We start from the raw sequence: 71,200 nt of genomic DNA, 5'->3' as shown, positions 1-71,200 counted from the left end.
GCAGAGTGGACTCGAGTAGGCCTGTTAGCGTGAACTAATGTGGGCCCAGCAGAGCAGACTCGAGTAGGTCTGTTAGCGTGGACTAAAGTGGGTTCAGCAGAGTGGACTCGAGTAGGCCTGTTTGATTCGATTTTTTTTAGATTACTTACAGCGTGGAAACAGGCCCTTCGGCCCAATAAGTCCACACTGACCCGCCGAAGTGCAACCCACCTAGACCCACTCCCCTACATTTACTCTTTCACCTAACACTATGGACAATTTAATATGGCCAATTCACCTAACCTGCACATTTTTGGATTGTGGGAGGAAACCGGAGCACTCGGAGGAAACCCATGCAGACACGGGGAGAATGTGCAAACTCCACACAGTCAGTCGCCTGAGGCGGGAATTGAACCTGGGCCTCTGGCGCTGTGAGGCAACAGTGCTAACCACTGTGCCACCATGTGTGGACTAATATGGGCCCAGCAGAGCAGACTCGAGTAGATCTGTTCATGTGGACTAAAGTGGACTCAGCAGAGTGGACTCGAGTAGGCCTGTTTGCGTGGACTAAAATGGAACCAGCAGAGCAGACTGGAGTAGGTCTGTTCATGTGGACTAATATGGTCCCAGCAGAGCAGACTCAAGTAGACCTGTTAGTGTGGACTAAAGTGGACCCAGCAGAGCAGACTTGAGTAGGCCCGATAGCGTGGATAAAGTGTGGACTTGTGGCAGTGGCCTTGGAAGCGAATTCCAGTGGCTTCTGCATCGTCGAGACAGCCCTAGCACTGACTGATGGCTGCTGCAGTGGAGGCAAGTTTGGGTTCTCAGCGACATCTCCTTCTAGTAGAGATTCATGGAAGCGGTGGCAGAGGCAAGTTTGGACCCAATACTGGGCCCAGTGACATCAGCAGCGGCCGCATCATTGAGGTGAGGCCCGAAGTGGACTTATAGCAGCGGCAGCAGAGTCAGGTGTGGGTTGATGCAGTACCTGACAGTGTCTGCACTGGCGAGGACCAGTGAGGACTCAGTGGCAACAGTAAAGCTGATGATGCCGAAGAGTGACCAGTTTCCTTCCAGCAACAGTGGGGTGGCGAAGGAGACTCATGCCTGGCCACCAGTCCCATGACATAGCACTTAACAAGGAGGACGGTAAAGTTGGAGACTTCCTTTATCTCTTTTAAAAATCACACAACACCAAGTTATAATCCAACAGTTTTAATTGGAAGCACTAGCTTTCGGAGCGCTGCTCCTTCATCAGATGGTTGTCTTTATCTCGTCATTTTTCTACCTTTTATAATTTATGTTTTGGTTTATTTTTCTGTGTTTTAAGATGGGGCTGGAGAGTGGGGGCACAATACAACAGTTTTCACAGTATTTTGAAAGAAGATACATGTGACAAGAAATCAATAAAGCAAATATTAATTGAATTTAAATTCCATTAGCCTGTGGTGGGATTTAAAACCGGTGCCCCCACACCATTAAACTGGGCCCTCAGGATTAGTAATTCTGCGATATTTGTTTACCACCTCCTTCACCAAAAGGGATACAGAATTGAGCTTGCAAACTCTGTCCATAACATTATTTTTCGTTGCCGCTTTCGGCTGGTTGTTCAAGTGCAGTCAGGGGATGAGTGGTTTAACAAGCGGAAAATCCCAGACCACTTTTTAGACCGAGCACAGGTCAATTTCGCACAAATCAGAGACAAGGAAACCAGAAAAAACAAACACACAAGATAGGCCCAAAATTCTGATTCACAGGACAGGGGGCACGGTGGCTCAGTGGTTAGCACTGCTGTCTCACAGCACTAGGGACCCGGGGTTTAATTCCACATTCTCCCCGCGTCTGTGTGGGTTTCCTCTGGGTGCTCCAGTTTCCTGCCACAGTCCAAAGATGTGCCAAGCTAAATTGCCAAAAATGTTAAGGGCATTAGTAGGTTAGGTGCATTAGTCAGGGGTAAACGTAGCGGAAGGGGTCTGGGTGGGTTACTCCTCAGAGGGCTGGTTGGGCCGAAGGGCCTGTTTCCACACTGGAGGGAATCTAATCCAATCTAAAACCTTAATGAGGATGTGTTAGATCAAATGAAATACATTAAAATGCTCATACTAGGTCAAACTAGAATTTTGATCTATAGATCAACGTTATTGTTCAAAACGTGAACAGTAACAAATATTAAAATTTGAGTAAAATATATAAAATTATTAAAAAAAATTCATAGCGTTGACCCAACACCGTTGTTTCAAAGAAGCATCACAGGACAGCTCGTTTGATCATGTGATCCAACATCGCCTCAACCACTTTGCAGACAGGGAAAGGGGCGATAAGACTCAGTTCATCAACATTTTAGAAAGAAAGGTCAGTCCGTTATTAGGTAAATTGATATAAAATTGAAATATTGAAATTTGTAGAGTTATGTTTGTGAAACATCTGCTTGTTTGTCTTTTTTTCCCCTGTGGTGTTTGTTCCATCAGTGTCCACCAACCCTATTTGTCAGTGGACGGTGCCGGGTTCGATACATTTCACAATCAGCTGGAGCTGGTAACATTTCTCTTCGGGAAGAGGCTGGACCTGGGAGCGAGGAGATGGCTTCCTTACTCTGCTGTGGCCCTAAGCTGGCAGCTTGTGGAATTGTCCTCAGTATTTGGGGAGTGATTATGTTGGTGAGTCTAAATCGTTGCCAGTACTGGGGTGGTGGTGCAGAAGGACTAAAGGGGAGCAAGGCTTCTGTCACCTTCATCTGAAATGGGCCTGGTTTCCCCTTACTTCCATTCCTGGGACTCCCCTTGGTGAGAATCTGGTGATGGAGCTGGGGAGGGGTTTTGGTTGGTTAGGGTCAACTGTGAGAGGCTGTGTTGAAAAGCTACAGAAGGTGTGTGGACTAGAAAAGGAAGGTAGAGAGGGTGAGAGAGAAATCAGGGAAGGAGGGAGGGAGAGAGTTGGTTTTGATACAGAGAAAATGTCGGGGTGGGAGAAAGTATAGTGAGAGAGAGAAAATAGAAAGCCAGGTTTTATTGGGGAAGAAGGAGAAAAGGACAGAGAGAGAAAATGGGAGGGTGTGGGGAGAAAAGGTAGTGCTAGAGATAAGTGAGCGGGAGTGCTAAAATGAAAATTGGGGAGGACAGAATGATAGAAAGAAATATGTGTGATGGAGAGGGGGAGGGACAGATAGTAGTGATATATATAGAGTGAGTCGGAATAAATGAGAGGAAATGGGTGAAGGGCAGAAAATATATTGAATGAGATGTGTGTGTATGAGAGGAGAGACAGTCATGTACTATTACAGACAGGAGTTTGAGAGCTCAAGAGATGGGTAGAGTGTGTGGGTGCATCTTTGTTAGCTCCATTTTAAAGTTTTCATTATCAGGTTGAACATTTTAGCTGCTCATGCTGGGTAAATCTATACCAAAGGCTTGGGCATTGCTATCCAGGTTTTTCTGGAGGTCAGTTGTAGAAATAGAATTAGATTTTACTATCAAGTGTATTCACGTGTCAGAATACAGGAGCACAGTGACAAGTATGCAAAGTTGTCATTCTGTGGTGCCATTCTTGCTTAGCACATAAACTTGTGATGCTACCTCTTGTGATAATCTCCATTGTTAGGGCACGTTGTATCATCTACAGACAGCTGTTGCTTAGTTCTGTGCTTTCAGTTTGCTGTGTGGGGGAGGTGTTCTTGCATTGCATACTCATATTCTGTGGCTCTTTGTCAAATAGATCTAGCTTATTGTGCGTTTTTTTAAAATTGTGACGTGACCACTTTGGCAGACCCTGATGTCACGAAGAGTGATATATCAATGCAGGATTGTATCCTCTGACTACTGCTGAGATTCCTCCTCAGTCATGCTCCATTCCCGTCTTCGATATTAGCTAAGCTGTTGGGGTTGTGGAGGATGTCATGCCAAAGCGAGGCAAGGACATGTGTGGATTTAGTTGTGGAGGTTGAATGGTGAACAGGAATTATTAGTCCCAGTGTCACTTACTGATCCTGAACTGGTGTTCATCAGAGCTGGCCAGTTGAGGCCAGGTTCTGGGAACAAAACTGATGAACTAGTCTGTGCTAGATCTCAACGTGATGTGTTCAGTCAGTAATGCCTATGTCTAACAACAATATATTCTGTTTATGACATACCTTTGACACAGGAAAATGTCTTGCTTCCTTCACAGGAGTGTAAGCAAACAAAATGTAAATAACCAGTGTCATCCGGCACTTTTTTTCTGGTCTCCCTGCTGTAGGAAGGATGTTGTGAAACTTGAAAGGGTTCAGAAAAGATTTGCGAGGATGTTGGCAGGGTTGGAGAGTTTGAGCTATAGGGAGAGGCTGAATAGGCTGGGGCTGTTTTCGCTGGAGCATTAGAGGCTGAGGGGTGACCTTTATAGAGGCTTGTAAAATCATGAGGGGCATGGATAGGGTAAACAGAAGGTCTTTTCTGGGGTGGGGGAGTCCAGAACTGGAGGTCATAGGTTTAGGGTGAGGGGGAAATGCTTAAAAGGGATTTAAGGGGCAACTTTTTCATGCAGAGGGTGGTGCGTGTATGGAATGAGCTGCCAGAGGAAGTGGTGGAGGCTGGTACAATTGCAACAATTTAAAAGGCATCTGGATGGATACATGAATAGGAAGGGTTTGGAGGGATATGGGCCGGATGCTGGCTAATGGGACTAGATTAGGTTGGGATATCTGCTCAGCATGGATGAGTTGGACTGAAAGGTCTGTTTCTGTGCTGTATAGTTCTATGACGCCATGTTCTTTCGCCAATTAGTGGTGACCTGTTCTGAAGGTAGTGGGAGGAGCATTTTGGGTCGGTTTCAAATTATGTCAAATGTATGCTTTTTTCAAAGCCCCTCCCCAGACAGGCTTTGTCTTTGTAACATTAGTTTGTGTTCTTTAATTTCTGCTCCCTCATCGTGGCTGTATATGGTCACCAAGGAGACAGTCAACCTCCAGATGACAGGTCCTTGAGGGATTGTGTGGATTGGACAGGCACACTGGAAGAGGCAAGCAAAATCAGAAAGCTTGGCCAGACACGTGGGCTTGAAGTTCCCTGTTTATTCATCTTTTTAGCTAAGGTTTTCTTTAGGCTCTAAAGGCAGCTGGGAGTATGGGGAGAAAGCTGCAATGTGGTATTGAGATGGAGAATTGGCCATGATCATATTGAATGGCAAAGGGGGCTTGAAGGAGTAAGGTGATCTATTCCTGCTCCTCGTTCCTACAGATTCATACAGAATGGATACAGACCCTTTGGTCCAACCAGTCCATGCTGGCCATAATCCCAAACTAAACTAGCCCCCACCTGCCTTCTCCTGGCCTATATCCCTCCAAACATTTCTTATTCGTGTGTTTGTCCAAATGTCTTTTGAATGTGGTAACTGTACTCGCATCCACCATTTCCCCGGAAGTTGATTCCCCACACGAACTACTGTGTATGTTTTAAAATAAATGCCCCCTCTGTCTTTTTTAAATCTTTCTCTTCTCATCTTAAAACTATGCCCCCTCGTCTTGTAATCCCCCACCCTAGGGAAAAGACACCTGCCATTCACCTTATCTGTATCCCTCATGACTTTATAAACTTCTTTAAGATCATCCCTCAGCCTCCTGCACTCCAGTTTTAAAGTCCCAGCCTCTTCTTATACCTCAAACCCTCCAAATCCGGCTACATGTTGGTAAATTTTTTTCTGACCCTTCTATTGCTTAATTTCCTTCCTATAGCCGGGTGACAAGATCTGGTCACAGTATTCCTCACCAACATCCTGTACAACCTCAACATAATACATATCTTTCTAATCCGGGTGCTAAAATAATCCTGACAGTTAATTCAAGGCCTACCTAGTTAGGCCTCCTTTCAACAACAGTGTCACTTTGCCACCTCAAGCCAGAAATCCCAAAGTTGAGATCAGGACCCTGAGTCAGTTTGTGGAATTATGCGGTATAGCAAGGCCGTTCAGCCTGTCAAGTTTGCATGGCTAGAAAAAGTACTCTTAATCTATCCTTGGCCCACTTTCTATTGCACATGGGCTGGAATTTGGGAGAAGTAGCTGTCACTGAGTTAGAATCACTGTGCCCACATCACTCCCCTCACCTCTGTCTAAGGCTCCAAAGGAACCTTCCACATCCGTCAGAGATTTACCTGCACTTCCACATACGTCATTTACCGTGTCCTTTGCTCCTGATGTGGTCTCCACTACATTGGGGACACAGGATGCCTACTCTCAGAACGTTTCAGAGAACATCTCTGGGACACCCGCACCAACCAACCCCACTGCCCTGTGGCTGAACACTTTAACTCCCCCTCCCACTCTCCCAAGGACATGCAGGTCCTGGGCCACCTCCGCCGCCAAACCCTTACCATTCCCTGGAGGAAGAATGCTTCATCTTCTGCCTTGGGACCCTCCAACCACGTGGGAACAATGTGAATTTCACCAGTTTCCTCATTTCCCCTCCCAGATCGAGCCTTCCAACTTGGCGCCACCTCCAGATGTCCAAGTTCTTTCCCACCTATCCGCTCCACCCTCCTCTCCGACCTGTCACCTTCACCCCCACCTCTGTCTACCTATCACATTCTCAGCAACTTTCCCCATCCCTCCCCATTTATCTCTCAGCCCCTGTGGCCCATAAGCCTTCTTTCTGATGAAGGGCTTATGTCTGAAACATTGATTCTCTTGCTGCTCGGATGCCGCCTGACTGCTGTGCATGGTCCCTCAGTCCCCACTCTGTCTGGTCTCCCCAAAGGGGTCACAGCAATTTTTCAAACCTCAAAATGGGATCATGGTGTGAAAATGTTTGGGGAGCTCAGCTCTGGAGTCCTTTTTTTTATTGAGAGATTTCTTCATGAGACAGCAACATCCTCCACCTGCCTAATCCCTGTATGTAAATGTTGCACCTGCTGACCAGGGAAAGAAATATTCATGTGGCGCTGTTCATTTTCCCCAAAACTGCATCTTCCACGAAGCCCATGACTGGAACATCCAGGGGTCATAAGGAAGGGAAAAGCACAACTAGAAGAGAACAAAAGTTCTTTGACAACTATGGAGGAAATTGGAATGGGCTGTGATTTTGAGCAGGAGAGGGATTTGGACAAAGGTGTTAGAGGAGGACGATTGAGTGTGAGGAAGAATGTTTGGTTTGTTTTTTAAGCATTGAATGATAAATGACCTGGAACTCTGTCTCCGTGTGCAAGCAGTGGTGATGCATGAGCTCAAAGGGAAATGTGATGGACACTTCAAGGTTCACTACCGTGATCCCTGCTATGGATGGATTATCTTTTGAGTAAAGGTTAAACAGGTTGGGATTTTACTCATCGGAGTTTAGAAGAATGAGTGGTGATCTCATTGAAACATTGGATTCTTAAGAGTCTTGCCAGAGAGGATGTTTCACTCCTGGGAGAGTCTAGGACCAGAGACCATGGTCTCCGAATAATGGGGTGCCAATTTAAGACAGTGGCAAGCAATTTCTTCCCTGAAGATTTGAGAGTCTTTGGAACTCCTTGCCACAGAGCTGTTGGAGTGGAGTCCTTGTGTATATTGAAGGCTGAGATAGATTCTTGATCAACCGGGGAATCAAGGGTTATGGAGAAAGAGCGCGAAAGTGGACGTGAGGAACGTCAGGTCAGCCGTGATCCTATTGAATGGCAGGATAGGCTCAAGGACCCTCCAGTTCCTATATCTTTTGGTCTCAGGCAATAAAGAGGTAGGGCCAGTGATGAAAAGAGCAGGAGTACGTAAATAAATAACCTAAAGTGGGCTGGCATGGACTCAATGGGCCAAACTGTTTGTGAGGACTCTGACTCCAGTGTTATGTGGCGTGCTCTGTGCGGTGGACGGTTAAAGGCGATGCTGTTCTGTTTTCAAACCTGTCTTCAACATCATGTTCCAGGTCCTGCTGGGAATCTTCTTCAACATCCACTCGGCTGTTCTGATTGAAGATGTTCCCTTAACTGAGGAGGACTTTACCACGTGAGTGTGTGTTCAGGGGAGGGTAGCGATGAAGGGTGCAGTCGGACGGCCAGTGATCGGGTTGAACCCGGCCGCGTGTGTTCTGCTCACCAATGGGTGTATAAGCTCACTATCAGCACCTTCTTGAGGCAATAAATGCCAGTGACCTCCCCAAACCCCGCCCGCCCAACCTCGCCAAACATGTCTGAGAACAAATTCCAATATTTTAAAATAAAGGGGTAGAAGTTAGATATCTGTAAATAAAAATTAAGATTTTTTTTTCAAGGTGCTGTATGAATCCAGCTTTCCAAGAAAGTTATTAGTAAGGATATATTGGGATAAGTGAGCTTGGTCTGAGTGCTAGAAGATCGATATGCAAGAGTAAGCCACTTAGCCCACTGAATCTGCTGCAGCATTCATGGCTGATCTAATAATCCATAACTCCACTTTTTTGCCTTATTCCCTTACTGAGTAAAAATGTCTATCTTAGCTTAATGGGGGCAACATGGTGGCTCATTGGTTAGCACTGCTACCCCACAGTGCTAGGGACCCGGATTCAATTCAAGCCTCGGGCGACTGTCTATGTGGAGTTTACATGTTCTCCCCATGTCTGTGTGGGTTTCCTCCCATAGTCCGGAGATGTGCAGGTTATGGAGAAGGGATGTACTAAATTGCAGTAGTGTCCAGAGATGTGCAGGCTAGGTGGGTAGCCATGGGGAAATGTGAGATTACAAGGATAGGATGGGATGCTCTTCGAGGGTCAGTGCAGAATGGATGGACTTAAATGGCCTCTATCTGCACTGTAGGGCTTCTATGATATTTATAATGGCTCAACCTTGATAATAAAGAATTCTGCAGATTGACTCCCTTCCTGAGAGAAGAAATTTGTCTCCAATCTGCCCAAACTGGGCCACCCCTTACTCAGAGATTATGCCCTCTGGTCCTAGACTCTTCCACAAGGAGAAACAACTTTTCAGTATCTGTGTAGGTTTGTAGGACAGCCTTTCAAGGTGGAGAGGTTTAGGTAGGCCAAGGACTGAGGCAGCTAAAGGCTCAGCTGCTGATGATGGGGTGTTTAAAACCATGGAGGCTCCTGATCACAACTAGAGGAGCACAGATCTCCAGGCCAGAGAAGACTGCAGAGATGGTGAGTGGGTGAGGGGTCATGGAGGGATGTGAAAAAATGGACGAGAGCATCAGAAATGAGATGTTACTTATGCTAATGCTGGTTAATGAGTTCAGTGGTCAATGGGTGAACAGGATCTTATGCAGGTACACGGTGGTTGTGGAGGACACGATGTAGGATTGCAGCTGTTGATTCTTGTTTGTGAAATTGTGTTAATTCTGAACTCAAAATGGATGAGAGGCCTGGAGAGTGTTCAGTGCAAGTTTAATGGAAGGATACTGGGGTTTTGAAGTTAGATTAATGACAGGTCCAATGAGGGGTTGACTCTAGAAGATCAAGGAATGAACAAATAAAGATTTTAAACGATTAAAAATATGGCTTGTTTAATGGAGAGGAAATACGGCATTTGATGGAGGTAGTTTAAATCAAAAAGAGCCTAACCTAATAAAAGCAAGATACAGCAGATGCTGGGAATATGATTGAAAACACACACAATACTGTGAAAACTCAGTAGGTCTGGGAATTGAGAAACAGTTAACGTTGCGAGTCTAGTATGATTCTTTGTCAACATGAAATCTTAAGGTAGGAACCTGGGTTTGAGGGTGAATGTATTTCTTTGCAGAGGGTGGTATCTAGTCTGGAATGCTGTTGTCTGCCCCTAGTCTCCTAAAAAGCCATGAATGTTAGGGAAAGTTCAGCAAAGGAATGTGAAGGGAGAATGGGTAGGTGAAGTGGCTATATTTGGAAGACTGCATATAATTCTGGTCACCCTGCTCCAGGTAGGATGTTGTTAAACAAGAAAGGGTGCAGAAAAATTTTACAAGGATGAAGCCAGGACTGGAGGGGTTGAGTTAGATCGTAGAATCCTTACAGTATGGAAACAGGCCATTTGGCCCAACAAGTCTACACTGACCCTCTGAAGAGTATCCCACCCAGACCCAGACTACTCTACATTTACCCCTGACTAATGCACTTAACCTACACATCCCTGAACACTATGGCACAATTTAGCATTCACCTAACCTGCGCACACTTTGACTGTGGGAGGAAACCAGAGTACCCGGAGGAAACCCATGCAGACACTGGGTGAATGTGAAAAATCCACAGCCTGAGGCGGGAATTGAACCCAGGTCCCTGGTGCTGAGGCAGCAGTGATAACCACTGAGCCACCGTGCCACCCTTGTATAAGGAGAGACGGGATGGGCTGGAACTTTTTTGCCCCTGGAGCATTGGAGGCTGAAGGGTGATCTTACGTCGGGTTTATAAAATCATGAGGGGCCTGGATAGGGTGAATAGTTGCGGTAATCTTCAGGTTATGAGAGTCCAAAACTAGAAGGCAGAGGTTTAAGGTGAGAAGGGAAAGATTTAAAAGGGACCTGACAGGTAGCTTTTTCACGTGTGTGTGTGTGTGTGTGTTGAGCAGCCAGAGGACGCTGTAGAGGCTGGTACAATTACAACATTTAAAATTCATCTGGATGGGTACTTGAATGGAAAAGGTTTAGAGGCATATGGAAGAAATGCAGGCAAATGACTTTAGTTTACTTTGGGCAAAACCAGTTGGCATGAATGAATTGGATCGAATGGTCTTTTTCTGTACTCTAAGACTCTATGTATCATACCCATGACCCTATGTAAATTGGCCATGGGAGGTGGGGCAGGCTAGAGGGGCTGAATGGCCCACTTGAATTCCTGTGGTGAAGTAGTTTCACAGAAAGGGGTTAATCTCTTTGAGAATGGACACAAAGGGGCCAAATGTGTCATGGGAGGAGGGGTGGTGAGGTTTGGGGATGGAAAGAGGGGTAGTGTCGTGAAGCCATAGAACGAGGGGACATGCAATGTTTAAAATTTGAGCTCGACGTTTTGTGTCTAACCGGTTCCTTGCGGTTTTGTGATCCACTGGCAGTACTGACGCCCCACAGAGAATCTACCGAATCTATGAGCAAGTCAGCTACAACTGCTTCATTGCGGCTGGAATCTACATCGTGCTGGGAGGATTCTCCTTCTGTCAGATCCGACTTAACAAACGCAAGGAATACTTGGTGCGCTAATCCATCTCGTTATTTATTGAAATTGTCGCCGTCCTCTCCTCTAAGCAATCATTTTAAATGTTCAAAGACATCTCTTTCCAATCAACTGTTTAAACAAAAATAAAATTGCACTTTGAAATTTAAATGACGTATTGCTGGTGGCGGTGGGTGGCGACTGAGATGTTTGAATAAATGTTACAAGGTGTCTGTTTGCAAACTCTTTCTTATGGGACCCTCTTGTTGAGAGATTTTTTTTTCACCTCCCTCTGGATTCCTTCCAAGTTTTTCATTGTCCAAGATTCGTCCTAAAATGGCCAAATGCAAACCACGTCTAACCTGGTAGTATTTTGAAGTCTGGTGATGTCAAAGCTATTTTGTTGGCGGAGTGGGTGAGGTCAGGATGAGGTCTGTTGTTGAAACTGTGAAAGCATAGTTTGTCTTTCCAGACACTCTGTTCCTGTGAAGAAATGTAACCTGTTTGCTGGCAGGACTGCTGTGGCACTCTGAGTCATGGAGTTGGGGGTTAGTGGGGAGGGGAAGATTCTCCCTCAGAACTTTGGGGACGACCACCACCATTGATTCGCATTAAAGCAAAATATGGCAGATTCTTAAGTCTGAAGTTTCTAAAACAAAAACCATGAAGTTCTGGAGAAACTCCACAGGTCTGGAAGCATCAGTGGACAGAGAAACAGTCTGGTATGACTCCTCTTCAATTCCAAAGAAAAATCCTGCTGGACTCAACATTAAGTCTGTTTCTGTTGACACGTGCTTAACAGACCTGTTCTGTCTCCACAGATGCTTACCAGACCTGATGAAAACTCTCCAGTACTTTGTCATTAGTAAGTTAAATGCCTGTAGCATTCTGTAGGTGGTGTACTCTTGTTGCTTTGGAGGTCGGCCTGCTTGGAGCTGGACAAAAGCTCATAGGCTTAATCATTGCTAAATGAGGGCAAGGAAATTACCCTGGTCATCTTTCACCCCCAACTTCTGTCCTGAGGACCAAAACGAATCTTGCAAAGGAAGTGCAGGCAAAGCAAGGAGATGGACTGTGGCTTCTGTTGTCTGAGGAAAATTGTAATTTTTTTTAAACAATTTCTAACGTTGCTGATATAGAAGAGGGGAGGGGAAACATTGCTTGTCTTGCAAGTCAGACATTGACTCATCCGGATTTGTTTAGTGAGTGATTTCAGGAGATTCCCGTTTCCTTTCCTTTCCAATCCCATTCGTTCATGACCAATTTTCATAGCAGAAGTCCACAAATATTAATGGAGGACCCTGAGTCACAAGGCCCTGTCTGTTCATGAGAAACTTATTGTTTTTGTCCTTATTTTTGGAATTATAAATTGAGTTGTTTTTTTGTGTTGATGTAACTAATGCAGAAAACAGAGATGTAAATGATCCATTATTTGAAATTTTAGAACAATAAAATGGATGAAATTCAGGGCTCTTTTTGAGTTGTCTTTTTTTTTTCCACTTTTCATGACTCTAAAGAAAGTCTGATTGTGTTTCATTACACAATTGTGAATCTTGGTTAGAAACAATAAAACTGCAGAGGCTGGAATCCAAAGTAGAGGGGCAGGAGACTGGAAGAACACAGCAAGTCAGGCAGTATCAGGAGGTGCAGGAGTCAACGTTTTGGGTGTAACCCTTCGTCAAGGCTAGCGCGCCCTGAAGTTCTTCCGGCTTCCTGCCTGTCTACAATCGTGAAACTTGGCTGTAACGCAACTAAATAATGTGCCTGGCAGTTACTTGTCAATCATCATTAATGAATACCCTCAAAAGCGACGTCGTAACCGAAGACACAAATCTCAAAAGCAACTTTGTGATTTAAATTAAAATGCCATTTTGTGGGATCATGATTACCACTGTGCAGCAAGAGCCTGTGCAGTACATGTCCTTACCTTTGTACTTTTGGAGGCCTGAGTTCAAATCCCACCTGCAGACATATGTTAGAACTTGAGGTGTTATGTTGGAGGGGGAGGACATTCAGCCCACTGTGCTGCACTGGCTTGTTAAATGAGCATCATTACCTAGTGCCAATATCCTGTTTTTTCCCTCCCATATTTTTGCACATTACTCTTTTTTACTCATTACTCTAGCAGAGTCATTGGGGACATTTAAGCGACTGCTGGACGTGCACATGGAAAGCAGAGTTGAAGGGTGTGTGTAGGTTAAGTTACTATATTTTACATTAGGATTAAACCTTGGTACAACATTGTGGGCCAAAGGTCCTGTTCTGTGCTGTACTGTTCTATGTTCTTTTTAAAATCTATTGCCCTCTTGAATGCCCTCAACCTACCTCCACCTCCAGGCAGCGCATTCCACATCTTAACTACTCACTTTTCGTTAGTTTACCCTTGTTGCTTTAGTGGATCACGTCTAATCTATGTGCTCTCATTTTTGTTCCTTTTTACCAGAAGGAATAGTTTCTCCCTATCGACTTGATTCAGCCTGTTCGTGATTACGAAACCTCTATCAAATCTCTACTCTGCCTTCTCTCTAAGGAGAACAGTCCATTTCAATCTATCCTCGTGACTGAAGTTCTCATCCTTTGGGTCATTTTAAGGGGAGGCAATGGCCTAGCGGCACTAGTACTGGCCTGTTAATTCGGAGATTAGGAGATAGTGGGGACTACAGATGCTCGATTAAATCAGGGTTGATGAAGCGTGGTGTTCAAAAAGGTACAGCAGGTCAGGCAGCATCCGAGAAGCAAGAGAGTCAATGTTTCAGGCGGGTCTCTTCAGGACTGGGGAAGGGAGGTTGGGGCTAGGGGAAAGGTAGTTGATAGGTCAGTGGGAAGGGTGGCGTGGATAGGAGGAAGGAAGATTGACAGATAGGTTAGGTCAGAAGGTCAACAGAGTTGGAGGGTTGGATCTAGGGGGGTGGGGGGGGGGGGGGGGGGAGAGATTTGGAAACGCTGAATTCAATGTTCATGCCCTATGGTTGTTGGCTCCTGAGGTAGAAGATGGAGTGTTCTCCAGTTTGCAGGTGGCCTTGTGTCGATGCTGGAGGTGGCCCAGAATGGACATGTCCTGAGGGGAGTGATAGGGGGAGTTGAAGTGGTTGGCCATGGGAAGGTGGGGTTGGTTGGTGCATACGGACCAGAGATGTTCCCTGAACCATTCTGAGAGTCTGCGCTTGGTCTCTCCGATGTTGAGGAGACCACAGCGAGAGCACTGGATACAATAGAGGAGGTTGGAGGATGTGAAGAAGGGTCCTGCCCGAAACGTTGACACTCTCGCTCCTCAGATGCTGCCTGACATGCTGTGCCATTTCCAGGGCCGTGCTCCATCAACTCTGTTAAGCCAGAGACCCGGATAACGTTCTGGGGACTCCAGTTTGAACCCTGCCACAGGAGATGGTGGAATTTGAATTAGATTTTTAAAAAATCTGGATTTAAGAGTCTAATGATGACCATTATCCACTGCCAATTGCTGGGAAAAACCCATCTGGTTCACTAATGTCCTTTCGGGAAGGAAACTGTCCTCACGTGACTCCAGACCCACAGCCAATGTGGTTGACACTTAATTGCCCTTTAGGGATGGTAATAAATGCCAGCCAAGCCAGTGATGCCCTCATCCTGTGAATGAATTAAAAAAAAATACTTGTAAACTGCATCTTTATTCTCTCCAATGTGTTCGCATTCATCCGATAATATAACGCCTAGAACATTACACAATACTCGAACTGAAGTGTGTTAAATGTCTTGTACAAGTTCAATACCACCCCCTTGCACTATGCCTTTATTAATAGAGCAGGAGAACACTATATCCTTTCCTTATTGCTCTCCAGAATTTCCACCTGACAGATCGCTTTTAAAGATTTGTGCACATATATCTCTGCCCAGGTCCCTCTACTCCTGCACCCCTTTAGAATTGTACCATCTATTTTATATTGTTTTCAGCATACCCAGGAAAGCCATACACACTGATTAGATACTCAACTACAGGAGCAATCATCCCAACACCCACAAAGGGAGCTGCATCAGGACACATTTAAATAAGCCACAACACACAGCAGCACCCAGGGAGTACGCGGAGCAGAGGAAAAACACCTATACAATGTATTCTGGAACAACGGGTACTCGATAAGTGCAGTCTGCTGATTCCTGCACAACAGACCAAAATAAGAAGACACCACACGCCCAGAGACTCTGCCATCTTGCCATACATTAAAGGCATCTCGGAGATGACAACCAGATTACTCCGGCCCCTAGGCATCATGGTAGCCCACAAAGCTACCCCCACACTGAAACAGCTCCTGATGAATTTAAAGGACCCCATACCAACAACCAGCAGAACACCATATACAAAATACCCTGAACAAATATTACATTGGACAGACGGGCAGGAAACTAGCCACCAGGATACATGAGCACCAACTAGCCACCAAAAGATATGATCAACTATCACTAGTATCCACACACACAGACAAAGAGGGACACTAGTTCGAGTGGGACCGTACATCCATCCTGGGACAGGCTAAACAAAGACACGCACGGGAATTCCTAGAGGCCTGGCATTCAAACTGGAACTCCATTAACAAACACATCGATTTGGACCCCATTTACCAATCTCTCAGCAAAAGAACTGGAAGTGTTATCACCCACCACAACAGACCAAGACACACCAATAGCACGTGGGTCAGAACACCAGCGCTTCATCGGAGGCTCACTGATGATAGTACTGAGCATGGTGACGAAACGTCTGAGAACAAATCTCGCAGCTCAGCAAGCAAACGTACAACGAGATTGCCTTCCAATGTTCATCCAACCTGTGTAATACACAGGTAATGGAAAATATATATGTACACCAGCACTGGCAGTGCCTACTGGCCACAGAACCCAGTAACGTCTCTTCCATCGGGCAGAAAATACAGAACCTTCAACACACACACCAACAGGTTCAAGAACAGCTTCTTCCCTGCTGTTATTAGAGTGACGAATGGAGTCTCTAACTTCAATTAATGTTGATCTTGCATTGTACACTTCCTGCGGAATCCTGAAGAAGGGCTTATGCCCGAAACGTCGATTCTCCTGCTCCTTGGATGCTGCCTGACCTGCTGCGCTTTTCCAGTAACACATTTTCAGCTCTGATCAAACACCCTACGACCCGTATGTTCTTGTTTGCTATGACTTTCCTGTACTGCTCGCAAATCAAAACTTTTCACTGTCTGTGTGGAGTTTGCACATTCTCCCTGTGTCTGCATGGGTTTCCTCCAGGTGCTCTGGTTTCCTGCCACAGTCCAAGGCTGAGCAGGTTAGGTGAATTGGCCATGCTAAATTGTCCATAGTGTTCAGGGATGTGTAGGTTAGGTGCACTAGTAATAAGATAAGGGAATGGGTCTGGGTGGGATACTCTTTAGAGGGTTGGTGTGGACTTGTTGGGACAAATGGCCTGTTTCCACACTGTAGGGATTCTATGATTAGGTACATGTGACTACGATAAATCAAATCAAATCAACATCCAAAGCGTACAGTGAGCACCGAATGCTCCCTCTCCAAGGACATACAGGTGGGATGTGCAGGGAGAATGCGAGGACTGCAGATGCTGAACATCAGAGTTGAAGAGTGTGGTGCTGGAAATGCACAGCTGGTCAGGCAGCATCCAAGGAGCGGAAGAATCGACATTTCGGGCATAAGCCCTCAGGAATGAGGCTTGTGGGCCAAGGGAGCTGAGAGATAAATGGAAAGGAGGTGAACCTGGGGAGGTAGGCAGCTGGGAATGCGATAGGTAGATGAAGGTGAGGGTGAATGTGATAGGTTGGAGAGGACGGTGAAGCAGATAGGTGGGAAGGAAGGTAGACAGGGAGGACCGTTCTAGAGTGTGGTGCCAATTTTGATGGTTGGGATTGGGATAAGGTGAGGGAAGGGGAAATGGGAAACAGGGGAAATAGGAAACTGGTGAAATCCACATTAATCCCATGTGGTTGGAGGGTCCCATGGTGGAAGAGGAGGTATTCTTTCTTCAGGCATTGGATGGTTAGGGTTTGGTGACGGAGGAGGCCTAGGACCTGCATGTCCTTGGCGGAGTGGGAGAGGGAGTTAAAGTGTATAGCCACATGGCGGTGGAGTTGGTTAGTGCAGGTGTCCCAGAGATGTTCTCAGAAATGATCTGCAACTTGGCGTTCCGTCTCCCCAGGGTAGAGGATACCACATGTGTACAGTGGATAACATGTGTGGAAGGAGAGGTACATTTCTTTTGGATGTGGAAGGATCCTTTAGGGCCTTGGCTGGAGGTGAGGGGGGTGGTGTGAGCATAGGTTTTGCACATCTTGCAGTGGCAGGGGATGTGCAGCCAGGAATGAGAAGCTGGCAGTGAGGTTAGGATGCCCCCTTCCGCTAATTGGTTACCTGCCAATAGCCAGGCCCATATCTAACATAATAAGATAGTGGGAACAGGTAAACATTGTCAATGAAACAAAGAGTTACTTTCTGAAGGAAAATTAAGCATAAAATGTCATTGAAAAAAATGCCAGCACTTTATAAATATTCTACAAGATAACTGAACAACTTGCCATACCAGGTTGCCAACTCTGGTTGGAGAGAATAAAAAAACACAGCAGATGCTGGAATCCAAAATAGACAGGCTGGAAGAACACAGCAAACTAGGCAGCATCAGGAGGTGGAGAAGTCGATGTTTCGGGTGTATTCCTTCTTTAGGACTGGGGATGGGTACAGGGGGAGCTGCAGATAAAGGGGGTGGTGGGGAGGAGGATGGTGAAGTGGGGATAGGTGAAGGCAGGTAGCAGGTACGACCTGGTTGGTCAGTGGGAGGAATGGTGGCAGGCAGCAATGGAAATGAGTTGGTGGGGCTGGAAAAGAAGTTGTGGGATGGGAGGGAGATTATTTGAAATTGGAGAATTCAATGTTGGGTCCTTCAGGCTGTAGGCTGCCCAAGCGGGCAAGCGGAAGATGAGTCGCTGTTCCTCCATTTTACAGTTTGGTTTGTTGTGGCAATGGAGGAGACCAAGGATGGTCATGATTTGGAGATGCCGGTGTTGGACTGGGGTGTACAAAGTTAAAAATCACACAACACCAGGTGATAGTCCAACACGCTTAATTGGAAGCACACTAGAAAGGGAATTAAAATGGGGAATCCCATCAGCCCCTGCAGGCCCAGTTGACATGCTAGGCTAAATGTGCCCTAGGTTTATGTTTGATCTCCCCAATTTAGAGAACACCACTTCTAGAGCACCTAATGCACTACACATGGTTTGAAGAGAAGCATTTGAACTCTGGTTGCCCATCTTCCTAAATGGTTGTCAATCACTTCCGGCCTTCAATCGATCTGTCCACGTTCTACTCCTATTGGTTTACAGAGACGTCAATCATTTCCTGAACCCGCCGTCCGTCAGCTTTTTCCCATTGGTCCATACATCTCCAGTGACATTTAGAAACTGGATTGGTGAATGAAGGGGCGGGTCGGCTTTTTCTTGTAGATTGACATGCAGAGCCACCAACCATTCGGCGCAGAGTGCCAGTTTGACCGTTGATTGACGTGTGGACGCGCTGAGAGGGCGGGATCTAATTATTGACGGATCGCGCGGTTGGTCAATCGGTGAGGAAGAGCGAGTCCAACGGTGACGGGACCCGCAGCTGAATGACAGCCGCAATCTTGATCGACGTGCAGTCCAACCAATGTGGAACAGGATCGGGATGATCAGCATCCAATGGAAATATCTTGGAAAGGGCGGGATTGACTCTCTCGCTGGATGGGGGAGGGGGTGAGAATTGATTGACATTTGCCAAGGCCAATCGAATGAGCGATGTGACAAAGCCTTCGATGAAAATGAAGCAGAATTGAAGGCGGGATTAGGAAGGGGGGCACAAACAGAAATTGGTAAACCCAGCAGGTCTCGCAGCATCTGTGTAGTGAAAAGAAGGGTTAATATTTCGGGTTCAGTGACATTTTTTTCTGAAGAAGGAATGGACGCTATTTGACTCACGTTGCCGCCCATTCGTGACTTGACCGGAGACGGTTTGTCGATCGAGGGGGGGATTATGCGCATTGTTGATTGTCATCGGCACTGACCAATCGGAAAGGAGAATGGGACACCTCTCTCCCATGAACCAACAGGATTACGGAGGGTGGGGCCAGTATTATTGATTGACAGGATATGGACCGATCAGGATGGTAGTCCGAAGTTGCTGTCCAATGAAACCAGGGGGAGGCAGGATTAGCGTTGCTGATTGACATCGGTCCTGTCCAACCACTGCACGTGGCCCGGAATGCGTCCGTCCAACAGAGAGGCGGTGGTGCGGGATTGACATCCATGTGGACCAATCGGAGTGGAAACGGTGTGTTGCCGTTGGAGACGCGGGCCGTCGGTGGATGTGGGAAAGGCCGCGGTGGTGGCGGGGCCCTGGCCTGTGAAGTGAGGGGGAGCAGAGCGAGAGGGAGCGGGGGTAATCGTTGGGAGAAGTGGATCAGAGGCGGCACTGGGGGAAAGTGCATCCTGGCCCTGTGCCTTCAGGGATAAGCTGTCAATCGAAGCTCTGGAGTGGGTTTTGTAGGGGGAGAGGAGTGAGCCTTCCTATGTGCTTCTGTATTGCAACTTCTGTAAAACCTCAGGGGATAAAAAACATCTAAAATATTGCATTGCAAAAAGAAATTACCAGCAAACTGTTCACAAATGCCTGTTGCACGTGCATTGCATTGGGACCACCTGCATTGACATCAGTTACCAACTCCCACCCCTCGCACACAGAGACCCAAAAAGCGAATTAAACATTTCATTTTGGTTCTGGTTTGCCCATCTTCCAGTCTGCACACAGCAAGAGGGCAATCGCTGTGCGATCCAGTTGCATCAAGTCAGACCACACGGGTCTGGGATTGTTGCAAGGGGAGCCAGGAGGGTTGGTTGGTTGTGGGGTGGGGAGGTGGTAAAGACGACCATTTCAGGTCCCCCTTTCCTTGAAAGCGGGGAATTACCTTGGATCAGGTGCTGCCAACCTCGCCCACCTACCAGCAATCCCTGTGCTCCACGTCAGGCTATTTGGCATCGACTGGTTCAAATTTGGGCTCATCCAGGGTTCTGGAAATCAGTCAAGAGCGTTTACCCCTTCCTCTGCCAAACTTTTGGGCTTAGGAATTGTTTTTGTCCTGACTGTGGGTAGGGAGTTCGGAGGAGCACCCTCAGGATGACCTCTGCATCGACCAAGGTAAGTGTAGTCACTTTTATTTGATAAAACTTCTCATTGTTTGCGTGGGTGCCATTGGCTGAGTGTCCTATATAGTATCCATCAGTAATTGCCCTGCAGAAGGTGTGGTGAGCCCCTTCTTGAACTGTTACACTGCCATGTGTTGTAGGTAGACCCACTTCTGTTAGGAAGGCAATTCTAGGAATTTGACCTAGTGACCCTGAAGGAATGGTGGCTCATTTCCAAGGCAGGATGGTGAGTGGTTTGGAGGGAGAATGTGCGGATACTGCTGAATGTGCTGAATCTACTGCCATTGATCTTTTAGAATAGCAGTGGTCATGGGTTTGGAAGGTGTCTTAAGGAGGCTTGATGAATCACTGCAATATGCTGGGGCACTACAGTGGCTCAGTGGTTAGCACTGCTGCCTCACAGTGCCAGGGACCTGGGTTGGATTCCTCGAGTGAACATCAGGCAGAAGATACAGAACCTTCAACACACACACCAACAGGTTCAAGAACAGCTTCTTCCCTGCTGTTATTAGAGTGACGAATGGAGTCTCTAACTTCAATTACTGTTGATCTTGCATTGTACGCTTCCTGCGGTGTAATCTACATTTAAAAATGCGTTGCTGGAAAAGCGCAGCAGGTCAGACAGCATCAAAAGAACAGGAGAATCGACGTTTCGAGCATAAGCCCTTCTTCAGGAATCCTGAAGAAGGGCTTATGCTCGAAACGTTGATTCTCCCTGTGTTTGTGTGAGTTTCCTCTGGGTGTTCCGGTTTCAGTCAAAAGATGTGGAGGTTAGGGTGGATTGGCCATGCTAAATTGCCCGTAGTGTCCAGGGATGGGTAGGCTAGGTGGATTAGCCATGGTAAATGTGGCGTTACGGGATATGGTGAGGGACTGGATCTGGGTGAAATGCTGCTCAGAGGGTCAATGTGAACTTGATGGGCCGAGCAACTTCCTTCTGCACTGTAGAAATTCTACCTTTGTAGATGGTCTGCATTGCTGCTGCTGAGCACTAGTCTTGGAGGGAATGAATGTTGAAAATGACGGATGGTGTGGCAAACAAATGGGTTGTTTATTTGAGATGGCGTTGAGCTTCTTGAGTGTTCTAGCAATGCTCACCCAGGCAAGTGGGGAATATTTTACCCCATTCTTGACTTGCGTCTTGTAGATGGTGGGCAGGTTCTGGAGTGTCAGTGAGTGAGTTAACACAGTAGAATTCCTAGCCTCTCAATTGAATTCTTGAATTCCTGGCTTTAGCAGCCACAGTATTTACGTGGCTGGTCCAGTTGAATATTTTTGGCAATTCGTAATCACCAGGTTATTACTTGATAAGCATGTTGTAGCTTTTGATTGGAGGCACACTTCCAGCCTGCCATCCTATTGTAGTGATTTAGAGTTCAAAGAATTGACGATAGTGCCCATTAAGTTGTATTTGACTTTTTGTAGCTGAGTTGATGAGAGTAGACACAAAGTGGACCCTCTCCCCTACCAACTCATCTTCTTTGCCTCCCCTCCCCCATCCCCCTCTCCCTCTTCCCTTCCTCCCACCAAGTCTCTTCCTTAACAAGCAATGGAAATAATGACTAGATGGACGTAGTCAGATTCTTAATAAGCAAGGGATAAAGAGTGTTTGGCTTAGATAGGAGTGTGGAATAATTGGATCAGCCATAGCTGAGCAGGCTCGATGGGCTGATTGGCCTACACTTGCTGCTAATTCATCTGTTCATTCAAAAGCAAGATGAAGCTTTTCTGACACGGATTGCCTGGAAGGATTTGACTGTAGGAGTAGGGATGCCTTGCTGCAATTATAAAGGGTGTTGGTGAGGCCACACCTTGGGTATTGTGTACAGTGTTGGTCTCCTAGTCTGAGGAAGGACATTCTTGCTATTGAGGAAGTCCATTGAAGGTTCACCAGACTGATTCCCGGGATGGCAGGACTGATATATGAAGGAAGACTGGATCAATTGGACTTGTATTCATTGGAATTTAGAAGAATTACAATTGGGATATTATAGAAATATGTAAAACCTTATTGGGACTGCACAGGCTAGGTGTGGGAAGAATGTTCCTGATGTTGGGGGAAGTCCAGAACTGGGGGGTCACTGTGTAAAAATAAGGGGTAAGCAATTCAAGACTGAGATGAGGAAGAACATCTTCACTCAGAGGGTTGGGAACCTGTGGAATTCTCTACCAGAGGAAGCTGTTGGGGCCAGTTCTTTCGATACATTCAAGAGGGAGCTGGATGTGGCTCTTGCGGCTAAAGGGATCAAGGGGTATGGAGAGAAAGTGGGAGTGGGATACTGAGATCGTGTGATCAGCCATGGTCATACTGAATTGTGATGCAGGCTTGAAGGGCTGAATGGCCTACTCCTGGACCTATTTTCTATGTTCCTAAGTGGGGCAGACAGAGAGGGAGCTCATGGCTCAGTTTAGGTGGACTCTAACTTGAGGTTTCAGTTTGCTTGTAATTCTTGTCAAGAGTGCATCTTGCTGTGAGTCTGCAGCCTGTTGGCTTGGAGGAGAGGGATTTGCCTTGATTCCATTTGCAGCTTACTCTCCCGCCATTTGACCTTGCAGGTGGGCGAGATTTTCTCGGCGGCTGGAGCTGCCTTCACCAAGCTCGGAGAGTTGACCATGCAGCTGCACCCAGTGGCGGACTCCTCACCGGCTGGGTAAGTAGGTGGAGGCATGTTTCTCTTCCCCCCCCCCCCCTCCCCCACCATGGTATATCACCCCCTGTAAGTGTCCTCACCATTGTCCCTCTAGGACCTTGTTGTCCAGCTGGCTTGGGAATGAATACCAAGGTGGTGCCCACCCTGTGGCATGCATCCCTTCTGTCTTTGGCAACAATTCTGTGGTATGTGCCATACATCCTTTCAGGGATGTGGCAGAGAGAGAGGCAAGTAGACATCTCGTACACTTCACCCCAGTACATGGAAGGAAGATACAGATCAGTCTTGATCAAATGTCATGGTAGAGAGGGATCGAATAGTCTCCTCATATTCTGTTCAGTCTCAACAACCCGTTACCCACTTCTGTTCCCTTCATGCATTACTTGGTGACTCTCCTAAGAAACCTAATTACAGTACGGTGGCACAGTGGCTCAGTGGTTAGCGCTGCTGCTTTACAGTGCCAGGGACCCAGGTTCAATTTCAACCTTGTGTGACTGACTGATTGTGTGGAGTTTGCACATTCTCTCCATGTCTGTGTGTTTCCTCCAGGTGCTCCAGTTTCCTCCCACTGTCCAAAGATGTGCAGGTTAGGGTGGATTGGCAATGCTAAACTGCCCAGAGTTTACAGGAGAAAGTGAGGACTGCAGATGTTGGAGATCAGAGTCAAAACGTATTGTGCTGTAAAAGCGCAGCTGGTCAGGCAGCATCCGAGGAGCGGGAGAATTGTGTTTCGAGCATAAGCTCTTCATCAGGAATATGCCCATGGTATCCAGGGATATGCAGGCTAGGTGGAGTAGCCATGGGAAATGTAGGGCTACAGGGATAGGGTTGGGTCTCGGTGGGATGCCTTTTGGAGTTTCGGTGTGGATTTGATGGGCCAAAGATCCCTGTAGGGATTCTATGATGCCATATGGTGACCGGCTGACAGGACAACTGGTGCCATTGGGAAGGTGGAAAAGAGCTTTGAAAGGTGGGAAGTGCAAACCCATGAGGCGCTGGATGATGGTGTGAATTTGGCGAGGGCTTTTCATGTGTACAATCTGGTTGACATCTTAACACAGCGGAAGTCTCTTCTGTCAGATACACATACAGGTCAAGTAGTCCGGCCAGTGCACTTGCATACTAGCCTATAGTTCTTCCTTAGCACTGTCCAACTCACCCCTAAATGTAGATGGTAAGGAGCAGGAGGAGGCCGTTCAGCCCCTTGAGCCGATTCTGCCATTCGGTAAGCTTACTGCTGCTGATTACTCCATGTACCTGCCGCCCCTCAGTCACCCTTCAACCCCCTCGCTCACCAAGAAAGTACCTACCTCTGCCTCAAAACTATTCTGAAAGACTCTAGTTCTACCATTTTTGAGGAAGAGATTTCCAAAAACTCTCAATCCCCTGAAGGAAAGAATTTCTCTTCATCTCTGGTGCTCTGGATTCCTCCTCAAGAGGAAATCTCCTCTTGATTTCAGTGGGTTTCTTCCTACCTTCACTCCTACCCCCAGCACTGATGAACCGAGTTCCTAAGGGTTTAGGACCATAGGAAGTAGGCGAAAGGCCATTTGGTCCTTCTAGCCCTTGTTATTCTGGAATCATAGATTCCCTACAGAGTAGAAGTAGGCCATTCAGCCCCTCAAGTCCACACTGACTCTCCGAAGAGCATCCCATCCAGACACACCACATCCCTGTAACCCTGCACTTCCACCTCGCCTATACATCCCTGGACACTGAGTAGTTTGGAATGGCCAATTCACCCTAACCTGCATGTTTTTGGACTGTGGGAGGAACCGGAGGAAACCCACACAGATGCTGAGAGAACGTGCAAACTCCACACAGGCAGTCACCCAAGGGTGGAATCAAATCTGTGAGACAGAAGTGTCAACCACTGAGCCATTGTGCCGCCTGGATCACATTCTATTGGGTCACAACTAATCTCCCTCAGTGCCGTTTTCACCACTACCTCCATATCTGTTAATGTCATTAATATCGAGAAATCTATCAGTCTCTGCCTAGATCGTAACTCTGTGACTGAACTACCTCAGCCCTCTGGTGTAGACAGTTCCAAAGATTCACCATGGCATGGTTGAAGACATTCCTCCTCTTTATCTATGTTGTGTGGCTACCAACCCAGCCCTGTGGGTTAACCATTTCTGTGCCAGCCCCTCTGCCACAAAAAAACCCTTGCTGAAGCTGCTGACACATCTTTGTTTTAAAACAAAATCCTTGTTCACTCGTCTGGCATTAGCAAGTGGTTGTGATGCCATTTTTCCCTTGCTGTTAGCTTCAAGGGCCCAATGTTTTATTGGCTGTGCACTTTCGATCCGACAAGATCCACAGGCCAGTGACCACAACAAACGTAGAGTCAGCACGGAAACCTATCCTGTGGCCCAACTCGTCCATACTGACTGGATTCCTAAATTAACCTAGCCCCATTTCCCAGTATTTGGCCCATATTCCTCTAAACACTTCCTGTTCATGTGCTCATCCAGATCCCTTTGAAATGCTGTAATTGTACCAGTCACCACCGCTTCCTCTGGCAACTCATTCCATACCTGTACCACCCTCTGCGTTGAAAAAGTTGCCCCTGAGGTCCTCTTTAAATCTTTTCCCTCACACTGTAAGCCTGTGCCCTTTAGTGTTAGGCCATTGGTAGGTCATTCAGCTTTTGAGCCTGTTCCACCATTCAGTGAGATTATCAATGATCTGTGGCCTAACACTCTATACCTGCCTTTGGCCCATAATACCTAATACCTTTGCTTAACAAAAGTTTATATTCCTCAGATCTAAGATTCATCACTGGTTGAGTTAGTTGATTCTTAGTTGAATATCGGGTGGATTGAGACCACCTGTACTCCCTGAACTGCTGCTTCATCAGGTCGGTTCATTCATTTTAAATTTTATTATCAATTTGAAATCACTCATTAGATGGCCCATCAGCAAGGGAAAAGAGAAAAAATTAAACCATTATGCAACTCTAAGTGGCTCAGTGGTTAGCACTGCTGCCTCACAGCACCAGGGTCCCAAGTTCGATTCCAGCCTCAGGCAACTGTCTGTGTGGAGTTTGCACATTCCCCCACTTGTCTCTGTGGGTTTCCTCTGGGTGCTCCGGTTTCCCCCCACAGTCCAAAGATGTGCAGGTTAGGTGAATTGGCCATACTAAATTGTCCATAGTGTTAGGTACATTAGTTGGAGGGAAATGGATCTGGGTGGGTCACTCTTCGGAGGGTTGGTGTGGACTAGTTGGGCTGAAGGGCCTGTTTCCACACTGTAGGGAATCTAATCTCATCCAACCTACATGTCAAAAAAATCATTAAACTAAGCAGTGAAGTCATAAAAATTACAGAAACCAAATCATTGTTCCTTAGATGTAAGGTTCAGAAAAGATTTACCAGAATGTTGTCAGGTGTGGAGGGTTAGATTATAAGGATTGGCTGGGAATTTTTCACTGGAGCGTAAGAGGTTGAGGGATGACCTTATTGAATTTTATAAAATCATGAGGGGCAGAGGTAAGATGAACAGTAGGTGTCTTTTCCCCTAGTCCCTGTTTCCGTGCCTTATACGACTCTGTGATTCTATTTGGAGAGGTTGTTTCCTGGGTGGGAGAGTCGAGGACCAGAGGGCACAGTCTCGGAATAAGAGGTCATGCATTCAAGACCGAGATGAAGGGGAATTTCTTCTCCTGGAGGGTAATGAATCTGTGGAATTCTTTACCACAAAGGGCTGTTGACGTTGGGTCACTCAGTGCATTCAAGGCCGAGATACACCGATTTTTAATGAATTAAGGATTATAGAGTCATAGTCATAGAGATGTACAGACCCTTCGGTCCAACCCGTCCATGCCAACCAGATATCCCAACCCAGTCTAGTCCCACCTGCCAGCACCTGGCCCATATCCCTCCAAACCCTTCCTATTCATATACCCATCTAAATGCCTCTTAAATGTTGCAATTGTACCAGCCTCCACCACATCCTCTGGCAGTTCATTCCATACATGTACCACCCTCTGCGTGAAAAAGGCCACTTTTATATCTTTCCCCTCTTACCCTAACCCTATGCCCTCTAATTCTGGACTCCCCGACCCCAGGGAAAAGACTTTGTCTATTTATCCTATCCATGCCCCTCATAATTTTGTAAACCTCTATAAGGTCACCCCTCAGCTTCCGACGCTCCAGGGAAAACCGCCCCAGCCTGTTCAGCCTCTCCCTGTAGCTCAAATCCTCCAACCCTGGCAACATCCTTGTAAATCTTTTCTGAACCCTTTCAAGTTTCGCAACATCTTTCTGATAGGAAGGAGACCAGAATTGCACACAATATTCCAACAGTGGCCGAACCAATGTCCTCTACAGCCGCAACATGATTTCCCAACTCCTTTATTCAGTACTCTGACCAATAAAGGAAAGCATACCAAACACCTTCTTCACTATCCTATCTACCTGTGACCCCACTTTCAAGGAGCTATGAACCTGCACTCCAAGTTCTCTTTGTTCATCAACACTCCACAGGACCTTACCATTAAGTGTATAAGTCCAGCACTGATTTGCCTTTCCAAAATGCAGCACCTCGCATTTATCTAAATTAAACTCCATCTGCCACTTGTCAGCCCATTGGCCCATCTGGTCAAGATCCTGTTGTAATTTGAGGTAACCCTCTTCACTGTCCAGTACACCTCCAATTTTGGTGTCATCTGCAAACTTACTAATTGTACCTCTTATGCCCACATCCAAATCATTTATGTAAATGACAAAAAGTAGAGGGCCCAGCACCGATCCTTGTGGCACTCCACTAGTCACAGGCCTCCAGTCTGAAAAACAACTCTCCACACCACCCTCTGTCTTCTACCTTTGAGCCAGTGCTGTATCCAGATGGCTAGTTCTCCCTGTATTCCGTGAGATCTAACCTTGCTAATCAGTCTCCCATGGGGAACCTTGTCAAATGCCTTACTGAAGTCCATACAGATCACATCTACTGCTCTGCCCTCATCAATCTTCTTTGTTACTTCAAAAAACTCAATCAAGTTTGTGAGACATGATTTCCCACGCACAAAGCCATGTTGACTATCTCGAATCAGTCCTTGTCCTTCCAAATACATGTACGTCCTGTCCCTCAGGATTCCCTCCAACAACTTGCCCACTACCGAGGTCAGGCTCTCCGGTCTATAGTTCCCTGGCTTGCCTTTACCGTCCTTCATAAACAGTGGCACCACGTTTGCCAACCTCCTGTCTATGGAGAAAAGGTAGGAAAGTGGAGCTGAGGATGATCAGATCAGATCAGTCATGATCTTATTGAAAGATGGAGCAGACTGGATGGGCTGAAAGGCCTACTTGTGCTCCTTGTGGTCCTGAAAATTCCTAGGTATCCCAGAATTAAAGCCGTCTTTCCAGAAATCATTCTGTCCCTGAGCCAGTATGCCTCACTACGGTTCATAAAGGACGTTGCTCACGAGAGAAAATCAACATGTTCCATGAAAATGGTTGCCAGGGGAAGAAATAAGGAGTGAAAAAATATTTGCGATAATGAGAGCAAAACGGGTCAAAGAGGCAACTTGAACATAAAGCTAATGTTACCGATTGTACACTCCTCTATCATAAAGCTAATATTACCAATTGTACACTCCCATATCATCTTCTATAATCTTTGTTTAATAAACTTGTTCCATAAAATAATTTGTCAGTTAAACTATTGGAAGTATGTCAAAGGGTATCGTGCAGCGCCGTTGCACTAATGATCTAGCAGCCACGCTTCATGCCGTGGGGACATAGGTTCAATTCCTACTGCAACACCTAGTGAAACTTAACATTCAGTTTTCAAAATAAAGAATTGAAAGCTAGTCATTGATGAAATGGTGAGTGTGAAACTACCATCAACTGTTGCAAGAACACATCTGATTCACCAATTCCCTTTATGAAAGAAAATCTTCCAACGTGCAACATTCACAGCAATGTGGTTGACTTTTAACCACTGAATGTAATGCCTGAAGAAGCCTCTCAATCGAGGGCACTTCAGGTGGTAAGCCCGTGTCCTACAAAAGAAATGGGTGGGCACGGGGGCTCAGTGGTTGGCACTGTTGCCTCACAATGCCGGGGGACCCGGATTCGATTCCAGCCTCGGGTGACTGTCTGTGTGTGGAGTTTGCACATTCCCCCCCCCCCCCCGTGTCTGTGTGGGTTTCCTCCGGGTGCTCCAGTTCCCTCCCACAATCCAAAGATGTGCAGGTTCGGGTGGATTGGCCGTGCTAAATGGTCCCGTGGTGTGCAGGCTGGGTTGACTAACCATTGGAAATGCAGGGTTAGGTTAGGGGGTTGGATCAGGCTATGATGCTCTTTGGATGGTCAGTGTGGACTCGATGAACAAAGTGGCCTGCTTCCACACTGAGATTCTATGATTCTGAGAAATGAGAAAAAGCAAGTGTAAATCTTTGTGAAAGTCTGAATGTTTCAGCTTCACTTCAGACAACAAAGTGCAAAAATCAAAGCTGATACCGCAGTGCTTGTACCCTGAATGCCGAGGTCCTGATGAGTATTCAATGATAGGAGATGCGTAAGAATGTCCTGACCCGTATCTGTCCCTCTGTCGGCATCATTAAATAGCGTCTGATTTGACCATGATCCTATAGGTCTCCCTGCTGTAGGAAAGGCGTTGTTAAACCTGAAACAGTTCAGAAAAGATTTACAAGGATGTTGCCAGGATTGGAGGGTTTGAGCTATAGGGAAGAGGTTGAATAGGCTGGGGCTGTTTTCCCTGGAGCGTCAGAGGCTGAGGGGTGATCTTAGAGAGGTTTATAAAATCATGAGGGGCATGACTGGGATAAATAGACAGGTCTTTTCCCTGGGGTGGGGAAGTCCAGATCTAGAGGCAATAGGTTTAGGGTGAGAGGGGAAAGATATAAAAGGGACATAAGGGGCAACTTTTTCACGCAGAATGTGGTACTTGTATGGAATGAGCTGCCAGAGGAAGTGGTGGAGGCTGGTACAATTACAGCATTTACAAGGCATCTGGATGGCTATTTGAATAGGAAGGGTTTGGAGGGATATTGGGCCAAATGCTGGGAAATGGGTCCCGATTATTTTAGGATATCTGGTCGATGCGAAAAAGTCGGGCCAAAGGGCCTGTTTCCGTGCTGTACATCTCGATGACTCTTAAGATCTTTCTTTCTTGAGCAAGGATGGTCAGGGCTGTGCTGGGCAATTGGTTTACTGATGTAACACAGCAGCCTGGCACCCTCCACCCTCTGGCAGTGACCTCTCCCTCGGCCCAGATTTAATTACTCGAGTGCTCTATCAGTGCTGGCCCACTTCCCTTTCCGAGGAGTCACAGCAGCTCTCTTCACAATCCCGACTCTCCCAGTATTTTTGTTTTCCTCTCTCCATCGCTCTATCCCTCCATCTCTCTCTCTCTCTCTCTTCCCGCCAGTGCCAAGTGGACGGACACGGAGATTGAGATGCTGCGTTCGGCCGTGAAGCGCTTCGGAGAGGATTTAAACAAAATCAGCACCGTCATCAAAGACCGCACCGTGTAAGCGGGGGGTGGTGCGGGGAGGAAGACAGATGGGGGACTGGGTGTTCCAGGGTGGAATAACTGGGCTGACTAGGTCCCAGATTTCGGGGTGGGGGGAGGGGAGGGGAGGGCGGGTGGAAGTATGATTGAGGTTGCGAATTTACAGTGTAGCTGCCGAAGTATTAAGTTGAAGGTGAAAGATTAGCAAAGGACTTTGGATTAGATTGAGAGCAGATGGTAAGTGTGATTCCGAAGCGTGGAAAGAGGTGTACCATCGGGTACAAGCTGGCTACTGAATGAGTTGTAAAACTGAATGAGCAAAGGTGGCTGCAGTATTTACAGACTGTGTACTCTACAGCAGATTGTAAATGTTTCATAAACTCCTGAAGCAAGCTGAACGCATTTTGGAGAGAGTGCAGCAAATGGAATTGAGATTGATTTAGGTGAATGGTCAAGCATCCAAGATGGGCTCAAGGCCCTCCTGCTTGAGAGCAGTCTTGTCTGGGTGCACTTACTGGGCAACAGGGCAGATGTAAGGAGTAGTAGGAGTAAACAGCATTCTGAGAAAGGGTGACCAACAGACAGGATTGACTGACCGGAAATCAGATCGCTGAGCTTGCATCAAAAAGAGCTTGATGATACAATCAAAGAAGACTTGCATTTAGATAGTGTTTTTTCATGACTCTGGCATGCCTGAATGCACTTTCTTTCTTAGGGCCTTTTTTTTCCTGAAAATCCAAGGCTGAGAGGCTGACCCTATTGTGGTCTTTAAATTGTGAAAGATTTCGATAGATTAGACACAGAGGAACTTGTTAGGTAGAGCATGACAGGAGGCCAGTTACCCAGAAATCCATTGGAGAATTCATTGAATCAAAGAATCCTGACAGAGTTGATGCAGGCGATTCTGCCCATTGGGTCCACACCACCCCTCTGAAGAGCATCCTACCCAAACCCATCACCCTTTCCTATACCTGCACATCCCTGGACACTACGGGCCAATTTAATCTGGCCAGTCTGCCTGACTTGCACGTCTTTGGACTGTGGAAAACACACCCAGAGGAAAAACACGCAGACATGGGGAGAATGTGCAAGCTCCACACAGACAGTTGCCCGAGGTTGGAGTAGCTGGTGCTGTGAGACAGCAGTGCGAACCAGTGAGGTACCCTGCTGCCCAGGTTCAGGGTAAACTTCTTCCATAGTATTAGTGAGAGAGATACCAAAGAGGAGTCATAAGTCCCGTTTTTCTTAGCTCAAGTGATCTTTATTCAGAGTTCTAGTGCCACATATGTGGGAGAAGCTGGAGAAACCCAAATCTGGCCTTCATATGCCCTCTTAATGATAGCTCAGATTGGAGGTCAGTGACACTCTGCAGTTCCCCAGTGAAATACAACATTTTAATAGCTTTCGAGTTACAATAATTACAAGTAACATTGACGTCCTTGTTAGCCACATCCCCCTAAGTTATACATTCAATTCAGTAAAAGCGTACGATCAATCATCGACAACTATATGGACAGCCCTAGGTTCTCCCAGTATCTCACGATGTCTACCAGATATCTCCGTCACCTGCCTTTGGGATCTTACAATGCCTCTGACAGTTTTACTCTTTCCCAAATAATGGCCAGCTGAAGTGCCATATTTACCAATAACCTGAATTGTTGTTTTTCACTTAGAGCTATTCCAAATTCTGTACTAACTTTAGTATGGCAGTTTAGGAAAGATAGTAACTGCTACCAATTGTTCTAAAGTCTTTACAATCAACTCGACTGTAAAGTTACTGTGACACAGCTGACAGATTGGGAACAACCCCTCTCTCACTTCAACCTGAGAGATCAGACAACAGACCTTCTGACTTGCAACTGCAGTTTTCGCCCCCTGCTATTCACTTGCTGTAGGTGAATTTTAAACTGAAGTTTCCTTTTTAAATAAATCTTTACTATCTTCACTTCAAACACTTTCCATTACTAATTGTCTTTCCTTAAGAAAAGCAACTTTTGGAATTCCACTAAGAAGAGTGAAATTTAACCACTTTATCAAGCCATTAAATAAAACTTGTTTAGATTCCACCAACAATGAGGAGAGAACCACATTTGTAACCTGCCTTTGCCACTCTCCCCTTGATCTTTGGATATAAAATTGTTCAAATTATCTACATCTACACTTAAGTTTCAGTTGTTTATCTTTCCCTAGTTGTGACCTCTTTTTACAAACTTTCTTCTGTGCAAATGGTTTGTTTTTTAGAGGTCATGTTGACAATATTTATTACTTTATCTTCCCTTATAATGCACCGAGCCTATTGATTATTTCCAAACATTTGCTCAAGGAATGCAGCTAACCCTTGACACTAATTTGTTGTTTGCCTTTGTGATTCGGCAGTTCCCAAAACACTTCAGAATAGGATCAGACCTCTCCTGCCTCTTACTACCTATCTCTAAACCTTTCTGTCTTTCATTTTCATGTACTTGTTCAAATGTCTTTTAAATGTTGCCACTTGTACCTGCATCTACCACTTCCTCAGGCAACTGGTTCCACAAACGAATCACTCTGCATGTAAAAGTATGCCCTCTAGGTTTGAATCCTGGGGAAAAGACCTTTGCTATCCACCTTATCCATGCCCCTCATGATTTTATAAACCTCCTATATGCTCAAGGCCATTGAATATTTTTAGGACAGAGGTAGATAGGTTAATAAGGCAGTTAATGGGCAGCACGGTGGCTCAGTGGTTAGCACTGCAGCCTCACAGCACCAGGGACCCAGGTTCGATTCCAGCCTCAGGCTGTCTGTGTGGAGTTTGCACATTCTCCCCGTGTCTGCGTGGGTTTCCTCCGGGTTCTCCGGTTTCCTCCCTCAGTCCAAAGATGTGGGGATGCTTGTGGCATTTGACAAGTTGCCCACCGCCGTGTTGGTCCTAACATTTCATCCTGTGCCTCTGCCCCTCCCAGTGCCCAGATCAAGACCACGGTCAAACGCAAAGTCTATGAGGACAGCAGCGTTCCCCTCCCCTCAGAGTCCCCCAAGAAAATGCAGAAGAAGGCAGTGACGGTGGGGGCAGCAGTCTCAGCGCCAACCACACCTCCAGCAGCGACAGCAGCAGCAGCCTCTGTCGGGAACACCCCACCCACAGATCCATCGGCTGCCAAGAAGCAAAAGACATCCGGTAAGGTCAGGGGGTAATGTATTGTTTTGGGTCATGGACCAGAACAAAATCCCCTCAAATATATATTCAGAAGATAGCCCAGACCCTAACATTTGCATATTTTAGAGGCAAGTGCCAGGCGTTCCATTTTGGGGTCGGTCAGATTACCAGATTTGAAGCAAAACACACATTATTCATGCTCCACAGTTAAAACACCAACAAAAGAAAGAGGATAACAACTCCATTGGGAAAACTTAATGGAACAATAGATTTATTGTGCTACCAAACAGTAACTGTTCCAATATAGTAACGTTCTGGAAACACACCTTTGACAAAAGGCAAAATCAGGACTGGATTTTCTCACGTGCAACTCCAACAGCAGGAAGAGAATCCCCAGTGTTTAGCTGTAACCATAGTCAGATTACCCATGATATTACTGAGAACTGAATACTCTCTGCCCCTCAGAGAGGGACAAAAACAGCTTCCATTTCTTCGAGACCCCAGCAGCAACTGCTGGGAAGCTAAAACGAAAAGTTGTGGTTCTCTGGGAGCTTGGCCACAATCATCCAGGCTAACTCTATTGTTCTACATTCATTAAAAAAAAACCCGAAGTCTCTCAAGCTGTTTACAAGTTTTTATTAGACCGCTGAGAACCTCTGCCTTAAAACCTACCTTTACAAAAAAAAAGACTAAGATGCACCTGTTTAAAGCCATAATATCATCCTAGTTGTCCAGGGTGGAAGATTCAAATGTCAGTATAAGCAGACCTCAGAAATCCGAACCCATTTTGTTTTCCGAAGGGCATTGGTTTCCGCCAACCTCTATTTAAATTCTGCACTATTTTGCGTCCTCTTTTATTTCTTTTCAAAACAAAAGCTTTGAGTTTTTGAGAGTGGTTTAGCAATTCCTGTGTGGCGGTGGGTGTCACATTTTTCTATCCGTTTCTGCCCCCTACACCCCCCCTCCCCCACCCCCCGCTCCCCCAAAAGACGTGACGCTCAGCGCCCTGAATGACTCGGATGTCAACAGTGACCTGGTGGACATCGAAGGACTTGGAGATGGATCGCCAGCCAAGAAGCTCAACTTCGAGCAGGGTACGTGTTGCTCTTTGGTGGTGGGGGGAGGGGTTGCGAGATGTGGAGGGTGGGCTCTCTTTCGCAAGCATGCAATCTCTCACACATGCTCGCTCTCTCTCTCTCTCTCGTGTATGCACTGTCACACACGCACTCTCTCCCTCTCACGCAGGCACTCTGTCGTACGAACGCACTCATCTTGTCGCACACATGCACCCTGCCTCACTCACTCACGCACGCTCACATGTGCGCACACACTCCATCTCACGCGTGCACTCTGTCTCATGCACACATGCTGTCTCACTCACGCACACGCACACATGAATTCCGTCTCACAGATGAACTCCGTCTCACGCACGCTCTCTTACGTGCGCGCTCTCTCTTACGTGCGTGCTCTCTCTTACGTGCGTGCTCTCTCTTACGTGCGTGCTCTCTCTTACGTGCGCGCTCTCTCTTACGTGCGTGCTCTCTCTTACGTGCGCGCTCTCTCTTACGTGCGCTCTCTCTTACGTGCGCTCTCTCTTACGTGCGCGCTCTCTTACGTGCGCGCTCTCTCCCTCGAACGCGCTCTCTCCCTCGAACGCGCTCTCTCCCTCGAACGCGCTCTCTCCCTCGAACGCGCTCTCTCCCTCGAACGCGCTCGCTCCCTCGAACGCGCTCGCTCCCTCGAACGCGCTCTCTCCCTCGAACGCGCTCTCTCCCTCGAACGCGCTCTCTCCCTCGAACGCGCTCGCTCGAACGCGCTCTCTCGAACGCGCTCTCTCGCTCGAACGCATGCTCGCACACTCTCTCTTTTCTCACACGCGCACTCTCTCTCACATATGTAGTCACTCACTCTCACATGCACGCACTCTCTGTCTCTCACGCACTCTCTGTCTCTTGCGCACGCACGTGTGATACCTTCCCAGGAGATTCTAGTTGGTTTTCTTTGCCTTTGCTGACCTGACCATCCTCTCCAGGCATCATCCTTGGACTGGTGAAAGGTATGGAGCACCATATCACCGGAGATGGAGTTATTGGGAACAGCAAGCTACACACTAGCATAGGACTTTTAAACAGATGATGCTTTCACGGGATGTAGGCGTCACTGACAGCTCCAGCATTTATTGCCCATCCTTCATTCCCTTCGAGAAGCTGCTGGTGAGCGGCACTTTGGACAGCTGTGATCCTCGGGCTGTCCTGGCGTTTGACCTAGTGACAGCAGAGTGGCAGTATGGTTCCAAGTCAGGATGGCATGCGGCTCAGAAGGTGGTGGCATTCCTGTGCATCTGCTCCCCAGTCCTTCCAGCTTGGGAAGATCAGCAGGTTTGAAAGGCTATGAAGAAGGAGATTTGCCAAGTTCGTTGCAAGCGTATTAATGGTGTCTGGGCATTTAATTAGTTGAGTCACGTTGTTGGGGGAGTGTTGAGGGAAATGAGCTGTGAACCTGCTTGCCCTGCTGTCGGGTAATCCCTGTTTGTTGATCTGCATTTATATATTTTATCTGTCTCTGTTTCAGACAGTCTGACCCTCGATTCCAGTCTCATCATGAACAACTCGGACATCACGCTCTTGTCTCGTTGAACCTTCATCTCCTCCTCTTTCTCTGTCTCTCCTCCACCATTCAGTGTCCCCCTGACGGTCTCTCCAGAGGTATACCGCTTCAGACCGATGCCCGCTCTCTGAGTCGTCAGGACGACAGACTCCCCGCTGTGATGCCCATCGCCACCTGGTCATGCTGCCTGGAGAACACCGTTGGGACTTTTTAACCAGCTTTCACACCTGGCTGCTTTGAGGGATTTTGTTTTAGAAGTGTTGCAGGTATAGATGGATTTCTTAATAAAAGACAAAATACTTCACATCCCTCTGTTTCAATCTGCATAACATCATTTGCATCTGCTAATTCTATTGTTTTTCCATCTATTTAAAGGACTGCTCCTCTGATTCCCCCTCAGTGCAGTGCAGGACTATCAACCTAGATTATGCACTTCAGTTCCTTTCAGAATTGAGTGTTTTGAAGTGAGGGTGCTGCTACCAGCCAAGCCAGACTTGAATGAGTTTCGAAGATCAATTAAGAATTTCTCATCCTATCCTACATTTCAGTCTGTCCAGCTCAGAGATTGTTACACTCTGACAGGTATCCAACTCAGTCTTGGGGAGATATTTGTACGGATGCTACATCTCAGTCCCCTCTCTGTCTCTCAGGGAGATATCTGTACACTGCCTCATGTCTCTCAGTCCCCTCTGTCTCTCTCAGGGAGATACCTGTATACTGCCTCATATCTCTGAGTCTGCTCTCTCTGTCAGGGAGATATCTCTACACTGCCTCATGTCTCTCAGTTCTGTCTCTCAGTTCTGTCTCTCAGTTCTCTCTCTCAGTTCTCTCTCTCAGTTCTCTCTCTCAGTTCTCTCTCTCAGTTCTCTCTCTCAGTTCTCTCTCAGTTCTCTCTCAGTTCTCTCTCAGTTCTCTCTCAGTTCTCTCTCAGTTCTCTCTCAGTTCTCTCTCAGTTCTCTCTCAGTTCTCTCTCAGTTCTCTCTCACTCTCTCTCTCTCTCTCTCGGAGATATCTGTACACTGGTGTCTCTCAGTTTCCCCTCTCTCAGGGAGGTAGCTTGTGAATCAGTCCCCTCTCTTTTGGAGAGATATCTGTACACTGACTGATAACTCTCAGTCCCTTACCTGGGGATACATCTGTCCTATGACTCTGTTTTGTAGTGAGAAAGTGTGTCATTGGATCTAAAGGAGGACCACTCTTAGAATCAGACAGACATGCAGCAGAGAAACAGACCCTTTGATCCAACTCATTGTGCTGACCAGCCATCTCAAATTAATCTGCTCCCATTTGGCCCATATCTCTCTCAGCCCTTCCTATTCATGTATGCATCCAGATGCCTTTTAAATGCTGTAATTGTTCCTGCCTCCACCACTTCCTCTGGCAGCTCATCCCGTACACGCATCATCCTCTGTGTGAAAACGTTGCTCCTTAGGTCCATTTTAAATCTTTCCCCTCTCACTTTTAACCTATGCCGTCTAGTTTTGGCCTCCCTACCCTGGGAAAAAAGATGTTGACTATTCACCTCACAATGCCCTCACGATAAAACTTTTATCAACCTCAATAAGGTCACCCCTCGCCCTTCGACTCTCCAGGGAAAACAGCCCCAGCCTATTCAGCCTCTTCCCTATAGCTCAAATCCTCTGATCCCAGCAACATCCTTGGAAATTGTTTCTGCACCCTTTCAAGTCTAGCACCCCTCCGATGCTCCAGGGAAAACAGCCCCAGCCTGTTCAGCCTCTCCCTGTAGCTCAAATCCTCCAACCCTGGCAACATCCTTGTAAATCTTTTCTGAACCCTTTCAAGTTTCACAACATCTTTCCGATAGGAAGGAGACCAGAATTGCACGCAATATTCCAATAGTGGCCTAACCAATGTCCTGTACAGCCGCAACATGACCTCCCAACTCCTGTACTCAACACTCTGACCGATAAAGGAAAGCATACCAAACGCCTTCTTCACTATCCTATCTACCTGCAAGTCCACTTTCAAGGAGCTGTGAACCTGCACTCCAAGGTCTCTTTGTTCAGCAACACTCCCTAGGACCTTACCAGCCTCAGAGTAAATAGAAATTCTCCTTGCCTCTTACGAGGGCAAGCCTTAATTTTAAAACGATGTCTCCTCTCATTCTAGACTACCCCAAAAAAGGAAACTTCCAGTCCTTTTCAAATCTGTTTAGGATCCTACACGCCTTCACTGATTTGAGGCATTTCATCTCTGCCAGTGTGTGTGTGAGAGAGTGCCAGAGAAAGTGTGTGAGGAGATCAGACAAATTCTGCAACTTGCAATGTTTTGGAATGTACTCTTTCAACTTGGACGTGAGAGAGAATTGAAAAGTCGTGTTGTGGAGGAAAATGCACCAGGCATGTTCATCTCCCTCTGCTCACATCTCCGGGACAACATCACAAGGGGTCGGACAAAACTGCCCCCTGTCTCCAAAAACATTCCTTGAGAAACAACTGTGTCACTGAAGAGATTCACAGGCGCTGATGCTTTCTGCTTGGAGGAAACAAAACCTGCTGCTTTTGCAGTGGCATGAGGAGGCCAGCAGAGGGTGGCATTGTATCACTTTAAACACCAGAAGGCAGACTGAGACTTGGATTCATCACATTATTTATTTAATTCATTCATCCAATGAGCCCAGATCACACAGAGAATCAGTCCGTGACAGATAGGCAGTATTATAAGCAGTATAGCATTGAAATGCAACAGGACATTTAGATCAGTGGTAGGTGGAATTTAATGCAGACAAGTAGGAAGTTACTAAAATTGTGCAGTAATACAGGTCACAGAGAGATGTATACTATTACCAACACTTACATTCACACATCATATAGATGTACGCACACAAACACATGTTACACCGAGATGTACAAACAGGCAGACACCACTCTCATCTGTCAGCACAGCAGAGGGACAAATGTGTTAATTCACACATTGCAGCAATGTCAAGCTTGCTTTCCAGAAACAGGATATGGAGAACTCTGGGATATGCACATTTCAATTAAGATGCAAATGATTGAATTAAAATATGATGAATAAATGTCTCTGACTCTTTCTGACCCTATTGTGTTTAAAGTGTTATAATGCCACCCTCTGCTGGCATCTTGGCGCCACTGCACAAGCGACAGTTTTTGGTCTCTGGGACAATTGGCTCCTGTCTTCGTTCATTCTATTGGTTCTGACACTTTCACATTGACCTGAGTGACGCAAAGGCACAAGGGGCTGCGCGGTGATCTCACCCCAAGATGGCCACATCCACAGGGCAAGGACTGACAAGGACTAGCCAATAGGAAAGGGGAAGCATACATCAGGTCCCCAGGCAGCTAAGAACAGAACGCGCCTTGGAAGAATATCGGAAGAGTAGGACAAGTCTTAAACGAGGAATCAAGTGGGCTAAACGGGGTCATGAAATAGCTTTAGCGAGCAGAATTAAGGAGAATCCCAAAGCATTTTATTCTTATATACGAAGCAAGCGGGTAACTAAAGGATAAGGAAGGAAGGCTGTGTGTCGAACCTGAGAAAATGGGTGAAATTCTGAATGATTACTTTGCATCAATGTTCACTGAGGAGAGGAACATGATAAATGTTGAGATTAGAGATAGAAGTTTGATTAGTCTGGATCACGTTGACATAAGTAGGGAAGATGTGTTGGGTAGGCTAGAGGTTATGAAGGTGGACAAATTCCCAGGACCGGTTGGGATCTATCACAGGTTGCTGAGGGAGGCGAGAGAGGAAATAGCTGCAGCCCTGACAGATATCTTTGTGGCATCCTTAAATACAGGTGAGGTGCTGGAGGACTGGAGAGTTGCTCATGTTGACCCCCTGTACAAGAAGGTTAATAGGGATATTCCAGGTAACTACAGACCAGTGAGCCTGACATCAGTGGTGGGAAAGTTGCTGGAGAAGGTACTGAGGGATAGGATCTATTTATATTTAGAAAAGAATGGGCTTATCAGTGATAGGCACATGATTTTGTGTGGGGGAGATCGTGCCTTACCAAATTAATGGAGTTCTTTGAGGAAGTGACCAAGCTGATAGATGAAGGGCTGTTGATGTCATATATATGGACTTTAGTAAGGCGTTTGATAAGGTTCCCCATGGTAACTAATGGAGAAAGTGAAGTAATCTGTTATGCAGGGTGTTGTAGCTAGGTGGATAAAGGACTGGTTGAGCAGCAGGAGACAGAGAGTAGCAGTTGAAGGGAGTTTCTCAAAATGGAGAAAGGTGACCAGTGGTGTTCCAAAGGGGTCAGTATTGGGGCCACTGTTGATTGTAATATACATAAATGATCTGGAAGAGGGCACTGTTGGTATGATTGGCAAGTTCGCAGATGACACGAAGATTGGTGGAGTAGTAGAAAGCATAAGGGACTGTCAGAGAACACAGGAGGATATAGATAGACTGGAGAGTTGGGTGGAAAAGTGGCAGATGGCATATCAATCCAGACAAATGTGAGGTGATGCATTTAGGCAAGACTAATTTTAGAGTCAATTATACAATGAATGGAAGAGCCTTGGGAAAAGTTGATGGGCAGAGAGATCTGGGAGTGCAGGTCCATTGTACCCTGAAGGTTCTGCACAGGTGGATAGAGTGGTCAAGGAGGCATATGGTAAGCTTGCCTTCATTGGACGGGGTATTGAGTATAAGAGCTAGCAGGTCATTTTTTTTATAATATATTTTTATTCAGAAAAAATAGATTTTTAAATATTACAACAAATACAAAACAATGCAATTCAAAACAGTACAAAAATATTACAAAACTAAACCCAAATAATAAAAAAAATTCCCCAACCCACCCTCCTATACCGATGTATAAACATATATAGAGAAGTATAAAATTTAAAAAAACCTAAACTAGCTATTTAACTAAATAGATAAATACCTAACAACAAACAAATAAATAGTAATAACTCAGCCCAGCCAAACAAAACACTCATACATTCACAGTTCCTCCTCCCTGGATATTGGACTCATGAAACACAATCGTTACGGCTATATAAAAGCCCTTGTTAGTGTGGCAGATAAATCTGTGTCCAGGTATTTCAAAAAGGGTTGCCATGCCTTGTAAAAATTCTCAGTTTTGTGGTGTACCATATTTGTGAGAAAATCCAGGGAAATTTGCTCCATAACAATCTTCCGCCAACCCGACAGGCTGGGGGTGTTTTCTGATTTCCAACCTAGCAAGGTATTCTTCCTTGCACAGAAAGTAAGAATATTGAAAAGGTTTGCCTAATGCGAGTCTGCAGGAAATACAAGGGGTAGGCCCAAAAGGAGAGAATTAGGGTCCTTCACCACCCCTACACCTAAAATCCTCTCCATGGCCCCCACCACAGCGCTCCAATATGTTGGAAGCCTGTCACAAGACCAAAGACAATGGGTAAGAATACCCGTACAGACCTTGCACTTGGGGCATGCTGAAGATACCCCTGGTTTAAATTTTGACAAATGGTCTGGGGCTAAGTGGACCCTGTGGAGAATCTTCAACTGGAAAGCATGGGTCCTATTGCAAATTGATATCTTCCTTACATTCTCCCAAATATCCTCCCATGCCTCTGAAGAAACTTCAACACCCAGCTCTCTTTCCCACATCTTGCAGAGTCGATCAGACTCATCTGAGGTGGCACCCCCCAATTGGTGATATAGAGTACTGACAGAGAGTGTACTCTTAGCCCTTAGTACCCCTCTTTCTATGTCAGATTTGTAGGGATCAGTCAAAAGTGTGGTCTTTTTTTGAATAAAATCCCAAACTTGAAAAAAACGAAAGAGGTCTCTGTTAGGTAACTCGTATTTCCGTAATAACTGATCGAAGGACATCATTACATCTCCCTCAAATAAATCACCCATGCAAGATATACCCCTAGCTGCCCAACGTTTAAATCCTGAATCTATCATACCCGTTTGAAAGCCCGGCATACCCACTAAAGGTGTCAACAAAGATGTTTTGCCAATATTACCTTCCCTCTGCCAAATTGCCCTCCATGCTTTAACAGTATTGATGACTATTGGGTTATGGCAATATTCCCTAACTGTCCTCACCTTGTCCAAAAACAGCAAACTGGTAAGGGGGCACCTTGCCTGGGAGACTTCGATATCTAGCCATATTGAAAGAGGGTCCCCACAAACCCAATCACTTACATAGGTCAAAAGCAAGCTTAATTGGTAATTTTTAATGTCTGGAAGGTCTACTCCCCCCAATCTGTGAGGCAACTGCAGTTTGGCTAATTTAATGAGGGGCCGTTTACGGTGCCAGATAAAGGAGCTGAACCAACCGTTCAATCTCCTGAGTGTTTGTTTATTGAAAATCAGGGGGAGCATCCATATAGGGTATAGCAAACAAGGGAGAATATTCATTTTAATAAGCGTTATCCGACCCAACCATGAGACTGGAAATGCCTCCCATCTTTGGAGATCTTGTTTAATTTTTTTCAAATAATTGAGTAAAATTGGCTTTGAACAGGGAATCCAGAACTGGAGTAATGAATATGCCCAAATACACAAAACCCCCCAGTGCCCACCTAAATGGGAATCTATAGTCACTCTCAAGAGCCAACTCTTTCGTAAGACCACCCATAGGCATAGCCTCTGATTTCGCAAAATTAATGTTATACCCTGAAAAAGTGCCAAACGTGTGTATGCATTGTATCAGGCAAGGCACTGAAACTGCTGGATTTGTCAAGAAAATTAGAACATCGTCTGCATACAGCGAGATCTTATGTAATGTTGACCCCACTTCTGGAGCTGATATACTGAGATCCCCACGAATGACCTCTGCCAACGGTTCAATCACCAACGTAAAAAGTAATGGTGAGAGGGGACAGCCCTGCCGGCTGCCCCTAGAAATATTAAAATTGCTTGATCGTAGCCCGTTGGTAATGACCGCAGCGAGAGGTACACTGTAGAGAACCTTTACCCATCTTATGAAAACTTCGCCCAGACCAAACCGGTCTAGAGTATAGAAAAGGTATGGCCACTCAACTCGGTCAAATGCCTTCTCTGCATCTAAAGAAATCACCAATCCCTGTATTGACTGATGTTGGCATGCTTGAATTACGTTAAGCAGCCTCCTAACGTTATTGGAGGATCTGCGACCCTTTATGAAGCCCGTCTGATCCTCTTTAATAATAGAGGGTAACACAGTCTCCAGCCTTAACGCGAGAACCTTAGAGAGGATCTTAAAATCCACATTTAAGAGCGAGATGGGCCTGTATGAAGCACAGTCTTCCGGATCCTTCCCTTTTTTAAGGATAAGTGAAATATTGGCCTCTCTCAGAGATGGTGGGAGACAATCATGACTGTATGAATCATTAAATATATTCAGCATCGGGCCTGACAGTATACTTATAAATTCCTTATAGAATTCACTGGGAAGTCCATCAGGACCGGGCACCTTTCCACTCTGAAGCTGCCTCACAGCTTCCTGCACTTCTTGCTCTGATAATGGGGTATTGAGAAAGGACTGCTGTTCGGGAGTCACACCCGGGAGCTTCAGATCTCTAAAAAAGGATTCCATTTTGGCCTGCCCCTCCTTACAATTCTCAGACTGAAATAACTTAGAGTAGAATCTCTGGAACGCCACATTAATCTTTTTAGAATCACATGTTAGGTTCCCAGACCCTTTCCTAATCGCTGTAATGGTTTGTGGGGCACTTTTCTTTCTGGCAAGGTATGCTAAGTATTTGCCTGGCTTGTCACCATGCACCTTTGCTTTGCAAAAGCCAGCTCCTTTGCTGTCTGTGTGAGCACTGAATTTAGTGCAGACCGCAATGCCGTAATCCTCTGTAGTTTGACCAACGAGGGTCAGTCAAAATAGGCCTTCTTGGCTGCCTTCAACCGTGCTTCAAGGAGACGTTGTTGCTCACCCTTCTGCCGCTTCCTACTTGTGGAATATGAAATAACTAACCCCCTGGCATAAGCTTTGGCAGTTTCCCAGAGAACAGATGAGCTATCAACCGAGCCTATGTTGATGTCTAGGAATGCCCGATATTCCCTAGAGAAATACTCCACAAACTTACTGTCCATGAGAATAAAAGGGTCCATTTGCCAGTACCTTGAATCCACTATAACATCCTTAATCTTAACCATGAGGTACATTGGAGCATGATCAGAGATGGCAATATTACCAATCGTACAGGATGCCACCAGATCCAGGGTTACCGCAGGGGTCAGAAAAAAATCAATCCTCGTGTGACATTTTTGCGGATTGGAGAAAAACGTGAAATCCCTACCTGTAGGGTGGAGACACCTCCAGACGTCCACCAACCCTAATTCCCCACACAAACCCAATAAGTGCTTAGTTTGTGCAGAGGGTATCGAGGGACCTTTAGGCAACCTGTCTACTGTGGGGTTCATGAGGCAGTTAAAATCCCCCCTATAGTGATGTGCCGAGACTTGAGACTTATCAGTTTAGAAAAAGCATCTACCAAGAATTTAAGAGGATGAACTGGGGGACAATAAACATTTAAAATGCCATATTCTTCCCCATTTATCAAGGCTTTAATAATTACAAACTTCCTGTATGTGTCTTTAACACATTCCAACAATTTAAATGAGAGATTTTTCCTAACCAATATAGCCGCTCCCCTACTTCTGGTATTAAATGATGAAAAATAAACTCGATCAAAGCCATTCTGCTGTAATTTGAGATGCTCCTTGTCATCCAAATGTGTCTCCTGTAACAAAGCAATATCTCCTTTCTAAGACTCAAGAGTACCTTCTTCCTCTTAATTAGTGAGTGACTTCCCTTGATATTCCAGGTACACCATTTAATCAAATCATTAGCCATAATCTTCTGCAATAACATTTAAATTCCAGAGAGGAGGAACCCGAACCACAAATTGCTAGCCTTTCTGTCGCGTGGTCCACCAAATATAAAAACTACATAAACTAAAACCACTACATTTAACAAACACACAAAATTATTAAAAATAAAAAACAACAAAAACCAGAAAACAAACCAACATATAAAGTGCCAATAGCGCTGAGTAGGGGAACTCACCCCCTGCCCGGAGGGGGCAATTACCCATCCTGAACTGCCCATAAATAGGCATCTAACCATCTCAACCACCTTCACTTCTCCCAGCTAGAGCCACATCGCAAGCACAAGCTAAAAAGAATAAACACCCCATAGAATATCAATATGAATAAAAAAACATTCTTTTATATAAAAAAAGGGGAATAAATACCCCACCCATCCTTTGGTATGTCCTAACTTAGAAATTTAAAATGTACATCTTAACCACCGCCAGACATAGTTTGAACCAAATTATTATCAATAGAGGAAAAATAAAGGGGAAAAAAACAAAGCTCCAACCGGATTTCCTCCATTTCTTTTCCAGAATGATAAACGCATACCCAAGCAACGATATTTATACATACTACAATTGTTTAACTTAGGTTAGTTTGTCCACAAAGTCTCTTGCCTTCTCCGATGTGTCAAAGAGAGGCATGGATCCATCTAAGGTGATCCGAAGCACTGCCGGATATCTCGGGGAGTACTGAATCCCAAGCTCCTTCAGTCTTCTCTTGACACCATCATACAATTTTCGTTTCTGGATCACCGCCGCTGAAAAGTCCTGAAAAAACATGATCTTAGAACCCTCGTAAATTAGGGCCTTTGGATCCTTCCCCTGGAGTCTGGAAGCCTCCATGACTCTCTCCTTATCCCGGTAATGATGGAACCGCACCAGGAAAGGACGAGGGCGTTGACCCAGACCTGACCTACGTGCTGCGACCCGGTGAGCCCTCTCTATCTTCAATCCTCTCATGCCAGTCTCCAAGTCAAGGAATTTCAGAAGCCAATCTTCAACAAATTCCGCAGGCCTGTCCCTCAGGCAGACCGATGATCCTGCCCCTGTTTTCAAGATCATCCACTTGGTCACGCAAATTACGATCCTGCGTCTTCAGGGCTTGGATCTCTTCCTTGAATGAACTGGCATCAGCTTCCACCACTTTGACCCTGTACTCCACCTCATCCGTCCTCTTCTCCAGGTCTCCCAGCTGCTGGTCATGCTTCTGCAGCATGAGAGAGACTGGAGCCAGCTTCTCTTCAATCTGTTTCCCCAACATCTCACGAGGTTTCAAGAGCTGGTTCACCAGGTCCTGGAGAATAATCGGCTCCGAGGCTGCTGCAGGCTGAACTGCAGGCCCGGCCTCGGATGCTCCTCCTCCCTTTTTAGGCATTTCTGGACAGCTGAAAATACAGGTAAGTCAATTTTTAAATGCTTCTTGGGGCTCCACCATCTTTCCAACGCCCCAAGAAATCCTGATGACCTGGGTTGGGCAGGTTAAAGGACCGTCCTGCTCCTGCTGTGATGCAAAGCTCTGCAGTGTGATCTTCTCAGATCGCCGCCATCTTAGATCCCACCGGCAGGTCATATTAAAATTATACAACACATTGATTTGGCCACATTTGGAATACTGTGTACAGTTCTGGTGGCCACATTACCAAAAGAATGTGGACGCTTTGGAGAGGGTGCAGAGAAGGTTTACGAGGATGTTGCCTGGTATGGAAGGTGCTAACTATGAAGAGAGGTTGAGTAGGTTAGGTTTGTTTTCATTAGAAAAAAGGAGATTGGGAGGGGGGACCTGATTGAGGTTTACAAAACCATGAAGGGTATAGACACGGTGGATAGAGATAAGTTTTTTCCCAGGGTGAAGGATTCAACAACGAGAGGTCATGCTTTCAAGGTGAGAGGTGGAAAGTTTAAGAGGGATACTCGCGGCAAGTACTTCACACAGAGGGTGGTGGGCGTTTGGAACGTGTTGCCAGCAGAGGTGGTAGAGGCAAGCACGGGAGATTCATTTAAGATGCGTCTGGACAGATGCATGAGTAGGTGGGGAGCAGAGGGATACAGGTGCTTAGGAATTGGCCGACAGGTTTAGGCAGTACATTTGGATCGGCTCAGGCTTGGAGGGCCGATGGGCTGTAATCTTTGTTTTTTGAAATTTGAGGAGGAGGGTGGAGGCAAGAGATAACTCGTGGGCCAGGGCCGTAAGGCTCCCTCTGGCTGCCAGGAGGAGGAATCATCGCCACTGTCAATGAATGCAGTTAAAATATCCCACGACGACAGGTTATGGTGCAACAGGTTTATTTGGATTTTAAACTTAAGTTTCATTTTTAAATCAATCGATACTATGTCCACTCCAAACAGTTTCCATTACTAATTGTCTTCTCTTTTTTTTTAATAGATATTTTTATTGGAAATTTAACATTTTTACAAGTTTACAAAAATAAAAAAAATCTCAAGTACAAACATTAATATTCAATTAAATCTTAAATAATAACCAAAATTTAACAAAAGAAAAATACTGAGAGAAAAAAAAACAAAACTCAACTAACTACTAATCTAACCTACAACTAACCAGAGTGTATAATTAAGTATCTTACATTATTCAAATAAGAGAAAGAAAAAAAAACGGAATACACAGAAATTGGATAGTGAGATACATGCTCGGAATGTGTTAACATCAAATGTAACAAAACCCATATTCGTGCGGGATTCCTCTCCCAAAGGGCCCCGGACCAGCCAGGTTCGCAATCTCAATTAAATAAAAGCCCTTGTTAGGATAGCCGAAATATCTGTATTTATATAATTCAAGAAGGGCTGCCATATTTTATGAAATAATTCGATCTTTCGGTGCACCATATTTGTAAGGAAGTCAGGGGGAATACATTCCATAATTAATCTGTGCCAATTTGAAAGTCCATGGGGGCCCTCAGCCACCCAGTTTACCAAAATATTTTTCCTTGCAAAGTAAGAGAGAATAGAAAATAATCTCTTCTCGTGCATATCCAGGGAGGGTAAGTTCGAAAAGCCTAAAAGGAGAGATACAGGGTTCACTTTAATTTCCGTTCCTAAAATTTCTGTCAGGGTACTTGCTACTTTAGTCCAATATCTACAGATCTTATGACAGGTCCATAGGCAATGTGCAAGAGTGCCCACCTCTATTTTACATTTGGGACACATTGGAGATACTCCTGCCTTAAATTTTGCCAATCGATCCGGTGCTATATGGGCCCTGAGAAGTATCTTCTGTTGCAGATGGTGATTCTTCTGGCATTTTCCCAAATGTTATTCCATGTTTCTATAGAGATTCCTAGTCCCAAATCCTGATCCCATGTTTTAAGCAGATTGTCCATATCTCCCGATACTTCATCATGTAGTAAATGATAAATAGTACTGACGGAAGGTACCCCCATTGGCCGTAGCACTCTACATTCTCTGTCTGATTTATAAAGACTATCTAATAACGTAGTCTTCTTCTGTATGTAACCTCGAATTTGGAAGTATCGAAAGAGGTCTCCATTAGGTAACCCGAATTTCTGACACAGCTGTTCAAAAGACATCAGGACCCCTTCTTTAAATAGATCCCCTAAACAGGAGATACCCCTGGATCTCCAGAGTTTGAATGTGGCATCTGCAAGCCCCGGTTGAAATCCCCTTGCTCCCACTATCGGAGCATAGGGGGATGTTTTATGTGAGTTGCCCTCATTTTGCCGCATTATATTCCAAGCTTTAATTGTGTTTAGTATTATAGGGTTTTTACAGTGATCCGCAATGATTTTCCTCTTGTCTGAAAATAAAAGTTTAATAAGTGGGCATTTTACTTGAGAAGCCTCGATGTCCAGCCAGATTGATTGCGGCTCAGACAAGACCCAATCAGCTATGTAACTTAATAGGGAATTTAACTAATATTTCCTAAAATCTGGGAAATCCAATCCTCCCCTTGCCTGTGGAAGCTGTAGCTTCCTCAGCTTAATGAGGGGCCGCCTATGATTCCAGATAAAGGAACCCAACCAGCCATATAATTTACGTAGTGCCAGCCTCGACAACATCACCGGAAGCATTCTCATAGGGAATGGGAGACGGGGCAGGACATTCATTTTAATTAATGCTATTCTACCCAGCCAGGAAATTGGAAGGTCTCCCCATCGCTGGAGGTCCTGCCTTATCCTTTCCAGTAAATGCACAAAGTTAGCCTTGTATAACTGGCCAAATACTGGGGTAATAAAAATGCCTAAATATAAGAAACCCTCCAGGGACCACCGAAAGGGAAAGTGGGATCCGTACGATAGGTGGGATATACTCGCAAGGCCACCCATTGGCATAGCCTCCGATTTTGAGAAATTAATTTTATAGCCTGAGAATGCACTAAATATATTAATAACTTGGATTAAGTGAGGCACAGACATCAGGGGATTACTGAGGAATAGAAGAACATCATCTGCATAAAGGGTAATTTTATGTTTACCTGTACCAATCCTCGGGGCCGTTATATTAGGATCAGCCCATATAGCTTCTGCTAGTGGGTCAATTATTAGTGTAATTAACAATGGTGAGAGAGGACATCCCTGACAGCAGCCCCTACCCACACTGAAGCTATCCGAACCTAGTCCATTGGTAACCACAACTGCTTTGGGATCATTATACAATGTTGAGACCCATTTGGTAAACACCTTTCCAACGCCAAACCTTTCCAATGTGTAAAACAGATGTGACCATTCAACCCTATCGAATGACTAATGAGACTACTACTCCTGGTATCTTTCCCTGATGGCAGGCTTGAATCACATTCAAAACCCTTCCAACATTATTGGATGATCTACGGCCCTTAATAAACCCCGTCTGATCCTCCTTTATGATATGTGGCAGTACCCTTTCTAGCCTCAATGCTATCGTTTTAGAAAGGATTTTAAAATCTACATTTAGGAAGGATATTGGTCTGTATGAGTCTGAGTCCTTTCCTTTTTTAAGGATAAGAGAGATATTTGTCTCTTTCAACGAAGGCAGGAGACTGCTCTGACTGTATGAGTAGTTATACATGTCCATAAGTGGACCAGCCAATATTCCTGTAAATTCTTTATAGAATTAAGCTTGAAAACCATCTGGGCCAGGGGCCTTACCGCTCTGAAGTTGCCTGATTGCATCAAGTATTTCTTGGACTGTTAGGGGAACATTCAGGACAGATACCTGTTCCGGAGTTAGATCCGGAAAGGTCAGGTTTTTAAAAAAATGATTGCATCCTCCTAGCTCTATCTTCGCAATCCTGTGATTTATATAAATCAGAATAAAATTTTCTAAATATTGCATTAATCCTTTTATGATCATGAGTCAGAGTACCCGTACTTTCCTTGATAGACGTGATAGTTTGAAAGGCCTTTTTTTCTTTGCAAGAAATGCAAAGTATCTACCCTGTTTATCGCCAAATTCATATAACCTTTGTTTTGCAAATAATATTTCCCTCTTAGCCATTTGGGTAAGCGTGGTATTCAGACCTGTCTTAAGGGCCGTAATCCTTTGCAATTTGATAATAGAAGGTCTGTCAGCGTATGCTGTTTCAGACGCTGTTGTTCTCCCTTGAGTTTTTTCTGGGTCGCCGAGTATGAAATGATCAAACCTCGCGCTGTAAGCTTTGATGGTCTCCCACATCATTGATGGGTTGCTAGCCGTACCTGAATTAATTTCTAAAAAAGTTTTAAATTCTTGAGAGAAGTACTTACCAAATTTACTATCTTTCATCAGGAAGGGGTCCATATGCCAATGCCGGGGGGGATGTCCCATTGTTCCTCGCCTTGATTTCCATATATACAGTAGCGTGATCGGAAATTGCAATACTACCTATTTTACAGGATGATATGGAATTTAAAAAAATTGAGGGGGCAAAAAACATATCAATTCTGGTGTGTCATTTATGTGGATTTGAGTAAAAAGAAAAATCTTTGCCCTGTGGATGAAGACATTTCCACACATCTACTAATCCTAATTCTTTGTTCAAATCCACAAATTGTCTGGATCTGGGAGATACTCCTGCAGTACTCTTGGGAATCCTATCTATTTCCGGATCCATAATACAATTAAAGTCTCCCCCTATAATTGTATGACGGGCACCGAGAGCCATCAATTTGGAGAAGGCTTCCGTTATAAATTTAAAAGGATGTGCCGGGGGGGCAATACAAATTTAAAATCCCATATTCCTCTCCATTTATAAGGGCTTTAATCAGAATATGAAAATATGTTGCTGGAAAGGCGCAGCAGGTCAGGCAGCATCCAAGAAACAGGAGAATCGACGTTTCAGGCATAAGCCCTTCTTCAGGAAGGGCTTTCCTGAAGAAGGGCTTATGCCCGAAATGTCGATTCTCCTGTTCCTTGGATGCTGCCTGACCTGCTGCGCTTTTCCAGCAACATATTTTCAGCTCTGATCTCCAGCATCTGCAGTCCTCACTTTCTCCTTTAATCAGAATATATTGTCCAGATTCGTCTTTTATCTGATTTAGAATTTTGAAAGGAAAATTCTTCTGAATAAGAATAACAACCCCCCTGCTTTTTGAGCTAAAAGAAGAAAAAATGGCCTAATCAAATCCACCCTGTCGTAATTTCAAGTGTTCTTTATCCAACAGGTGTGTCTCCTGTAGGAGAGCTATTATCAACCCTTTCTTTCTTGAGATTTGATAATATTTCCTTCCTTTTGACTGGTGACTTACTCCCCTTGACATTCCAGGTGCACCACTTAACCGACTGATCAACCATAATTGTCCGGGCAAATCCGAGACCCCTCGGGAGGGGAAACCCTATCCAGAACATCCTGAGCATAGAGCATATAAAATTTACAAAAATAAAGGCTCTCTGATACACTCACAACAGTATAATAAAAAAATATTTCTAAATTAAAAAAAAAACGTATTTAAATGGAGATTTTCCCCCTTGTTCCCAGGGGGTATCACTTCCTTTCCAAAGGTCCACCGTATCCTCTCCCAACCAGTGCCCCACCCTTGACCCAGGAGCTCCTCAATAGGAATGAGAAAATTCAAATATACTACAGAGCTAGAGTTAACAGTGAGCACCCTACCCCCATCCCCCACCCACACCAACACCTGGATATATTTGGTAATGTTAATACCTTGTATAAACGTATATAACTATAAAATTACAACCTCAACAAGTAATAATTAAATAGAATAATACAAAATAACAAGGGAAAACAACCCTGCTCCTCGAGACAGAGGTAAAATAGAATAAGGTAACCACCTCAGTCCTCCAACATTAACTAGACCCCTGGCCTATATATATATAGAATAATAAAAAAAACAAAGGGGGGAGAAAATCGTTAAGTAGAGAACAAATAAATAAATCCCTCTCCCCATCCCCCAAGATAATATTAAACAGTAAGGTAAAAAAAAGGGGGGGATATAAACCGGAGTGGGGGGGAAGGCAAACCAACATCAATTATGTCTTACAATTTATCTAAGAGAGTCCAAAAATTCCTTGGCCTTTTCCGGCGATCCAAAGTTATACACGGATCCTTCATGGTTAAAGCGTAGCGTCACTGGGTAGCGCAAGGAGTACTGAATATTTAAGTCCCTTAAACACTTCTTCACCTCATCGAATGCCTTCCTCTTTCGGACCAGAGCTGGGGAAAAGTCCTGGAATAACATGATCTTGGATCCTTTATAGATCATGGCTTGGGGATTTTTTCCAAGATTTCTAGAGGCTTCTAGGAGTATCTGCCTCTCCCTATAGCTCTGCAGCCGGAACAGGACCGGGCGGGGGTGCTGGTTCGAGCCGGGCCCGCGTATTGCGACCCGGTAGGCCCATTCTACCCTTACCTGGCCTGATCCAGCCTCCAGATTTAAAAGCTGTGGAAGTCACTGCTCGAGAAACGCTGTAAGCTGGCCTTCCTCTTCCCGTTCGGGAAGGCCCAGCAAACGAATATTCTTTCGATGACCTTGATTCTCGAGGTCATCAATATGGTTTTCTAAGGTCCAGACTCACTGTTCGAGAGTCCGGACCCGATCCACGGCCGATTGTGCTGTAGTTTCGGAGGTCGCGGCCTTTAGCTCTGCCCCTCCGACTCGGCGCTCGATTTCCTTAATGTCTCGGTCGTGCTTTTGCAGGCGGCCGAGAGTGAGTCCCATCGGCTGCGGGACTCTTCGATGAAGGCGTCGATCTTTGCTTCGAGTTTGGAGATTATTTCCACGAGGCTCATCACCGTAGATAAGTCCCCCGGGGCAGCTGCTGACGCCTCTGCTGCAGCTGGAGAAGGTGGGGGAGGGGTTCCTGCTTGCTGAGAGCTGCGGGCTCCCTTCCCTTTAGTCATTTTTACTGAAGATTAAATTGTTTAAATTCAATACTAAACAACTAATTACGTTAAGTAAAAGCTATTTTAAATGATTTGGTGAGTGTGGTGGGGGTGGGTGACCCACTTTGCCCAAGTCTTGGGAGAAGCACTGTAGACTCAGACTTGCTGGGTCGCCGCCATCTTGGATCCCCCCAATTGCCTTCTCTTAATAAAAGCATCTTTTGGAATTTCATTAATAAGTGTGAAATTTATCCACTTTGTAATTGAATCATTGAAGTTAAAAATCTCACAAGTGGTGGGTAAGTTATTGGAGGGAATCCTGAGGGACAGGATGTGCATGTATTTGGAAAGGCAAGGACTAATTAGGGATAGTCAACATGGCTTTGCGCATGGGAAATCATATCTCACAAACTTGATTGAGTTTTTTGAAAAAGTAACAGAGGATTGATGAGGGCAGAGTGATAGGTGTGATCTATATGAACTTCAGTAATGTGTTCGACAAGGTTCCCCATGGGAGACTGGTTAGCAAGGTTAGATCTCATGCAATACAGGGAGAATTAGCCATTTGAATACAGAACTGGCTCAAAGGTAGAAGACAGAAGGTGGTGGTGGAGGGTTGTTTTTCAGACTGGAGGCCTGTCACCACTGGAGTGCCACAAGGATCGGTGCTGGGCCCTTTACTTTTCGTCATTTAAATAAATGATTTGGATGTGAGCATAAGAGGTACAGTTAGTAAGTTTGCAGATGACACCAAAATTGGAGGTGTAGTGGACAGCGAAGAAGGTTACCTCAGATTACAACGGGATCTTGACCAGATGGGCTAATGGGCTGAGAAGTGGCAGGTGGAGTTTAATTCAGATAAATGCGAGGTGCTGCATTTTAGCAGGACTTATACATGTAATGATAAGGTCCTCAGGAGTATTGCTGAACAAAGAGACCTTGGAGTGCAGCTTCATAGCTCCTTGAAAGTGGAGTCCCAGGTAGATAGGATAGTGAAGAAGGTGTTTGGTATGCTTTCCTTTATTGGTCAGAGTATTGAGCACAGGAGGTGGGAGGTCATGTTGCGGCTGTACAGGACATTGGTTCGGCCACTGTTGGAATATTGTGTGTAATTCTGGTCTCTTTCCTATTGGAAAGATATTGTGAAATGTGAAAGGGCTCAGAAAAGATTTACAAGGATGTTGCCAAGGTTGGAGGATTTGAGTGATAGGGAGAGGTTGAATAGGCTAGGGCTGTTTTCCCTGGAGCATTGAAGGCTGAGGGGCATGGATAGGATAAATAGACAAAGTCCTTTCCCTGGGGTGGGAGAGTCCAGAACTAGAGGACATAGGTTTAGGGTGAGAGGGGATAGATATAAAAGAGATCTAAGGGGCAACTTTTTCACACAGAGGGTGGTACAGGTATGGAATGAGCTGCCAGAAGTGGTGGAGGCTGGTACAATTGCAACATTTAAAAGCCATCTGGATGGGTATATGAATAGGAAGGGTTTGGACGGATATGGACCAGGTGCTGGCAGGTGGGATTAGATTGTGTTGGGATACCTGGTCGGTATGGATGAGTTGGACTAAAAGGTGCTGTACATCTCGATGACTCAATGACCAGGTTATAGTCCAACAGGTTTATTTGGAAGCACTAGCCTTCGGAGCACTGTTCCTTCATCAGGTAGCTGTGAAACAGGATCATAAGATGCAGAATTTATAGCAAAAGATCACAGTGTCATGCAACTGAAACAACACATTAAACAAAGTTAAGTTGCTGTTAAGTCTTTCATCTTTTAGAATGGGAAGTAGGTTTCAGTTCATAAATATGTAAATCCCAGAACTTTCACATCACATCCTCGAGATAACAATACGACCTGGATCCCAGAGGCAGTCACCCTCACTCACTCCCCACTTGCTCAGATCAGCCTCTTTGTTCCTTCTTGAGCCAAGACTACGATGAGGTGAGAGCTGGTGTAACCCAACCCAGGTATCACTGAACACAACATTGCTGACCTCATGCTCCTTGGTAGCACTGTTGGTGACACCTTCCATTGCTTCACTGACGATTGAGAGGAAGCTGATGTGGTGATAATTGGCCGGATTCTCTCACATTTCATGTATGGGACACACCTGAATAATTTTGCACATGGTCAGGTAGATGCCAGTGTTGTGACTGTACTGGAACAGCCTGGCTGCGGTGTTACCTGTTCAGGACTGCAGGTCTTCAAGACTATCGTCAGGGCCCATAGCCTTTGCAGTGTCCAAAGCTCTCAGCCATTTTTTTGACAATCATGTGGAGAGACTTGAATGGCTGAAGACTGGCATCTGTGTTGTTGGGTGTCTCTGAAGGATGCCCAGGTAAATTACACACCTCTGGCTGAAGATTGTTGTGAATGCTACAGCCTTAACTATTGTGGTGAAGTGCTCCCCATCTTTGAGGATGGGGAAGTTTGTGGAGCCTTCTCCTCCAGTGAGTTAATTGTCCACCACCATTCCCGACAGAAGGATGTGAAAGCAAAGTCGAGGGCAGTTTGGAAGTAGAAAGGAAATGGTGGTTCAGATAATCAATTGACTCAATAACAAGTTGGATACATGTCGCAGGTTGTAAGCTTCTGCACAAACACTTTTATTTACAGGATTACTAGGACCAAGTTCGTAGAGCAGTTCAAGACCACGCTGGGATATTCATTGAAGCTGATTGTTATATTAATTAAGTGGTTAAAAAAAACTGAGCTATGTCCAAAGCTACATTCAATGATGTCCTGTTCATTCAAAGTTTGGGAGAAGATTTGTAGCTCGGGTGCTCGTTGTTGTGGTTCTGTTCGCCGAGCTGGGAATTTGTGTTGCAGACGTTTCGTCCCCTGTCTAGGTGACATCCTCAGCGCTTGGGAGCCTCCTGTGAAGCGCTTCTGTGATGTTTCCTCCGGCATTTATAGTGATTTGAATCTGCCTCTTCCAGTTGTCAGTTCCAGCTGTCCGGTGGCCGGTATATTGGATCCAGGTCGATGTGCTTATTGATTGAATCTGTGGATGAGTGCCATGCCTCTAGGAATTCCCTGACTGTTCTCTGTTTGGCTTGTCCTATAATAGAAGTGTTGTCCCAGTCGAATTCATGTTGCTTGTCATCTGCGTGTGTGGCTACTAAGGATAGTTGGTCGTGTCATTTCGTGGCTAGTTGGTGTTCATGGGATGCGGATCGTTAGCTGTCTTCCTGTTTGTCCTATGTAGTGTTTTGTGCAGTCCTTGCATGGGATTATGTACACTACATTGGTTTTGCTCATGCTGGGTATTGGGTATCTGGTGCACAAACCAGACATCCCACTCAGACCCATCGTATCGCTACCAGGGACACCATCACACAAACTGGCTAAAGAACTACAGCAGAAACTGAAACACCTGATCAGCGGATCCAGACACTATATAGTCAACACAAAAATTCTTGGACATCATCAGAAATATACACATAGACAAGGAAGAAACCATGGTCTCATTCGATGTAACGGCACTGTTCACCTCTATCGACAAAACCCTAGCCAGAGAAACAATAGCCAACCTGCTGGACATACAGAACAGACAACAGGACGTTGAACCTATCAACAAAGATGGCATACTCAAACTACTGGACCTGTGCCTCATAATACACTTCACATTCAACAACCAAATATATGAACAAATCAATGGCACACCCATGGGCTCACCCATTGCTGGACTCATAGCTGAAGCGGTAATGCAAAGGTTAGAACAAACAATCTTACCGCAAATTCAACCCAAACTCTGGGTCAGATATGTGGATGACACCTTTGTAATCATTAAAAACACAGAAATAGAGAACACACACCGGATCATCAACGCCACACTCACAGGAATCCGATTCATGAGAGAGGAAGAAAAGGACAACCAACTCCCATTCGTAGACGTGAGGGTACAGAGAACACCGAACGGAGAATTCACCACAAAGGTATACAGGAAAGCCACACACACAGACCAAGTCCTAAACTACGAAAGCAACCACCCCAACACACACAAAAGATGTTGCATCAAGACACTGTTCAAAAGGGCCACAACACACTGCAGTACACCAGAACTGCAAAAAGAGGAAGAGGAACACCTATACAATGTATTCGCCAAAAACGGATACCCGCGCAATTTCATCAACAGATGCCTAAGAGAAAGACAACAGAACGAGGACATGCCGCAACCCAAAGGACTAGCCACACTACTATACATCAAGAGCATTTCCGAACTGACAGCCAGACTACTGCGACCACTAGGACTCATAACAACACACAAACCAACAGCCACTCTCAGACAACAACTCACCAGAACGAAGGACCTGATACCCAGCATGAGCAAAACCAATGTAGTGTACATAATCCCATGCAAGGACTGCACAAAACACTACGTAGGACAAACAGGAAGACAGCTAACGATCTGCATCCATGAACACCAACTAGCCACGAAATGACACGACCAGCTCTCCTTAGTAGCCACACATGCAGATGACAAGCAACATGAATTCGACTAGGACAACACTACCATTATAGGACAAGCCAAACAGAGAACAGCCAGGGAATTCCTGGAGGCATGGCACTCATCCACAGATTCAATCAATAAGCACATCGACCTGGACCCAATATACCGATCACTGCAACAGACAGCTGGAACTGACAACCGGAAGTGGCAGATTCAAACCACTATAAATGCCGGAAGAAACATCACAGAAGCGCTTCATAGGAGACTCCCAAGCACTGAGGATGTCACCTAGACAGGGGACGAAACGTCTGCAACACAAATTCCCAGCTCGGCGAACAGTCCTGTTCATTGTTGGTCCTAAGATATCCCAGGATTTCAAAACATATTTGTGCACGATACTGATTGTTGTTTAATCTGTGAACTTTTCAGATTAACAGGTCAGCTATAACTTTGGAAAGACAGATTTGGCAGTATATGGGGCAAAGTTTTGATAAGCTGATCTACAACATCAATTCCCTTGTGCTCTGCAGCTAGACAGAAGCAGCTGGTAGGTGCAAAGTTGTTCAAGTGTGAATAATCAGAATTGGGTTATAATCTAGAGGCTGTGGAATCCAGTTTTCCTGAACTTTTCATCTGATATAAAGAGTTTTAAAAAGTGCTTTGTGTGCTCTCTCACACTGCTGTCAGTGGTTGTACCAATATTTTCTAGAGATAGAGAAGTTTCTGGGTTCATTGGTGGGAAATCTGTCTTGGAAAGAGAGTTTCTGCAGGTCGTGACGGAGTCCAGTTTCCAATCTCAAACTTCAGGACCTTGAGATCTCTTTTGGATAATCTGAAATTCAGATAATTGATGTTCAGATAACTGAGGTTGTTCTGTACACAGCCCTTGGCAAAAAGCAAATTCAGACATAGATTCTCACATGCAGTTCTCCAATCCAGGAGGAGAATAAATCAAGAGAAGTTTCAGAGAGAGTACCAGTTTGGAAACATTCACTGAAGCTTCCGAACTCTTTCAAGACCCCAAAGGCTTAAAGCTTAAAGGGAAAGCTAAAAACTAGAAAGAAAACTAGAAAGCCTGGTCTGTGAGTGCTGATCACACCCATTCAAGCTGCTTCTATTGTTCCAAGCTTATAAAAGAAAAACCAAGGCCTCACAAGCTTTTTACTTTCTTAGAGACAGCTCTGAACCTTAGCCTTGTGACCTCTTTTCAAAAACTAAACTGGGGCAAAATAACCTCTTAAAGTGATACCACTGTCATGCATCACTTGGCCATTGTCTCCCCTTAAACACAAGAAGTGAGTTCCCAATGTGCACAACATTAATTGTTCAGGCAACAGCAACATCAGTGAACGTGAGCCAGTGGGCAAAGGGCAGTCTGGCTTGAACTGTCGTGTTGCTGAGTTGGTGATTGGGTGAGGCTAATGGATTAAAACAAGGCAATGACATGTCATTAACGTCGTGAAACCCGGAGCTCCCACTCAGATGGCGGACTGCGGAGAAGATGATGAAAGTAAGAAATGGAGACTTGAACTAAATGTCCCCCTGGTGTAATCTCAGGTACCGGCTGCAGTGAGACACTTACCTGGCATCCTGAATGCAGCCAGGGAGGGGAAGGACACCATTAGGACGGTGTACAGCGCCCAGAGAATCTTGAGCTCGATGAGAAAATCAAGCACCATGTCCCTTTTCCTTATGGATCGCTGCTGATGTTGAGGGCGATTCTCCGATTGACAAGGTGTGAGGATTGTCCTTGGTTGTAAAACAGAGATTCCATCCGGGCAGAAATTCAGTTCCCACAAATGTAGGACAGATGTCCTTAATTAGAGGAACCACACACATTGGCAATATATTGCAAACTAATCGATGAGGCTTAGCATGCTTCAACATGCTCTAGCAATCCATCCCAGCGGGTAAACATTGAGCAGGCAAACTCTGGTGCCTGCAACAGATAAGCTACACTGTAGCATTACTTCCTCGTGACAGAGGAACTGAGCTATGTGCGGGAGGCTGCGAGACAGCCTCTCACAGCTACTATTGTTCTGCTGGGTGAAGGGCACTTCAACAAAATGGTTCCTTAACCGGGAGGAAAGTCATAGCCAAGAAAATGGCTTCCACAGTTACTAAAGAAAGGCAAGAGGTTTCACTGGATGGTGGACTATCGGAAGGTATTTGGCAGCTTGGGAGCTGTGTTAACCATTGCCTCAGTGTTAACCACACCTAACTACGCAAAGCCATTCAAGGTGGCTATCGATGTGAGTGATGTGGGTGTCGGCGCTGTGTTCATACAGGAAAACGACGAGAAGATAGGAAGACCTATTGGGTATGTCTCCCGGAAATCGAACATTCATCAGCAGAAATATTCGAGAGTTGAGAAAGAAACTTGGAGCTTGGTGTTGGTGTAACAACATTTCAACGCTTCTGTTACCAGTAATATATGCCATTCATATTTACTGAACATAACCCATTGATGTTTGTGGAGAAGTTTAAGGGCAAAAATTCCAGACCGTTTAGATAGAGATTGTTGTTACAGCCGTTCAATTTGAAAATTGTGCATGTGGCAGGATGAGAAAACGTGATGGCCAATGTGTTGTTGAGACTTGGATGAGAAACAGAGGCGTTCAGTGGCAGAAGTAAATGGACTGAAACAAAATGTAGTAGTGCATGTTTACAGTCAATGAAATGTCTGTGTGTTGTAGGGTACTAAGGGTGTAAGATTAAAGAGTTTTATAATGAAGCCAAATTTGGATATTGGTGGTTTTTCTAAGGGTGGAGCTGTGATGCTGCTGCTTTTTTAATAAGGTTATGTTGTCCTTGGCTTTTTTCTTCAGAGGGGTGGTAAAGGCAGAGATTCCGACATGTCTGGCAATGTCTACTTGAGAAAGCTTTTGAGTCTTACTCTTAAAACCCGTGTGCAATGACAGGGGATTGGCCAGTTTTTCCAGTATGGGGTTTGGTTTTAGCAAGCAGTCTGTTTGAGGCTGCTGGTCAAAGAAACAGCTCCATGCTGATCCTCTCTCTCTGTGACATCTCCCAGTATGAACATGTGTGTGATTTTATCTGTTTTTTTTTTGTGCGAAGGGGCTGTTTATGGGGATGTTACAAGTATTTGAAACAGCATCATTATGTTGCAATACGGTTGACTGGATTTTCAGATATGGTAAGTTTTTCTGAATTTTGTTCCTGTTTCATTCAGTAGCCTGTGAATAAATTCTATTTTGTTTAAAACAGAGTGGTTGGGTCAGCTGCATCACTCCTTGTGTATCCACTCTGCACCTGCTTAAAACAAGTAGAAAAGTCAGCATCAGAGCAATGTTTTGTGGGGACTTAGCCTGGCCCATAACAGGTACAGTAGGTTCAAAGGGCTGATTTTCCTCTCTCCTGCTGCTGTGTTCTGTAATCTACAGCACAGCAAGAACAGCAGTACAGCACAAACCACAGATTCCAGCCCCTGCTTCCTTTTGTTGGGGGGCGGGTGGCTGGGGGAGGGGAACATACGACTGAGTTGTGATTGCAAGTGCTTGCCCCTCTCCCTGGCGACACTGTGAATGTGGTGTCCCTATCATATGGACTGTAGCCTTTCACGAAAACGGCACAGTGCCCTCTGAAGGATAATTTGTGAAGGGCAATCAATGATCTCCGTGCTGTGAACGCTTGCGTACATTTTCCCAGACCTGGGTGAGCACTATGTATTGCACAAACCACTGAAATAGGAGTGAAGGATCCCATGACCCCCAAGCATGCTCTGCTGTTTAATCCGATCATAGCTTTTCAGTTTGTGTTACAAATTCCGCATTCACAATTTAGCTTGCATTTCCTTTGCTGTCAAGAATCTTCCTGCCTTCATTCCAAAAAGATTCATTGACAAACCCCAAAACCCCATGACTGTGTTCGGATCAGATCCAAACCTGCACAACCATTAGAGAAAGCAAAAATCCTCCTCCACTCTTATAAGGGTGGGCCCTCATTTTAAAACAGTTCTCCTGCTCCGCCCCCATACCCTGATTTGGCACTGACCCTCAAGAGAAAAGATCCTTTCCATGTGCACCTTGTGAAAACTGTTTCGGATATGACATACTTTGAATGATTTGACACATTTTATACCGGCTCAGAGCCATGTCACAAAATAATATCAGGGGCCATTCATTTCCTATTCTAGTTATGAAGAAATAGAGAGGTGCTTTGGGATTTCTCAGAACTATAGTTGACCCCGTGTTCACAGCGACCTGCAGGGTTATTGATCAGGATCACAGCTGATACTCTGCCTCATTGTCACTGTCTACCCACTGCCTGGAAGAGCCATGCTCTGAAGTGAAATTCTGATCCCCCACTTACCCAGTAAAGTTAGCAGATAAAGGTAGGAATATTGGGAAATAATGCCCATTTCAGGCAGCAGCGGTTGGCAAAGCAAGAGTTATACTTTCAGACTGATGCTCAGTTATCAGCAGTTCATTACACATATTCATGCCATCTCCTTATCTCTGATAAAATTGAAGAGTCCCCACCCCCATTACCACCACAGTAGAGATCAGCAGCTTTTTCCATTTTATTTTCTGAGTTTAGTTGTAACCTGTTTGAGCTCTTCATTTATGCGTTTGTGTTTTTGGAGATCAATTCATGAATTGTCCACATAACAAGTCTTACAGTAAATCAATGTTTCAGAGGCAGCAGTGCTAACCGCTGAGCCACCACAATCTCAATTCACCCCAGACGGTCCTTGAACCCACAATCCCTGGCATCGATCACAGTAATCACGCTAACCTGTAAAGTCGGCAGATTAAGGCACAACAATTGTGAAATAATTTGCATTTCAGGCAGCATTGGTTGGCGAGGGGAAGGCCAGCATTTCAGACTGATGCCCCGTTATCAGTATTTCATTACACATACTTAGTCTGATGAAATTGAGAGCTACCAATCGTCCCAAAGCAGAGATTGGATGCTCTCTCCATTTTCTCCATGGCCTGAATTGGAATCTGTCTGAGATCTTCACTTACGCATTATTAGTTTTGCAGACCAAGTTACAAATTGTCCACACAACAAGTCATACAATAAATCAACGTTTTGTTCAAACTTCATCAGACGGAACACTCTGTGACACTAACAAAATATTTCTGTCACTTAGAGTGATTGAAGGGAACACAACGTGAAGTGGGATTCTGTTCTCATTTTCCATTTCAGATTCTCTTCCATCTGTTCCATAACGTACTGATTTTTATGAAGGGGTATGTTATTGCATTCTTCAGCTCTTCTCTGAATTTAGCCTGAACCACAGCGTAAATACATGTGTTGGTGCAGGAGCTAAGCACTTGCAGCATCTTGGCTGTGTGATCTGTGATAAAGTTAGGGTCTGTGTAGGAGGAGTAATATTGGATATCTGTAATACGTGCGTAAATGTTGTACACAACCTGGGTCACCCACAACAGCACAAAACTGCCGGATATACTGAAGAGCAAAACGATAGACTTCCGCCGGTTCTCCATCTCTGCATCCTTGTGTTTCTCTCCATTTCTTTGCCCATGGAGACCCCTACGGATTTGACTGCTCACTAAAATCTGCCTGACAGTCAGCACATTGAACAACAAGATCAGAAAGAATGGCACACAAGGGGTTAAAATGTAGTTCAACACTTCAAATGTAGCCCACGCAGGGGAACTGAAGAAACTCGGCTTCGGGGCACAACCCCATGGAATATTGTCAATGAGGTATTGTGCATCATATATAAAGTACCGTGGTAGAGACTCCAAGGTGCCCAGGATGGTCACAGTCCCTAGAAAGGCTGCTGCAGTTCTCTCAGTGCAAAATTGTGTTTTCAACTTCTCACAGCAAATGGCCACAAATCGGTCAGCAGTGAATGTGACTGTGAGCCAGACAGAAACCACTGTGGCTGCTGATCCCAGGGTGACAACAAGACTACACACAGGAGTAATGTTCAGGAAAGAATGTGGCAAATATATTGGAACAGTGCACCACAATATGGCATCAAAGACAACGACAAGGAAATCGGCTACTGCCATTCCAACCAAGTAATGAGTCACACATTTGGAGAGACCACACTTTCCATGGGATAGAATCACAATTGCCACCAGGTTAACTGTCAGGGAAGAGAGTGAAACAGAAGGAAACATTTCATGATTATATCCTGAGCCAAAGAAATCTGCGACAGAGCCAAGACAAAATTTCCAGCCTCGTTGTTATGTGATGCATGTAAACTGCATTATTGACTTGCAGTCCTATAAATACATGCAGCAAATATAATTATCAATAGCATGTTTAGGAACCCAAAGCACAAGGCAATCAAATAAGCTCATGAGGTTTATCAACCATTATGAAGGGGAAAAGGAATTACCTAGAAGAGTGAAGGAGCAGATATAATGAAAGCATTTAACTAATAGGAAAAGTGTTTGCCTAAAAAGAACAGTGATAGATAATGACACTGAAGTAGCACAGTTAACACCAATTTACATCAGAGTACTTGGGATAGCAACTTACCAGGAACTCCAACCGCTGAAATGAGAGGAAAGTAAATGCCTTCTATTTGCCATACAATCGGATCGGACATTTCTGGGATGAGAAACAACTTCTGCTGTTCTGGGGATCACAGTTCTGCCAGGAACTATGAACAGATTCATTGCAATAGATCCTGATTTATACAGAGGCTGAGTCTCCAGTGGTGTAATTACACCTGACTTCGTTATTAGTCACACTAAGTTGAACAAACACATTTCATTAACAGCTTTGTCTCTGATGCGAATACCGTGATGGGCAAAACACAACCATTTCAAAATTCGGGAGTTCACATTTGTTCCACATTTATCCAATGAAGCTAAACGTGCATGCAGAAAAAGACCGATCCCACAAATAAAGTACAGCCTCATTTACAATTTCCTGATAAATCACGATTCCTTTTGCTTCAGTTGACTGAATTCTTGGTGCTCTGCAAGGTAGACTGAAACCAGAGAGACAGGTTCATTCTGTTCCTGGAGATGCCCAGTTAAAAAAAAAACAGAAACTGCAATTCTGGAAGGATGTTGGAATCTGTCCCTACATTTGAACACGTTGTCCACTCAATGAGCTATTGATCTTTGGTTGCATTGAGCAAAGTCAAAGTTGGTTTCAAAATCAATCTTTGCTCGGTTCAGGATTCCTGATGAACGTTGATTCTCCTGCATCTCCGATGCTGCCTGACCTGCTGTGCTTTCCCAGCACCACACTCTCAACTCTGATCTCCAGCAGTCCTCACTTTCTCTCAGTTCAGAATTTATTTGCAGGGTGAAAAATTTCAGACGTTCAAATCCTAACTCTGTAACTCAACTCCAATGCCAGTACATGACAGTTGAATGCAATTTTCCAAATAATGCTCTACTAATCTAACCTTAACCCAATCTGCAACCCTAAATCTGCACTGAAGTCTAATTTTTAAATTTGGCAGAGAAATGGAGCATATTCTTTATTGCCTCTTATTTAAGATATTGGGATTAAGGTTGAATATAGCCCACGAGGCATGTTTTTGCCATTTGAATACTTTGAATTCATGGGTGCTGCTGACTGGGTCAGTATTTATCACCATCCCTCAATGCACCATCAGAAGGTAGTGAGCAGCTTATTTTAACTGGTGCAGTCTATGTGCTGTAGGCAGGCATAATAGAGGACTTAGACCCATGAAAAGGAAACATCAGTGAATATTAAGGTAGATCGACTCATATTACAGATGGTCACTGCTTCTCGTGTGGTGTAACTATTACCTGCCACTTCTTAGCCTAAGCCTGGAAATTGTCCAGAAGCTGTTGCTTTTGAATACGGACTGCTTCAGTACCTGAGGAGTCATGAATGACACTGAGTACTGTGCACTCATCAACAAACATTCTCTATGATGAAGAGGCAGGTCATTGATGAAACAGCTGACGATGTTGGGTCTAAGGCATTCCCCTGAGCAACTCCAGTAGAAATGTTCAGACTGACCTCCAACAACTGCAACCATCTTCCTTTGTGCCAGGTTTGACCCCAACTAGTGGAGATTTTGCCTCCTGATCCCCACTGATTCCTGTTTCACCGGGGCTCCTTGGTGATGCCCTCAGTCCAATATGAACTTGATATGAGGGGCAGTCACCCTTACCTCACTCCCCACTTGCACAGTTCAGCTTCTTTGTGCATTTTTGACCCAAAGCTGTAATGAGGTGAGGAGCCGAGTGCTCCAGGTGGAACCCAAACTGGGTGTCACTGAGTAAGTTATTGCTGAGCTTGTGTTGCTTGGTAGTACCACTGGTGCCACCTTTTACCACTGTAATAAAGAGGGAGAGTCGTCTGATTGGGTGTGAATTGTCTGTGTTTGTTTTGTCTACTTCTTACCTATGGGACACACCTGTGCAATTCACCACATTTTCGGGTAGATGCCAGTGTTCAACTGTCCAGGAGCAGCTTGGTTATGATGCTGCCTTTTCTGAACCAGCAAGTCTTCAATACTATTGGCAGGATCAATAGTCTTTCCAGTGTCCAGTGCTTTCAGCTATTTGCTGATGTTACATGGAGTGAATCCAATGGCTCAAAACTGGCACCGATGCTGTTGGCCACCTTTGTCAAAGTCTCTGATCAATTGGAGGCAGTGTGGGACTCACTTTTATTGCAAACATGTATATTCTGTAGTTTAAGTTAATAGATTCACTGATCAGTTTCTACATGTGACTAATACTTTGCAAGTAGTTTAAGCAAATAAATCTGCTTCATATTGAACTGCATATATTTTCTTGTAATCATTCTGATTTTTACATGACCCCTTAGATGCTTTCAGCCTGACATTACAGGAATTTACAGAAGGTGGTATTCCCATGCATCTCCAGCCCTTAACCTTCTAACTGGAAGTGATCACGGGCTTGGAAGGTGCTGTCTAATGAGCATTGATGAACGTCTCTGGTGCATCTTGTAGATGCTACACACTGCTGCCCACTTTCTCATTGTCAACTGTGAGACCAAATGATCCAATTCTCTCAGTGACGCACAAAGCTGAATTGTACAGTGTCTAACCTGCCCCATTGACCTTTTTTATGTTAACTTCCAGAAACACCAGCACAGCCTCCAGCTCTCTGTCCTATCTCTCTTCCCTTTAGGGGACTAAAGAGGATTTACCTTCTGTGAGTGAAATCCAAATCCCCACCAGCTCATTTTAGTTGTGTTCACACCTGAAATGCTTCTCAGATGCCAAGGGGAAAAGACCCTTGGTACATCCTGACATGTTAGCTAACATGGGAGTGTGCAGCAAGGCACAAGGGAGTGACATGCCTTTCTTGGACATCTTGCTTGACATGCTCAGAGCCTGTGGTGATTGGAGATTCCTTACTATCTCAATGGTCAGCTCTGTGAGGGTTCAAAGACAATATCACGCACTTCAACAAACAGAATCCTTATGACTTTTCATTTCAAGTTGCCCCATTCTGGTTGTTGGTGACACCCACTCCACAAAATTTCAACTTTCTTCCTTAGGTGTGGACATCACATCTCCACCAGCAATTATTGCCCATCCCTAATTGCTCATTGGGCCATATTGCTGTGTGTCATGTGTCAGAAGAAATGCCCTAGCTCCAGTAATGCTGTTCTTCCAACATCTCTTGGTAACTAAAGGACTCAGTAATGTTGGCATACACCCACTTCATTCGCGAGGTGAGAGGCTGTGAGGAGCGGGTAGAAATGTGGAGTTGAGGCCAGGGGGTAGACCAGCTGTGTTCTTGTTGGATGGTGGGGTAGGCTTAAAGGGCTGAATGGCCTACTCTGTCTCCGATTTGCATTGTTCTCTGCACTAATGGGACCATCAATCAGCTTTTGTTTTGTCCCTCTTAGAGAGAAGTATACAAAAGATCCAGTTGCAATATGGATCGTGATCACAGGATACCTACCAGAAACAGTGCCAAATGGATTGAAAAGCCAACAGAAAGTGGAAATGGTAGAGGGATACGCTGGTATCACATTAAAACATACAACATAGATCAATAGCAAACAGGCCCTTCGGCCTTCAATGTTGTGCCGACCTGTGAACTTTTCTCACATCGCCCTCCAACACTATCCCATCATCATCCATGTGCTTATCCAAGGATTGTTTAAATCTCCCTAATGTGGCTGAGGTAACTACATTGGCAGGTAGGGCATTCCACTGTCTGAGTAAAGAACTCACCTCTGACATCTGTCTTAAATCTATCACCCTCAATTTGTAGTTGTACCCCCTCGTACAAGCTAATGTCAACATCCTAGGAAAATGACTTTCACTGTCTACCCTATCTAGTCCTCTGATCATCTTGTATATCTCTACCAAATCCCCTCTTAGCCTTCTTCTTTCCAATGAGAACAGATCAAAGTCTCTCACCCTTTCCTCATTAGACATTCTCTCCAGACCAGGCAACATCCTGGTAAATCTCCTCTGCACCATTTCCCATGCTTCCACATCGTTTCCGAAATATGGCGACCATAACTGTACACAATATTCCGAGTATGGCTGCACGAGCATTTTGTATTGTTGAAGCATGATATTGTGGCTCTGGAACTCAATCCCTCTACCAATGAAACCTAACATACCGTATGCCTTCTTAACAGCACTATCAATGTGGGTGGCAACTTTCAGGGATCTATGTATATAGACTCCAAGATCTCTCTGCACATCCACATTACCAAGAATCTTTCTATTGACCCAGTACTCTGCCTTTCTCCTCAGCTTCTGGCTACAAATGGCAAGAAAGCGATGGAAGATGAAAGTGACTGTGAACCAAACTGAAGTATCTGTAGATATATGACTTCAGACAATATTAACACTACACACAGATATCATATTGAGGAGGGAATCCTGGAAATAATAATAACTGATCCGATACAACATGACTTTGTCGATTGGAACATCTGCTGTTGCCATGGCTACCAGGCAGTGACTGCTACAAATGGAGTGTCCTCACTTTCCTTGGAATAGAATCACAATTGCAAGTCAATTGACTGCAAAGCAGAGAAGGGGCAAAAATGGAAAATATTGAAACACGACTCATTCTCCATGCCTGAGAACAGACAATAAAAATTGTAATGTCTATGGTATCAACTTGCTTAGACCAACGAAATGTAACAGCACATTTTATTTGGATAACTCTGCATAGAAAAGGGATTTCAAGCTTGCATGAAATTCCTTCTCAGCTCACAACCAGTGAGGCTCAGTGTCCCGTCCTTATCTCAATTCCTGTAATTTGTTTCAGATTGTTTTGGAGCTAAGCTTTGACAGCATTGCTGTTGAGGGCATGTCGAAGTTAGCTCCTTTAAAACGTCGTTTGGCCTGTTTTGTTTTGTGCATGACCCTGTCAGTTCCACTTCTGAATTACCTGCTCAAATCATTTTTGACATTCCATATCGAACTTTGTAGGTTTCCACAGTGCTATGAGCCAAATAAAAAGCACTCACGATCACTTCAGTGCAACTCTGGATTCCCAAAGATCAGTGCAAACAGTACAAGCTGCTCTGAACTCTACTAAATACTCGTGAGATTTCGGAGTAACAATGCATCCTATCTCCTGCATGATAAAAGCACAATAAACCAGTCCTGTTTATGGTTGCGGAGTCAGTTAATTATCTAAGCCGTCATTTCATCTTTAATTCCAATCAGTTCTCGACTTTGCCTTCTCCTCCTTCTGTTTTGGAAACAAACTCATAATGTGGATTTAACCCACATGGTAAAAAGCCACACACCTCTCTCTCTCATAATGTATTTGAAGAAACAAGTGTTTTCCGTCCAGGGGAAGACAATAAAAAGACATCAACACCACTTTAAAACTCTCCTTGAAACCCAAGCCCAAGCCCATGCAGAACACATTCTCAACAGCTTTCCATTTGCAAGTGCAGCCATTGACCATTACTCTTTGTTCCTGTTACTGAACCAACTTTGGATCCAATTTGCCCCATTTGGGCTTTGATATTTTTGACCAGTTTGCCATGTGGGAACTTGCCAAAAGCCTTGCTAAAATCCATGTGGACAACATCCACAGCACTACCCTCATCAATCTCCTTGTCACTGCCTGAAATTTTGCAATCAAGTCTATAAGGCTTGACCTTCCCTTAACAAAACCATATTGATGATCCCTGACCAGTCCATGACTGGGAAGAGCTGGCAAGTAATCAATAACCTGGTGAAGCTACAAACCAGGATTATTTGCATTAAAATAAAACAGGATAAGCAGCATGTTAGACCCAAGCTGTTCCAGTACAGCGTTGGCATTTACCTGGCAAACTAGAAAATTGACGAGGCGGAAGTGAGGACTGCAGATGCTGGAGATTAGAGTCGAACGCATGGTTCTGGAAAAGCACAGCAGGTCAGGCAGCATCTGAGGAGCAAGAGAGTCGATGTTTCACGCAAAAGCCATGATTCCTGATGAAGTTCTTCTGCCCAAAACGTCGATTCTCCTTCTCCTCGGATGCTGGCTTGCCTGCTGTGCTTTTCCAGCACCATTCTCTCAAAACTAGAAAATTGCCCAGGTATGTCCCACTCACAACAATTAGTGAAATCTAACCCAGCCAATTATGGACCCATCAGTTCAATTATCAGTAAAGTAATGGAAGGTGTTTGCAGCAGTGCTATCAACCAACACCAACTCAGCAGTAACCTGCATAGTTTGCATTCAACCAGGACCTGTCAGCTCCTGACCCCATTACAGCCTTGGTTCACAAATGCACAAATATGCTAAAGTGACCAATGGGGAGTGAGGTGAGAATGACTGCCCTTGATATCGCGGTCGTATTGGAATGAGTATGCTAACACACTCAGCGAGGCACAGCCGCTCAGTGGTTAGCACTGCTACCTCACAGCTGGTTCAATTCCAGTCTCGGACGACTGTCTGTGTGGAGGTTGCACATTCTTCTTGGGTTTGCGTGGGCTTCCTCTGGGTTTTCCCGTTTCCTCCCAATATCCAACCATATGCAGGTTAGGCAAATTGACCATGCTAATTTGCCCGTAGTATCTGTGGATGTGTAGCTTTGGTGCATTAGTCAGGGGTAAATATAGAGTAATAGGCTTGGGGAAGGGTCTGGGTGGGTTACTCTTTGGAGGGCCAATGTGGACTTGTTGGGCCAAAGGGCATGTTCACACACGATAGGGATTCTATGATTCCATGAACAAGAGCCCTAGGAAAACTGTAATTAATGGGACTCAGGAGGAAAACTCTCCACTGGGTGGAGTCATATCTGGCAGATAGACAGATGGTTTGAGGTTGTTGGAGGTCAGTCATCTCAGCTCCAGAACCTCTGGAAATGTCTGAGGCTCGACCCTCTTCAGCTGCTTCATCAATGAATTACCATCCATTATAAGGCCAGAAGTGGAGATGTTTGATGATGGTTACACAAGATTCAGCATCATTCATGACTCTTCAGATACTGAAGCAGTCCACGTACAATGCAGCACGTTATTGACAATATCTAGGCTTAGGCTAAGAGGTGGCAAGTAATATTTACAATACAGGCTAGGCAATGATCATCACCAATAGCAGTACATCTAACCACCACCCCTTGACATTCAATAGTGCTACCATACTGAAGGCCATTCCTTCAGAGTTAATGGGTCTTAG

General features: G+C 45.1%; 3 protein-coding genes across 6 annotated transcripts; 2 read left to right on the top strand and 1 right to left on the bottom strand.

Annotated features, from left to right (window-relative positions):
• Positions 1 to 2,509: 2,509 nt before the first annotated feature.
• On the top strand, positions 2,510 to 12,496 carry rnaseka (ribonuclease, RNase K a). The gene is made up of 3 exons (XM_043683516.2): positions 2,510 to 2,636; positions 7,844 to 7,923; positions 10,932 to 12,496. Exons 1-3 carry the CDS (start codon positions 2,559 to 2,561, stop codon positions 11,074 to 11,076), a joined length of 303 nt encoding a protein of 100 aa, XP_043539451.1. The 5' UTR covers positions 2,510 to 2,558; the 3' UTR covers positions 11,077 to 12,496.
• Positions 12,497 to 19,406: 6,910 nt separating this feature from the next.
• Positions 19,407 to 36,408, top strand: bacc1 (BPTF associated chromatin complex component 1). 4 transcript variants are annotated; one of them, XM_043683518.2, is made up of 6 exons: positions 19,407 to 20,218; positions 22,783 to 22,877; positions 30,276 to 30,377; positions 33,302 to 33,516; positions 34,485 to 34,589; positions 36,176 to 36,408. In XM_043683518.2, the coding sequence occupies exons 1-6, from the start codon at positions 20,198 to 20,200 to the stop codon at positions 36,184 to 36,186; spliced, it is 549 nt and encodes a 182-aa protein (XP_043539453.1). In that variant the 5' UTR covers positions 19,407 to 20,197; the 3' UTR covers positions 36,187 to 36,408. The 4 variants fall into 4 exon arrangements, with proteins under 4 accessions (XP_043539453.1, XP_043539455.1, XP_043539454.1 ...); XM_043683519.2 differs by having other exon boundaries at positions 19,409 to 20,218; positions 36,071 to 36,408; XM_043683517.2 differs by having other exon boundaries at positions 19,409 to 20,218; positions 36,067 to 36,408.
• Positions 36,409 to 62,803: 26,395 nt separating this feature from the next.
• On the bottom strand, positions 62,804 to 64,188 carry LOC148136904 (putative G protein-coupled receptor 139). The gene is made up of 2 exons (XM_087982851.1): positions 64,119 to 64,188; positions 62,804 to 63,720 (listed from the first exon to the last, which is right to left on the bottom strand). Exons 1-2 carry the CDS (start codon positions 64,186 to 64,188, stop codon positions 62,804 to 62,806), a joined length of 987 nt encoding a protein of 328 aa, XP_087838977.1.
• Between the last annotated feature and the right edge of the window lie 7,012 nt (positions 64,189 to 71,200).

Source organism: Chiloscyllium plagiosum, unplaced genomic scaffold (assembly GCF_037043375.1).
Source record: "Chiloscyllium plagiosum isolate Xiang-an unplaced genomic scaffold, Cpla_swu_hap1 HiC_scaffold_44, whole genome shotgun sequence".
Lineage (NCBI taxonomy): Eukaryota > Metazoa > Chordata > Chondrichthyes > Orectolobiformes > Hemiscylliidae > Chiloscyllium > Chiloscyllium plagiosum.
Note: the sequence above shows the minus strand (reverse complement) of the source record. Positions and strands in the feature narration are given on the sequence as shown.

What these genes read in the sequence shown, in the direction of transcription:
- rnaseka (XM_043683516.2), top strand. Translation starts at nt 2,559, where the DNA reads ATGGCTTCCTTACTCTGCTGTGGCCCTAAGCTGGCAGCTTGTGGAATT. An exon ending in TTTGGGGAGTGATTATGTTG is followed by an intron (nt 2,637 to 7,843) that starts GTGAGTCTAAAT and finishes ATCATGTTCCAG; the next exon opens with GTCCTGCTGGGAATCTTCTT. An exon ending in ACTGAGGAGGACTTTACCAC is followed by an intron (nt 7,924 to 10,931) that starts GTGAGTGTGTGT and finishes ATCCACTGGCAG; the next exon opens with TACTGACGCCCCACAGAGAA.
- bacc1 (XM_043683517.2), top strand. Translation starts at nt 20,198, where the DNA reads ATGACCTCTGCATCGACCAAG. An exon ending in GTCATCAAAGACCGCACCGT is followed by an intron (nt 30,378 to 33,301) that starts GTAAGCGGGGGG and finishes TGCCCCTCCCAG; the next exon opens with TGCCCAGATCAAGACCACGG. An exon ending in GAAGCTCAACTTCGAGCAGG is followed by an intron (nt 34,590 to 36,066) that starts GTACGTGTTGCT and finishes TCTCTGTTTCAG; the next exon opens with ACAGTCTGACCCTCGATTCC.
- LOC148136904 (XM_087982851.1), bottom strand. Translation starts at nt 64,188, where the DNA reads ATGTCCGATCCGATTGTATGGCAAATAGAAGGCATTTACTTTCCTCTC. An exon ending in TTCAGCGGTTGGAGTTCCTG is followed by an intron (nt 63,721 to 64,118) that starts GTAAGTTGCTAT and finishes CTTCCCTGACAG; the next exon opens with TTAACCTGGTGGCAATTGTG.